The 72,089-nt window shown below is 45.4% G+C and overlaps 2 protein-coding genes across 2 annotated transcripts; one reads left to right on the top strand and one right to left on the bottom strand.

The window, feature by feature from the left end:
• Positions 1-15,930: 15,930 nt before the first annotated feature.
• Positions 15,931-49,475, top strand: LOC144731732 (dual specificity protein phosphatase 6-like). Its single transcript, XM_078612934.1, has 4 exons — positions 15,931-17,921; positions 24,782-24,988; positions 32,208-32,582; positions 43,347-49,475. The coding sequence occupies exons 1-4, from the start codon at positions 17,474-17,476 to the stop codon at positions 43,760-43,762; spliced, it is 1,446 nt and encodes a 481-aa protein (XP_078469060.1). The 5' UTR covers positions 15,931-17,473; the 3' UTR covers positions 43,763-49,475.
• LOC144731733 (uncharacterized) lies at positions 32,927-34,814 on the bottom strand. Its single transcript, XM_078612935.1, has 2 exons — positions 34,304-34,814; positions 32,927-34,125 (listed from the first exon to the last, which is right to left on the bottom strand). The coding sequence occupies exons 1-2, from the start codon at positions 34,715-34,717 to the stop codon at positions 33,292-33,294; spliced, it is 1,248 nt and encodes a 415-aa protein (XP_078469061.1). The 5' UTR covers positions 34,718-34,814; the 3' UTR covers positions 32,927-33,291.
• Positions 49,476-72,089: the final 22,614 nt, after the last annotated feature.

Here is a 72,089-nt window from a genome sequence, read left to right on the forward strand (position 1 = left end):
ATGGGAGTCCAGTTTACCATGGGAGTCCAGTTTACTGTGGGAGAGTCCAGTTTACCATGAGAGACCAATTTACTGTGGGAGTCCAGTTTACCATGGGAGTCCAGTTTACTGTGGGAGAGGCCAGTTCATTATGGGAGTCCAGTTTACCATGGGAGTCCAGTTTACTGTGGGAGAGGCCAGTTCATTATGGGAGTCCAGTTTACCATGGGAGTCCAGTTTACTGTGGGCAGGAGTCGGCAGGCTGCGGCTCCTGAGCAGCCCGTGGCTCTTTAAAGGACTGCTTCGTGACGTCATTGATTAATGATCACGGCCTCGTATTCACATGCATCGCGGCTCTGCAAATATTGAGTCTCTTATCGAATTCGAACAAAAAATTATTTTCTTGTTCAGATGTTGCTACCATTTACCGCAGTGTTAAAATAAAAAAAACAATCTTGAATCAGAATGTGACTTTGAATCACGATAATTCACTGGGTAGGGGAGAGGGGATTACGCCCCTTAAAAGCCACTCTGAAGTTTTTCACCACAAGCTCAGCCTTGGGTCGCCGTACACAGGACCTTCACGGGAACAAAAACAAATACATACATCCTCGCTAGGCCTTTAGCAGAACCCGAGTGCGTTAGACAGAGAGAGAGAGGCAGCAAGGGGGCCGTGGAGAGAGACACACACACAGAGAGTGTCTGGATTACATTGCTGCCGCTTGCGGGCAAAGAAGATTGTTTCGTGACTTATGACTGAGATTAAAAATAAATAATCGTCTAAACGCTCAACACACCTACACACTTTCACCGCACTTGTCATATTCCGGCAACGTTCCAATTAACACTTGGTTACACGTTTAAGTTAATTTGCTATGTGCCCGCATAGAGTTGTTCGGGTTTTTTACGACACGTGTGTTGATGATGCCTTACATTGGTTTAAATAAAATAAACCTTCCGAGGCCAGGCTCTCCGTTACACAGCTATTGTTGTTGTCAAATTTTATCTACCCTGTTGCGATGATGGGCTATGAAGTCGGAGCCAAAGTGTCTCCGTGTTCAAATTGTAAAATAAAAATTACGTGGTGAGTTGGCATGATGACTCGGTTACCCTGCGCCTGGTCTAAACGTCAAATCGCAACTCCGATTAGCACGGTTGGCTCCGTACGGCGCCAAAGAAGTTCAACATACAGTGCCATGCGTACAGATCGCAAACTTATACACTGCCCCACGAATCGCTAAACGCGTAACACTTGCCGCAGCATGAGCGCGATGAGTCAGAGCTCCCTCTTTTTTTACGATCAGTGGAAACAAGAAGATGCTCGGTGTAGTCGGCACTTTGCTTCGTTCATCATTTCGTAATTTTTTTTAAAACTTTGCTTTATGTAAACCCCCACCTCTCGCTCACTCCCTCCCTCTCTCGCTCTCTCGCTCACTCTCTCGGTCACTCTCTCGCTCACTCTCTCGGTCACTCCCTCGCTCACTCTCTCGGTCACTCTCTCGGTCACTCCCTCGCTCACTCTCTCGGTCACTCTCTCGGTCACTCCCTCGGTCACTCTCTCGCTCACTCTCTCGGTCATTCTCTCGCTCACTCCCTCGGTCACTCTCTCGGTCACTCTCTCGCTCACTCCCTCGGTCACTCCCTCGGTCACTCTCTCGGTCACTCTCTCGCTCACTCCCTCGGTCACTCCCTCGGTCACTCTCTCGCTCACTCCCTCGGTCACTCTCTCGCTCACTCTCTCGGTCACTCTCTCGGTCATTCTCTCGCTCACTCCCTCGGTCACTCTCTCGGTCACTCTCTCGCTCACTCCCTCGGTCACTCTCTCGCTCACTCTCTCGGTCACTCTCTCGGTCATTCTCTCGCTCACTCCCTCGGTCACTCTCTCGGTCACTCTCTCGCTCACTCCCTCGGTCACTCCCTCGGTCACTCTCTCGGTCACTCTCTCGCTCACTCCCTCGGTCACTCTCTCGCTCACTCTCTCGGTCACTCTCTCGGTCACTCTCTCGGTCACTCTCTCGCTCACTCCCTCGGTCACTCTCTCGCTCACTCCCTCGGTCACTCTCTCGCTCAATCTCTCGGTCACTCTCTCGCTCACTCTCTCGCTCACTCTCTCGGTCACTCTCTCGCTCACTCTCTCGCTCACTCTCTCACTCACTCTCTCGGTCACTCTCTCGCTCTCTCTCTCACTCACTCTCTCGGTCACTCTCTCGCTCACTCTCTCGGTCACTCTCTCGCTCACTCCCTCGGTCACTCTCTCGCTCACTCTCTCACTCACTCTCTCGGTCACTCTCTCGCTCACTCTCTCGGTCACTCTCTCGCTCACTCTCTCGGTCACTCTCTCGGTCACTCTCTCGCTCACTCTCTCACTCACTCTCTCGGTCACTCTCTCGCTCACTCTTTCGGTCACTCTCTCGCTCACTCTCTCGGTCACTCTCTCGCTCACTCTCTCGTTCTGTACGCAGCCCTTCTCGCAGTTCCCTCTTTAAAACTGGGCAATGCATCTCAATGGGCACCCCTAACCTGGTTAAAAAAAGGACAATGGAGTAGGTTTTTTTCTAGTTTGTACCCTAATTGCATCAGTGCTGTGCGTTACGTAAAAGCTCTCTGCCACGTGTGTGGCATGGAACACGGGAGTCTGTGCAGAGATAATAAGGAAGGCACCTCAATTTCTACAGCAACCGGGACTGAACAAGCATGTGCATATAACTCAAAAATGCCTCCTCATAGTTGCTACGGTTTTTTTTATCTAACAATACAAACGTGCAAAAATCCAAAACGGGCTCATCCCGCCTTTGTCCTTTTATAAACGGTGGTCCGTGACAATTCAAAGCAGGGCACGAATTTGGAACGGTTCGTAGAATGCGTAAAGAATGGGTGACATCAGTGAAACTACTGCAATGTTAGTTTTCTAGACAGAGATTGAGTTGCAAGGATCACTTTCAGGAGGATTCTTCTTTGGGATATTTGCCCATTCCTTTGTCAGGAGTGTTGGCACTAGGGAGGAAACCGGAGAACCCGGACAAAAGCCACTTAATAGAATAAAATAACTCTCGAAGATCAAGACAGACATGTCCTGTACACAAGCCCACTTGCTGTACTGCCATCTACTGGTCACCTTGCAGCCTGCCACGTTTGGGAGCCTCACAAATCTCAACTTGATCCACCAACCCTTGCCTCCAAAGCTCTTGTGAACTAGAACTATCTAATCTTGATTGGAGGCTTTCGTGACTGCAGGAATTCATAATCTTTGGTTCTTTCGGTAAAGTCACGTAGATAGAATATATATATTTTGTCTAGAATTATATTTTGAGTAGAATTATCTACACTATGTACAAAGATACAGGCGCAGCCCTGCAACTGCTTGCTCACGTCGCTGCTTGCAGAAGGACCTCCGCTCGAGATAGCTCAAGGGAGTCCCTCTAGAGCAGCGTTATTCACGATTATTTTTAGAGGTTGGCCACATTTCCCGCGTATTAAAAATCAGTGTGAAGGTTTTCATATTTGTGTTCTGTCGGGGGTTGCACGTCAGGGGGCCACATCAAAGGCCACCAGGGGCCGCCAGCGGTCTGCGGCCCTTGCAATGAAGTGGGCATTTGACCCACTCCTCCACGCTGGCTCGGCATCTTGAAAGAAGTTCAAGATCATTTGTTAGGTATTGCCCTGTGAGCCATTCGGCTCTTGAATCGGGTGCAACCGTAACAAGCAAAAAACAAAAACATGAACAAGAAAAGATGTTAAAGGGAATATGTGACTAAGTGCAAACAGAAAATCCAAGAAAAGGCAGCAAAATATTGCAGAAAAAACACCGTACACCAACGCTGTGTGCAAAAATCCCAGTGGGATGCAAGTCAAAACAACAACAACAACAACCACAAGACAACTTAAATTAAGGCCATCAGTCTTACTCCGTACTACAACAAACAAACATGGCCAAACCAGTAAACTTTTCGAAATCACCAAAATAAAGCAGTACCCACACTTTACCCCACCACACGCGATCTGCAGATTGACTCTGGTGTGCACATTTGTACTGCTGGATGGACAGAACTGGGAGGGACGGGGGGGTGGCAGGCGGTCAATAAATAAACGTGCATAATTGTTTCAGAATGTTTTTTTTACAAAAGCATAAAAAAACACCTGATTCATTGAATGATACTTTATTACGGACGTTTTCGATTTAAAGCTTTCGTGACTGCAGGGATTCATCTTCTTGGTTCTTTCGGTAAGGTCACATAGAAGGGAAGTAATATAAGAACAGGTCTGTCAGACGCTGTCTTTCCGACAGACCTGTTCTTCACCTGAGGACGGCTGCTTGCGTTGTGGCCGAAACGTCGTGAGAATAATTTTATAATGTTTTATTTTATTATTTTATTATTTCCCTTCTACGTGACTTTACCGAAAGAACCAAGAAGATACGGACGTTTTATTCACAATTGGCTTCTTGTGTCGATATAATGTCATTTTTTTACTGTAAGCCTCCACCAGTCGAGAGAACCAATGAAATTAAAGTTGTCACGTGGGCAAAAATGCGAATTGATTTGGGTTCTTCATGAAACCAAAATGTTAAAGAGCCAGCGAGATTTTGACAACAACAAAAAGCGTTGCCAAGTCAACCCCACCGAGTCACATTTTAAACTTAATAAAACTATGAACTATCTATTTTACCAGGTAAGGCTCACTGAGCTACATATCTCGGTTTCAGAAGCGAGCTGGCCACAAATATGCTCAACGAAGTGGCTCATCACGTGGAAATGTACAGCGGCCAAATATTCAAAACGCACGTTGATTCTAAAATGTGGACGGGGGAACAAAACGGACGACCCGGAGAAAAATCGACGAGACCACGGGGAAAACATCTAAACCTCTCTAATATACAGGCCTCAGCGTCGAGATTGAACTCACGACCTGTTTACAAGGCGAGGTAATTCACATCACGTCACCGCGTCGCCCCTCCTAACCCAGCGACCTTCCGAATTGCGGGCTACTCGCTCGACCACTGAGCCACCAGTTGATTGCATCTCTCCCTTTCCTCCCCCCCCCCCAGCCTGAGCTAAAACTTCTTTAAGTCCATTTCCAGCGGCCCTAATTACAAACCCTTGGGCAGTGGTCGATGATTGTACGTGTGCCTGCCTGCCCTGCTCCCTGTGTGCGTGCGGGCGTGCAAAGCGTGCCTCTTACTTTACAACGCATTCACTATTGGGGTCACCTCTCCCCAGTGACACACCGCTGTGGCATTAAGGCGATATCTAGGGCAGTGTGAGAACCCATAGTCGTTGCCTATGGTTCCAAAGTCTCACTTAGTCTCGCCTCATTAAAGGCAGGTGCACTGTACTGGGTACACACACAGAGCGCGACTGTTTGCATTCGCAAGAAGGTCAAGGACGTCCTCAATAACGATGATAAAAAAAAGCGCAGCATTGGAAGGCGGCGCGATGGCCACCACACACATTTATGCGCGCATCGCATTCGGGGCTTCAAATCTCACTCGGCAATTTCCGAAACGGCGCTCGGCTGGCTTGAAATAGGGATTATCGGCGTAAGGCACTACCACTAGAACCAGGGCCGTCCATGGGCCCGCCGACGCTTTAAACTAAACCGGAATTACAATATCACACCTGACGCCGTGACGTCGAAGCGTGCCCCCCACCCCCCCCCCCCCCAATTGCGGGGCCCAGGGCAGTCGCTCCGATTTACCGTACCCCACGTCAATAATAATAATCCTCAAGTGATTATCTAGTAACCCGGAGCACTGCAGTGTTTGCGAAGGTTTATTGCGCGCCACCTCGCACAATCACCCCACCACAGGCTACGAGGCATCGTGAAGGACGCGATAAGGCGCGACGGATGCGGACTGTTCCGGTCGAAATGAAGCACCGCTTTTATTTTTTATTTATTTATCGAAATAGATATTTGACTTCATATATTACAGCATTTGAATGTAATCTAGCTCTACTGTAGTGGCGTTGGTGGATCACGCAGTGATTATCATTCTCCGTGCGTCTCTCAGCCTACTGGCAGGCGAGGTGACCAGTGGGTGACGCTTCAACAAATCCATCTGTGTGGATTTAATGGTAAACATGTTGATTTGTACACGCATGCTTCGGTGCACGCGTTGTGAGCTTTAGAAGCAAATAGTGTACCTCTAATATTTAAAATATGAATGACGTGGTTTTGTTTAGTACTTTATGCATACCTCTCTGCTCACTATGTGCATGTAGTGCTCACGTTTTTTTTAATGAAACACCAGCAAGGAACTGGGGGGGGGGGGGCGGGGGGGGGGCAGCCTGTCACGAGCATCTGTTTCACTAATTAAAATGTTACTGGAGGGCGCTATTAATTCATTCGGTGTATTTGTTCAGATTAACTCAAGGCACCTGTACATACGACTGTATAGGAGGATCCACGAATCGCATTTAGCAATACGAATGGTGCACAGAAAGAGGGGATTTTGTTTTATTTGTTTTCATAGATGTTACAGTTTGCGGCAAGAAAAACATCGACGGGAAGAGGCACGCGTGCAGGATGGAGGAGGGCAGGTCACCGAGGCAGTCTTCAAGTGGCATTCAGAGGCAAACGGCCAAGGGGAAGACCTAAAAGCAGATGGTGTTGGTGATGGTGATGACCAGACTAAGAGCGGTCTATAAAGGACGTGTTGACTGTGCAACATGGGGAAGGGGGGCAATAGCTAAATAGTGGTGTTGATGAGATTCTAAGACCACACCTAAAGGAGTTCGGTTGTGACTTTTGCAACAGCTGCGGGAAGCTTGTGGAAGGAAGGAAGTGATGGTGAGGTTTGATGGCGTCGTTGGCTGTGATGACCTCCTGAATGTTCTAGAGACTTTAACTTCCAAGATAAAATCGTACAGTGATCATTCCAAAACATTTTTTTCAAACCGTTCCTTTGTTTCAGATGTTTTAACTCAAGCCTCAAGACAAATTAATGTTCGTGTTAAACTTTTCAGCTGGCAGGACGTCAAATTGTGTCGGGAGAATTGTTCCGGGGGATGATTTCATAGAAATACTTGTGAAATCATTAATGTGGCTTCTTTAACCACAATAGGGGCACACCTTTTAATGCCCGAAACATGTTTTTATGCACATCAATTAACCCATGAACGTAAGGTTGTAATAAACCAACTTGAGTTACAATAACTTAAGTGCTGAGATGTTTTTGGTCATATTTGAGTGAGCTAAGGTTACCAACTCAACACACCTCAAAACTCAGATTAATCATGGGGCAGTTGAAACCCTGATTTGAATTATGGTAGTTCAGTGTCTCTCAGCATCCCTGCTTCAGTGACTCAGCACCTGGCCTACAAACAGGCATTAGTCTGCCAGTAGTAGGGCGAATAGTTGCTCTGTAATGCCAACTGAGTAATTGCAGGTCATTTTTCGAATTCGAATGACAGTCAGTGGGGTCTTTGACGTCCACTATGTATATGTGTATGTTGAACTTCTTTCACACCGTACATAACCAACCGTGCTAATTGGAGGTGCAGGGGAAATACAACAAACTAAGCACACAAAGCAGTTTTGAAAAAATTAGTTTTCAATCTATATTTAAACGTGCATAGCTCCAGTGGCTTCCTAATATCGGAAGGAAGAGTGTTCCAGACAGCCGCAGAAGCACGTTTGAAAGCGTGCGATGCAGTGACCGTCTTTGTTTGATTACTAGCCAACAGCTGCTGCAAGGATGACCAGAGTTCTCATCATGGTTTATGTTCCTTGATGGAATCAGCAAAGTATCGTGGTTCATTTGTGGCAAGCACTTTGTGTGTAATATGTGCGACCTTAACACATTCCTGCGGAGGGAGCTGGTAGGAACGTTGGGTTGCTCGGTCAATGGCCAGGGTCAACGGCGGCGTGGTGTATTCCGCAAATATGCCCGACTGTGAGGGCGGGCACAAGCCGGCGTGAGTAGGTTAAACGTTGAGTTTTTTAAGGGCACCACGGGGTGACCAGCCCCTCCCCACCCAGCCCCACCCCTCCCACCCCCCACCCAGCCCCACCCAGCCCCTCCCCACCCTCCCCACCCAGCCCCACCCTCCCCACCCAGCCCCTCCCCACCCTCCCCTCCCCACCCAGCCCCTCCCTGCACGACGGACGGACACAATAATCCCCTGTGGGCTGGTGTAACCAGTAGGTTCCTACCAGTATAATGCATTCGTTCAGCAACGAAGCAGGCACGTATGTTTACGGTGAATACACTCGCAGTAATAACCAGGGCAGCCTGCTGAATTTGAACGCGCTACCTCTGGGCGACGTCACCTCCTCACATTATATATATGTATGGCCGTGTGGTGTGCATATGTAAAGAAGCCTATAATAATGATGCATAGAAGATTCACTCTTACAGAAGAGTTAGGGTTATAAACTTAATAATTGCAGCCAGAATAGTCTAGAACGCAGTTCCGTGAATTATATTGGCACACTATATACACCTCATATTGTTTTCATGAAAAAAATGTGTTCATACCTTGCATACCTTGTATGCCTATCTAGTGGCATTGCATTACGCCAAAATCGATTTTTCAAAGCCAGCCTCGCAGTGTCCCAGAAAATATCGAGTCAGAAATGAAGCACTGCCAACCAATTCAATTAACATCTCAGTTTTAGTTACCAATAAATTAACAGAACGCCACCATCGCAGTTATGTCAAGCAGACCTGCCTTGACTGCGTGTTAAATAAACAGGTCTGGTTGCATAAGCAGTGAGACGTCATACATATTAAGCTCGAGAGAAAGGGAATAATATAATTTTACCTGATTAAAAAATAACACCGTGTTCTTTTCAGTTACCTCTGGGCAAATTAATTTACATATTATACAATCACTGTTTATTGTAGTTGTGTTTCATTAAAAAAAATACCTGCTGCTCTGCTGCCAGTTCTGTGTTTGAATTCTGGAAAATAATGAAAGACATTTTAAACACAAAAATCACATTCGTCACAGCATGTTTTTTTTAATGAACACTCATTGGATTGACAAATGGTGTCTTGACAACAGAATCTTAACACATATCTCTCACAGGAATCTTAACATTCCTGTGAGAGATATGTGGCAAATAAACACTTAAATTTCGTCCATAAGGAATTCAAATGTGCCAAAAAGAAGGCACCTTAGTTTGAGTTGCCTGAAGCTCACTTTCTGGGAACCATGAGACTGCACATACCTCTTTGTTGACTCAAACATGAGTCAGATTATTGATGTTATCGTGACGCAGCTAACAAGATGACATGGATGAACTCACTTAAGCGTCATGTTAAAGTGCTACAGAATCGTAGGCATCTAAAGATACACGGAGTCATCGATCCGTCGCAATCGTATGCTCGCAATGCACGATTCAATGTGTGACAATTGATGATTTTACAATTCGCGAAAGTATTTATGCGAATGCTTTGCTGGTGTTACATTCAGGCTAATAAAGGAAACAAAAAAAAAAGCGGTGTTCAGTGCTGGTTGGTGGGTGTGGTGGGACAAGGATCAATTTATATATCGTTCGCCACTGATGTAAACCTTGGATGGGGAATCGAACTCTTAAAATACAGAAACACCGATGAGTCATATGCTAAAACGCACACAATGTAATGCTTATTGTACAAATCACTCTGAATTTATTGTATTTAAGAGATAAGTCTTCTTTGGTCAAACCGTGTAATAATGTAGTCTCAAAATAATGTGGTCTCATGCCACAAAGTGGTGGCTGTATATCCACTCAGACTCACGCGCATAAACACTGGAGTGGCATTATCAAGCCTGAACCCAGGAAGCCTTTATACTTTCTTATTTAATTTGGCCATTAACTCCCCATCCATGATCCATTCACAAGGTCTCTGACTCAGAGATGTATCTATATATATATATGCGGATGGCTGTACGCTATTAAATGAAGATACTTTTACAATTTGATGGGCTACTCAGCTGCAGTGATGTTCTCTTCATCAAAATTGTCAAGCGTTCTCTTGGAAGACAAATTGATTGATCTTGATCCGTGATTAACTGTCCTCGATGGCTTGAAAGCCTCTCCTCTTGTTATACGTGTGTCACTGTCACGCTCACTGGGATTAAGTTGCACCCGAGGTGGAATACAGGGATAGCTTCTCGTATCAGTAGTGATGCGGTGGACCAATATCAGAGATCATATCATCCGCAATTTTACTCCACTTATTTTTCTTGGGGGGAAACTAGTGGATAATCACGGATATAGATATAAAGAATAGATCAATTGAATAGAGCCATTGACATAAGAATACACTTTCCGCTTACGTGTTAAATTGCTGCTTCCCTACAATAAGTCTGCTATTCTGCAGCAAATGACACGATGGAAGAAGATGGGAAAGAGGCGTTCACCTGTATTGGTATATGTTCTTCTGTGATTTGGAGAGTAACAGTGGTGATGCAGTGGTTAACACTTGTGACAGATGGTGTCTTCATAATAAAGTTTTTGGGTTAGATCGTGTTATTTATAAATGTGTCGTAACCCTCCACCACCCGACACGGCCAATCAGCAAAAAAGTGTCACGTTGACAAAAAACAAATAGTTCACTACTTTAGCCCACCGGTGTGTTGAAGACCTCCCTGGTGTGGGCAGGTTTTCATCCAGCAGTAGAGTGACAATTGGCTGTTAAATTCCTGGCAAACATTAGTGGTGAGTGGTATACATGGTGCGTGGTATCCATGGATTGAAAACATTAGAACACCATCATGTGTACAAATCTTTTTTTTAAAACAAGTGGTGTTTATAAATAATTAGAATAATGAAGCCAAAAATAATTACAGAATTGCAAACAGTACAAATGGGTACAACCACAGTTTAGATCGATGTGTGTCTCGTATGGTGGGGTAAAGTGTGAGTACCCAAGTTTGCGCTCCATAGCTCTCTATTGTTGAGTGCCTTCCAGCAGTTAGTGACCAGGGCATCACATATTACATAACTGATTTTTGGGTCAGATCGTGAAATGTAAATGTTGAGTTGTGTTTACCCTTCTCAAGCCGACACAGCCAATGAATAAAGTTATCACGTAGGCACACGTGCCAATATATGACTGCTTCAGCACACAGGTGTGTTGGAACAATTCACAACATTTTGGTATGACGTTTCGCTGGTAGTTACAGCCAAAATCATCAGGCAGTTGCCAAATATCAGAAAATGTCCTTCAGTTTTGGTGACTTCGATGCCATATGGTCTTTTGTGTGGTCGTCTTTGTATGCTTTACCAGTTGACAAACTGGTTACAATTATTGCAGCATCACCTGACTAATATACATTAAACAATAAAGTATCAGGAATGTACAACACGATGCTATAACGCACGTAAATTTTCTTATTCTTTGGGTCTTTCGGTAAAGCCACGTAGATAGAAAAAATAATACAAATAATAACAATATCACGACGTTTCGATCGCAACACAAGCAATCGTCATCAGGTGAATAAAAGAGGGGGAAAGCTGCTGAGGCAGGCTGTTTATCAAGGTTTAGAGATGGGCGGGGCAGCTAATGTTAATGTAGGAGAGGTCTCCGTCACCTGCAGTAGGTCTACCCCAATCAAAGAGCTGTTTACCAAGGTTTGAGATGCTTGTAAATGTAAGCTTGGAAAATTGTTAGGAAAGAGCCATCACCACATAGAGGTGGAAAAGGATGGCAAGCCGCCATTTACTAACACAGCTAATGATGGCTGTTAGTGAATGTAACTCAGAGAGTGGAAAATAACTGCTAACATTGGTAGGTAGGGAGGGAACATCACAGCCAGTTATGACCTAAACTGGTTAATAACGTCCTTCCAATGATTACTCAGTTTGTACCCATCTTCTTGGTTGAAATTGTGTCTGTGTTTATACATCTGGATTGCTTCATGAACGAATCTTTGCTGATAGCCAGTGTTTTTGCAGAGTATCTTCGTCTTGGCAAAATACATTTTGTGTGTTCCCACCGCATTAAAATAATGATCAGCGACGGCTGAGGAATTGGTCCTACCGTGTTTCAGATCTGCCTTATGCTCACGAACCCGGTCCGAGACATGTCGCTTAGTTTCCCCAATGTAACTGCTGCCGCAGACACAGCTTAGTTTGTAGACACTGGGGTATTGCATGTCAGGGATCACATCCTTCACAGATAGGATCAAATCACGAATTTTACGTACTGTGTGAATCGTACCTGGATCTTGTGTTTGCTCATGATTTTAGAAATATTTTGGTGATCCCTGCTATGTATGGCAAGGTGATGGTTTTGATTGGGTCCTCAGATGGTTCTTTCCCAACGGTTGGGGTGATAGCTTTATGGATTGTGTAGTCTGAATATCCATTCTTCTTGAGGGCTTGGTGTACGTGCTCCAGTTCACTGGCTCGGTGGTGATGGTCGGAAATACGAGCTCTATGGTGTAGCGTTTTGATGAGGGAATTCTTCTGGGATGGATGGTGGTGAGAGTCAGATTTTAGGTAGGCATCCGTATGGATGACTTTCCAGTAGACAGTGTCCCATTGAGCCATCAGGTCTCTTTTCGATGAAAACATCCAAGAATGGTAACTTGCCATTCTTTTCCACCTCCATGGTGAATTTGATGGCTGAGTGTATGGAATTGATGTGGTTGAAGAATTGGTCCAGAGCTGGTAGGCCATGTGGCCAGATGATGAACATATCATCTACATATCTCTTTCACAAGGAAGGACGTAGGGTGGATGCCTGGATGGCATCTGTCTCGAATTTCTCCATGAAAACATTGGCTACAACTGGAGATAAGGGAGAACCCATTGGGGTACCTTCAACTTGTTTGTAGAATGTTCCATTCCAGGTGAAGTGTTGGTGAGGCAGTGTCTAACCAGGGCCAGTACACCAGCATTCAGTCCTTATTGGACCAAATCTTCAATTATTGCAATGGTGTCAGGCACAGGAACTTTGGTAAACAATGATACCACATCGAAACTGACAAGCAAATCACCTGGAGATAGTTAGATGTCCTTAATTGAAGATATCAAGTGAGCTGAGTTAAGTACATCTGAGGAGGTCTTACCAGTGAATGGTTGCAAGGTCTCAGACAGAAATCGGGCCAGTTTGTAGGTGGATGCGCTAATGGTGGAGACGATAGGACGGAGTGGTGTACCTTTTTAATGGATTCATGGTAAGCCATAAAATCTGGGTGGTTTAGCAGCAGAGGGTTTTAAGGAAAGCCGCTTGCTTGGTACGATTAAAGATGTCGAATCAGTGATGATGTTGTTGGTTTTCGTAACCAGGCGATTGGTAGGATCTCTATTAATTTTGGTATAGCTGCCATCATTAAGTAGGTTCTGAATTGTATTGTATGTGGTTTTGTCCATGATGACAGCAACATTGCCCTTATCGGATGAGAGGATGACTTTGTCATCTCTATTTTTTTAGTTAAAAAAGCTCAAGGCGCTCATCCTTGCTGTTGTTAATAGGTGTCTTAGCACTTTTGAGGATTTCAGCAATTTCCGATCTTGCGTGTACGTTATTTGGCTGACGTGCTAGCATATAATTAATCAGAAATTACTGTATGTGTATATATATACTAAAAGTAATTTATCCAGTCGAGAGTGTGAATTCTGGCCTCTTGTCAATACGTGTCTCATTCACAAAAGCTTTTTGAAATAAAATAAAATAAACTTTCTCAAGGTTTAACTGAAAGCAGCGAACAGTAACAGCCATGACATGTTCTTCGCTGGAGTCATGCTGTAGCCTTCACTGACCAATGCAATGTTAGGCCAGTTGGATATTTGTTGATTTTCATTCATACCCTTGAGCTTGTTTGAGACGCAGTGCCTTTGTTTAGTTTGCCAGCCATGCCCTATCACACACACACATGCGCTGTAAAGCTTGTATGCCTTCCTTTCCTATGTGCGTTTTCCTTGGTGTTGCATTCACGAATGTACTCATTATGTTATGTTTATTTAAAATTAAAAAAAAACACCAGTGCCGTTGTATACGTTTACGTGGGTTTTCTGAACGCCGGTTAAACTGCGTTTGCTTTTAAAGAGGAAATAAAGCCACGCAGTCTGTACAAACATGACGAACAATAAATGAGGAAGAAGGGCAATATTGTGGTACCAAAGCTGGTTTTGTTGGTTTTTATTTGATTGGTACATATGAACCAGTGGGCAATTACAGTACCGCCGGCGGTTTGACTGACATTTCATGAATGGGCAATCGTCTCTTTTAAAGAATGGGATTAATGAATGGATTTATATAATGACCGGGCAGTAACATTTGAACAAGGACATGGACAAAAAAAGGTAAGCTTGGAACGGTGATCAAATACGTGTACAGTACTGTAATGGAAACGTACACATCTTATACGTTCAACTACACCACGCATTTTACACGGGATGTTGATTGTAATGTACTCACGTCATTACCCTATTTAACCACTTCATGACCAAATTAGACATTTTCTTGGTTCTTTCGGTAAAGTCACGTAGAAGGGAAATAATAAAATCATAAAAATAAAACAATAAAATAATTGTATTAATAATAAAAAATAAAACAATACAATTATTGTATTAATATTAAAAATAAAACATAGTAAAATAATTGTTTTATTCTGTTTTAAATTGAAAATTAGACATTGTTTGCACTAAGAGGCCATCGATTTGTTTAACAGTATCAAGACCAACTGAGATTTTAATATATAGGACATTTTATTTGCTAGTGCTGCTGTTGTACCTGAAACGTCGAATATATTATTTCCAGGCAGTGTTGTTGACGAGTGTCTTGTTTTTATATACATAAGAGATGCATATTATTTGGTTCTTTCGGTAAAGTCACGAAGAACCAGAGTCCCTGCAGTCACGAAAGCTTCAAATCAAGATTATAAGAGATGCAATTTATGTTACTGGAACTGAATTATGCTCATTTCTGTATTCTATTACAAATCACAGAGACGTTTTAATAAGACCTGGGAATTATAATACACGCTCCATCCTCGTCTCTAACCATTAAGTGGCAACCTTAAATGTACATTTTGCGTGCAGTACTTTCTATGCGTTCTACTTTAACCGTGCCATTGAGCACCCATTGAAGGCCACTTTGTTGACAATGGCGCGCTCCATTCATGCACTGTCCTCTCTCCCGTGTCTACCATATGGGAGGTGACAGGACACACTGTGCAAACACACAATTACAAAGTCACAGGAATATTACACGAAGCATAGGAGGATGGGGGGGGGTAAATACATCTATACAATACATAAAGTGCGGTGCAAGAGTTAAAACTAAGCACTCAAATTCCGCTGCTGCTGCTGAGGATGAAAGTCCCATTCACAAGAATCACGCCCACGCGCCCCCATTCCTTAGAACCGCAAGAAACCCACGCGCGCCGAAAACTTTCACTAAACGTCCGCAGGGCGGCTACCCTGGCACCACCGAGTTACATAACAAGCCGCGTTCGGTGCCTCCGAGGCGTTTTGCGATTTCAGAACGAAACAGTTTCCGGATTTAGTGGAGGGGGAAGAATTTAAAAAAAATGTCGAAAAAAAACAAGTCCCCAATTCCTCACCCCCTTACCACCCCAACACCCCCCCACGTTACCGTGGCAACGGGCTTGACGTCACCCCCGAATCCTCGAGCCTATTGGCCGAGCACGAGAAAAGTGGGCGGGGTCGCGCGGGGTGGCTGGCGGGCAGGGGGGGCCGAGGGGGGTGACGGAGCAACGCGTTCAGAGGGAAGAAGGGGGGGGTGCGTGGGAGGGGCGAGGGGGGTGAGGGGAGGGGTGAGGGGGGGGACGAGCGGAGGGCGCGAGGGGGGGGACGAGGGGAAAGAGATTACCCACTATATCACATTTCCTACAACGCATAAGCCTAGCACGGTTTCCAACAGCCAATGGGCGCCGTGCGGGGCGGTGACCTGCGGCTTGCTTGTTGACGCCCACCGCCGTGCCTATCCGCTGTAGGTATTTAAAGGGCCCCTCCCCCCCACCCCCTTTCCTCCACCGCGTGAGGGTTATTAATGAAAGAGGCTGCGTGGCCGCGACTTCTATTCATGAGCTCAGTCGCGACGCAGCAGTCGCCTGTGCCACCAGCATTCTGTCTACGTCCCCACATCACCATCACCACCATAGCAGAAGGCTTCCTTCCAGCTTACACCGAATCTTCATCTCGTCTCGCTGCTTGGCCTATCTTGTTGTTGTTATTGACCGGTGATAGCGGCCGAGCGCGGTCGATTTGTAGTATTAGGTCGTCGATAAGCGAGTGGTGGGTTTTTGTTTTGTTTTGACCGGTTCATTTTGTTTGGGGTTTTAGGGGGGAAAACAGCGTTGTTCCTTGGGGTAGGTGATGTGCGTTTGGCAATAGGGCTGTTAAGTTGGTGGGTTGGGTGTAAAGCAATGGTTTTGTTTACGTTAAGACCGTGTCGCTATACGTACTGCTGCGTGTAATATCAGCATGTGAATGAAATGTACGATTGGTGAACGTTAATGTGTGGCGAATACAACTTATTTGCTCGTTCATTTAGGCGTTACGGTTTAAACTTTGGTCGCTCAACCCCGCGGGCAGTAGTTTAAGGTAGCAGGAGTTACGATGTCTAGCGAAGATATTCGCGCAACGTGTTAACAACGTTGACTTTTCTTTACGAACGTTTTGAGTTTTAAAACAATGGTACAGCTGAGCGTGCACATTAACAACAAGACATTGCTGGGCAGAGAGGGGCAAGGACAAACATTGACTTGTGCCTGCTAACGCCAGGAAGGAACAGGCTTCGGCACGAAATCCACGTTGTTTTTCCTTCACTGCAAGACAATTATTTTTTTAATTTTCAAACCGATAAGAATTAAAAACATCCTTTTTTTTCGGAAGAACGTCGTGGCAGCTTTGGGGACCAGACGTTGTTGTCTCTTAATTAACTTGTGAGAGAAGTAACTTTGATCAAGGACCGTGAATATTGCGACTTTGAAGAAACGGACAAAACTCCAAGCTTCAAGAAATACTTTGGAAGATTGTTTACAGATCATCATCGCCGTCGTCTTCACTTGTAACCAAACATTTTAAATCACCCCCACCCATCCATCGCATATTGTTTTTTTTAATAACTGACGTATCTCTAATACACCACATCAAGATACATATTAACAAATTATGCTCGTATCAGCAGAGTGATTGCGTAATTAAGTTTATTTGACTTTTTAAAACATTCTAACGCATCCTGTTAAACCTCGCCAAAACATTTTTATATTTATCAATCGTCACCGCACGCCACCCACTACAACTCGTTTAAGTCCTTAACATCGAACCACATTCACAAATTAAACAACCAATCGACAATCGTCCAACTCATCGCTGTGTGTCAAGCCCACGGCATTGTAGAATCACAACAACAACAAAAATTTCAATAATTCAACCAATTTTGCCAACACCACACCAGAATCTTCATCATCGTCATCGCCAAACGCAGCATTTGCCACCAACAAAGAAGAACCTCCTTGTAGCTGGTGGCATTTGGGAGGCTTGACCCCAAGATCTGCTGCTAAAACAGCTGCCAATTGCCTCCTCGGCCATGTCCAACCGTGCCAGGAGTGTGGACTGGCTCCAGGCTCAGCTAGACAGCGGTGGGGCCCTCCTGCTACTCGACTGCCGCGCCCGGGAACTCTTCGAAGCGGCTCGCATCGAGGGCGCCGTGAACGTCTCGCTCCCCACGCTCATGCTGCGTCGTCTGCGGCGCGGAAATCTCCCAGTGCGATCCCTCTTCGGTAACGGCGAGCTGGAGAAGGAGCGAGTGGCGTGCCGTTGTCGGAGCGAGGTGGTGGTGCTTTACGATGACCGGGAGTGCGATGTCGATGGGAAGGATAAGGAGGCTGCGGGTGGTGGTGGTGGTGGCGGCAGCCACGGAGAGTCGGAAGGGTGCGTCGGAGACGCGGACGGCGATGGGGAGAAGTGTGGGTCGTTGCTGAGGCTGCTGCTGCAGAGGCTGTCCGAAGACGGATGCAAGGCGTTCTACCTTCAAGGTAAAATGCACGACTGTGGTGAATTTGTTTTCTACGACCTTATTCAAAAAGGGGGTCTAAATAAGTGCAACGGCATCGCAAGATGTATGCTGTAAACTAAACTAAAACTAATTTTATTTTGCCAGGTTAGGAGGATCACTGAGCGATGTAGCGCTTTCTTTTGCGGTAGCTACCTGGCCACAAATGATGGTTCAACTAAGTGGCTTGTCACTTGGCAATGTATAGCAGCCAAATAATATAGTGCGTGTTTGGTGCAGGTACAGATCCAGTTCGTGCCATACAGCAGTCGAGAAATACTGACCATCCACTGAAGTTGACTTGAGATTTCAAAAACGGAGACCTTAGTGGAGTAGAGCGAGACGCGAGGAGACGTGCATCGTGTGAGTCAATCAATTAAGGATGTTAAGATCAGAATATGTATTCATACTGGAGAAATCCGATGAGCTATACAGCTCTTTTTCCCAAATATCCAGGGTGTGATCGTGTAGTTGATGTTGGGTTTTCATTCGGAGGGCAACGTGGGAGAGATTTTAGGATTTGGGGTGATTTGGTGTTTATTTTCTGATTGTCAGAGAGAAGTCTTGCAGTAGTGGCACGATTTATTTGTAGAACTACACGGTAACATTTCTTCACAGAAAATCATTGCCCGTCCAGAGCAAAGAGCCGATGCGCTGTGGTTTGTTTTTGTTGCTTGCAATATAGTGTACATTGTTCTGTGCTTTGCAGCTGTGCCCCCTTGCAAATATAGACTTGTTGACTCATCCTGTTACCAAGAAAATAATAAAATATACCAGTCAAGAGTATAGTACTGTAATGGTGCATAATTCAGCGGAGACATCGCTCGAAAGGTTGACTTTTTTCAGTTACAAGGCAGCGTTTGTTGTCAATGGGCCATGCGTGGTGAGCTCCCACAGTCTTGGCGGGCCGGACGGACCCTGAAGCATTTTTGGTTTCATTAGGGAAGTGTTTGCTTGCTTTTGCTGCTGGTGGGGTGATGTCTTTGGTTGGTTGGTGATGGGGGTTTTGGTCTCGTATGATGTGAGGAGGCGTCTGACTGCCTACAACATTTGGCAGCCCAGCAGAGTACATGTTTACCAGGTCTCACTCGGGTGACGAAACACAGAAAGGTGGACACCACTGTCGGTTCGCTTTACACAAACGCTGCTGGACGCAACAACATTCCATCTGGAAGGCGGCCGATAGGCTGATTGATATATTTCTTTAAATTGGGGATATGGATAGGTGTTCATTTATTAAATAATCCCATGTGTGTTTCATTAGTGTCGCTTGTTATTGGTAAATCTTACACGTACAAAATAAAGTGGCACCTTAGCGCTCGACCATTGCTTTAAGGTCTGAAAGCGCTTGTGTTATATATAAAATGTATATAAAAAGATTGCTTGAGTGGCATCTCCCTTGGTGACTCCATACGGTTTATAAACTGGTCGAGATGTCACTTGAAGTGTTTTACGTGAGACGCCATGACTGCAAAAAGGCACGATAAAAAATATATAGGTGGTGATGAAGTCACAGAGTAGACCGAGCGATTACACTGTAATAAAAGCAATAAAAAACCTTTTGATTTATGACGATCGAGACAAAAAAAAAGTCCGGCAAGGAAAGACTGTGGAAATGGAAATAACACAGCAGAGTACGATCATACTGGCTGAAAACGTGCAAAATAAATTTACTGAAGATCGCTTTGCCCTAAATCAGGTTATACATAATGCAAAGTACCATCCTGGGGAAAAAAAATATTAGATTGTCAATGAATTGACAGGAAAAAAAAATGCAACCCAGTGTAAAACAAGTCTAAAAATATGTTTTATGAAAATAGTGCACTATCTTCTGGGTGTTTAAGACCCCACGACATCAGTCGGTCACAAAAAGGCATTTTCATCTTTGTCTTTGCCTAAATTTTAGACTCCAAAATATGAAAAATAAATGACATTCCTTGAGTCTCTGTCTGCAAGTCTCCCTTTCAGAAGACTCTTTCGATGGAATACCTCCCTGATGTATTAAGGGCAACTGCTGGCTTGATTTGCTATTGAACAGCATTGTCAAAAGCTTTTGTAAAAATATTAAGCCGAAAGCAAATATAGTTTTGTGTATGTGGCCAGGCTTAATGGAAGGTATTTATTGGAATAATGAACTGCATGCCAGGTAATAGGACACCTTCCACGTTCTGTCAATATTACCTTGGTTGTCAGCAATATCCGAATGCGATTTGGTAATATTTGGCCATAACCTCAATAGTATCCACACCGCAATTTTTATCGTACAACCAAAAAAAGCACCCTTCCATCATCGTGATCATCTGTCAGTATTAGCAGAGGTCATAGTTCATTGCTCTTAGTGCTAGCAGCTTGCCTTGGTAAACAGTTTCGGCCTTCCTGTTTTTTCGCAGCAAGTTTAGCAATGAGAATTACTATCCTGTGCACTGTGCTGTGGGGTCAGTTGGCAACTTGCTCATGGTGGGGTCAATTGTGGCTACTCGCACGGCAGACGATCCATTTGGCCAGCGTGCAAGACGTTGGTAAAATGTCAAGATAAGACATCCTCTTCTTCCTACAGTGGAATAAGTACGGTGTCATTTAAGAGGTCTTTAGATCTTTGGGTGAGAACCTCTGCAGCTTTCTCGACTGGCCCAAGACAGTCATGGGCAAATATAAATGTTTTAACACGTGGCAGTGAAACGCCACAATGAGCCTACCTTGTGCGCAAGTAGACCTTCACCCGTTTAACACGTAGGCTTTTGCGACCAATATCCATAATACATGTTTTTTTTGGATTAGATCGTGTAAATATATGAATGTGTCGTTAAACCCGCCACCACCCGACACAGCCAATTCGTAAGGTTTGTCACGTAAACAGAACATGCCAATTCCTTACTAGTACAGTACACCAGTGTGTTGGAGAGCCAAGCCACAACATTTACATTCAGATTGTAAATGTTATGTGCTGTACTCGTAACGAATTGACATATTCTGTTTACGTGACAAACCTTACTAATTGACTTTGTCGGGTGGTGGCGGGTTTAACGACACATATTTACGCGATCTAACTAAAAAAACCTGTGTTATAGATCTTTACCCCCGTGTGCGCAAGTGTGAGCACACACACGCACACACGTATATGTAAAACAGAGACTTGGGCTTGGAACACAGTACCGCGATGATTTAACTGCGCATGCTGGACGTATTTCCGCAGAGATATGTCACCTATTTATATTAAATGTCAAGCTTGCGATCCCATTCACGGAGTCACATTTATGAATGCTAACTTCATCTGATCTGAAAGTTAAGCGTAATAACTTGGTTTTACACAAGCACACCTGGCAATAACCAGACAGACTTTCATGAATGTCGCCAGCTTGATGTGTTTTCGTCGTCAAATGTGGGTTTTTGTTGTTGTTGGCATTTTAGCCCTTGCCTCCCCAATAACAAACCAAACACCACCAGCTCCTATACACTTCCCTATTTTCCATTCGTGTAACTAAAGCCATGTTGTTGATGCCACAAGCAATGTTGCCTGCTTTCTAGGTCTTTCTTGCGTTTAGGCAAGGCTCGGGTCACTTCCGCTCTACCTTCCCCCTCCCTTCTCCTTTCCCCCGTTGGTCTCTGTATCGTTTCCATTGTAAATGCAAGTTCTGTGATTTAACCGTGGTGCTGCATAGCGTTACAATGCTTTTAACTTGTGCATCTAAGCTGCATTGGGAATGTGGTCTGTGTTGTGATTGTTCCAACCCCCGCAATTACCTAACAAGGGTCGTGGTATTTTAAATATTTATTTTTCCTCTGAGCAGTAACCTAATAGACGTCACAGAGATTTAGTGATAACAAGAAAAAAGATGGTTAAAGAAAAATATAGTGACCCACACGCAATGGTCCAGAATTGCTTTCAGAGAATAATAAGGACAAACCTTCCCCCCCCCCATGTTCTTTTATTTTTGCTCGCATAGAATAAAAACTACATATACTTTTTCATTGATCTGTTTGGTGAAATGCCTTCTTTTGGTTACACATCGGCATGCTGTGGGATCTGTTATGAATCCATCATCTTGTGTTTCTCGCAAGGCCGTAACGAGAGTAGAATAATGTTTAAGTTTTTTAATCGCCTATAGATTAACTACATTGACTTGTCCTTGATTTGATTCTTAATTGCCACGTGGCACACGGGATAATAATGCAAGTAGAGCTTGTTTCGTCTTGTATCTGCCATAGGAAAATAGCAAATCTGTTAGCCACAATCCACCAGTAAGTTTCTGCTGAAATGCAGTGATAATTTTACGAATTAAATTAAGAAGGAAAATGGTCCATGATGTCTAAGACTTGACTAATGATTCCGAAGACTCTCTTTGACAAGACTGAGACTAAAATAAAAAATGCTGACTAAATTTAGTTTTATGACATATCATGCTGTCTTTTTCTGGTGGTCGTATATCTGGTCTGAACCACATAGTACAGTCTATATGTTTATGAGCCGAGATCATATATTTAACTTTTGGTGCCACTTGGCATGGCATAACTATAGCAGTTCCAATTTATTCGTGGCCAATACCAGGGAAAGATGTGATAACTATTTGACACGAGTTGACTCTCAAATTATTCACTCTTAGCCATATAAATAAATTGGTTCGACTAAAGTTTTGCTACCCTAGGCGCTTCTAATTTCTGCTCTGGCCCATGAACGATATCAAGGAACACAAAGTATAACAAACAAAATGTTGCCTAATTATAATTCTAAACTGTGTAGTACCACACATCTCAAAAGCACCACATTTGTGAGTTTTGTTGTTTGGGCATGTCCGTCATGGGGAGCTGTAATGTGACCGTTCTTTGCCATGCTGGTGGTCAGTGCGAATTTGTGAATGGATGACATTCTGTCGTGCCTCTTGATTATCTGACTGATGTGGGAGCGCCCCCCCCCTATCCAGTGTAGCGACCGAGGTCCTCACGATCTTAAGCCTCTTTTGCCACTTGAAGGCAGTGCCCCGTGGAAATTAACGATGCCACTTTACCGTCAACCCATGTGTATATTGAAAATAAAATCTGAAAATGCACATTACCCAACATTTTGGCCAATAAGTCCCTTTTTATCACCACCAGGTTATTCTCTTTTAACGTTTTTACAAGCAATAACCAATACTTACATTAAAAATGCACTGTATATTAAGGACATATTATTTTTTTTACTGCTTTTTAACTTCTGCTTATTTTACGTGGACTTTTGATGGGGAAAAATCGTGTTCTTTTGCGAAAGCCTTTGCATTAGCACTACTGAAGGATTATCTGGCAATTGAATCATTTAATAATTTACCAATACATTGGTGAGAACCTTTTACAGTCGTGCCAGAACGTGCACGTACCAGATTATATTATTTTGCCATGAACTGATAGCCGTAATGTGATTTTAAAGGCGGATGCGATTAAGTGACAGAATTCCTGCGAGAACTTGAGACTGCTTTGGCAGGTCACTCTGCAGGCTATCTCTGGCATATCTCACTTGCCTCATAACCCTGTGCAACCCGACGCGCTTCTTACACCCGCGTGTGGCTTCCATGCTGTCAATGCTCCTTCAGCGTGTTAGCCCCGTACAGTTGTGTTCTGTTTCCGTCGCTTCGTTTATCGAATCGAGTTTTTTAGCCAATGGTTTTGTTCGCTTTTGAAATGCCTGCATTTTTGCGCCCCGAGATTTGTCAATGTTTTTCCTCCTTTTGTAAAAAAAAATAAAAATCATCGCGTTCATTATACATTGTGATGCGAGTGCAGAAGCTTGAATCAAAGCATTTTGCCCTTTCTCAGCTGTCTTCTGTCAGCTCTGAAGAAGGATCATGGCTAACACATTAGCATGCTCTTTTTTCCTGTTATCGGCCAGTGTTTTTGGCAGTGCTGGTGAGCTTCTAGTTGCATAGCTGCCAATTGTTTTGATTCTGGGTAAACGCTCCACACCCAAATACAATTTTCCTTGCTGTACGTCAAGAGTAAAAGTGGCCATGAATCTGACGATTATACTGTCAAACTAATCCTCAACATTAGCTCATGAATCTCAGTGCCCAAGGCATGATTAGGATGATTAGTCATCACTGCTAATTTCCAACACACAAAGCCAGACTTTAGGCACACTCTATTATAATGTTTCAATATAAATGTATGGGCCTCAGAGAATTAGACTAAGGCACCCTTTTAATTCTAATTTTAGGATTTTGTGCTAGTCGCTTAACCTTTATTTGTTTCGTTTCCTATTTAACAATTGCACATTCCACTTTTGCTGCATCATGAATGATGGCATATCCAAGCATGCTCAACTTGTTTTGCGTTGGAGTCTTAAAAAGCATCACGGTTAAATTTTGACTTAACTTTCGTGACTGCAGGAATTAAGATTCTTTTTTTTTTCAGTAGTTGCGTAGATAGGAATTTTTTTTTATATTTACATTTTTTTATTATATTTTTTAATATAATTTTTATGTTCTATCTACGTGACTTTACCGAAAGAACTAAAGCATCACGCTTATTTTTTTATATCTCGTTGTTGTAGGTATCAAAGTGGTTCAGTGGTAGAGTAAGCAGCTCACGATTGGAAGGTTGCAAGTTGGAATTTTGTTTGTGATTGACTCACCCCATCATCCTTCCAGGGTCGATAAATTAGTCGTGCAGAGTGGGGAAGTCAACAGTTGTATTAGGGAAAGACTCGCTCCTGCAATGGGAATGTGAAATAGTAACCGCTGGTTCACGGCTGTTAACAGGATATATGCACCACCTCAATGTTCATTTGAGCATGAAATCGCATTGACTTTCATGACATATCATGGTTAACAGCCACTTGTTTGTTTATTGCTCCTGTACGGATCACGTGCGCAGGGGGATTCAGTCGTTTCCGGGCACGCTACCCCGAGCACTGCGAGACGTGCATGGACGCGGGAGCCGGGAGCCCCGGGGGACTCTGCACGTCACCGCCCACGGCCGGAGTCCCCATCTTGGGCCTGGGCGCCCTACGCATCGGTTCGAGCGACTGCTCTGACACGGAATCCGACCCGGACTCGAGCAAGCCCTGCTCGCTCGGAGCAGGTAACTCGCTGAATATACTATACTCTTTTAGTTCTTTCGGTAAAGTCACGTAGGTAAAAAATGAAATTAAAATTAATAAAAATAAAACAATAAAATCACGACGTTTCGGAGGCAACACAAGTCTCCGTCATCAGGTGGGACCGTCACAGCCAGATTTGCTGCTTGCTCCTGTACGGATCACTTGATGTAGCAAATCTGTCTGTGACGGTCCCACCTGATGACGGAGACTTGTGTTGCCTCCGAAACGTCGTGATTTTATTGTTTTATTTTTTTAAATTTTCATTTCATTTTTTACCTACGTGACTTTACCGAAAGAACTAAGAGTATGAATCCTTGCAGTCACGAAAGCTTCAAATCTAGAACTCGCTGAATGGTTTCCACTTCCCGCCCCCCCCCCCACCTAAAAACCAACCCTACTGCACCCCCCCCCACTTCCTCCCATCATCATACTTTCGATTAGCACGGTTGGCTACGTAGGGTGCGAAGTAAGTTAAACGTACATACACACCATTGCAGATTTATTAAAAGATAATTTACATGTAAAATACGTGTCTTCGTAAGTAAAGAAAAAACTTAACAGGAATCTCCGAGCATGCTTTGCATATCAGGACGATGTCGCCGTTCTTGTTTGCGTTTTGCACGCAGCATTGTGATAGCCACCGGCTCCAGAGAGCCGCTCGAGATTGTGACATTTCTTATTTAGGTGGCAGGCGACAACATATGCTAGTTTCATTCTTATTAGGACTCATCAGTACATTGTATCCATCGCATGAGATTCATGATTTTCCTTTTGGAACTTTCATTCTAGCAATTAGAACCTTCTCTACTACCCCTGCCGTCTGGTTCTCGCTGCCTCTAATGGTCTACGTTGCTGACTCCCTACCCTTGTACAGATAATTGCTTCAAGGCTTCTACTTCCAACTGTGATTGGCTCCCTCCCTATGCTGCTCTGTCTTCCGCGCTCTCTTCTTACGGCACTGTAGGCTGCCATGTTGGCGTCTCAAATCTCCTGACCTATCCTTTCAGCTTTTTCCGAAACCTGTGCTCCCCACAGATGGTGCAGCATTCAGCAGTTTTCATTACATTTAGACGATCTACAAATGGTGTGTTGTGTTACTCATCGTACATTGGAGTTGTGTATGAAAAACCCATTGGCAGTTGGAGAGTGTAACAGTGGGCAACAGTACAGCAAGTAGGTCGATTATGTATTTGTGTGCTTGGTGGATTTCCTCCGGGCACTCCACTTTCCTCTCGTGAAATATGAAAAAAAAAAATTAAAGGAATTGGCCAAACAATGCAAGCGGGTCTTTGATTAAACATTTCTTGGGACGCAATTCTTTTCCCCAATTATATTCGAAGGTTGGATTTTAACAGGCAACCTTTCCGTCCAAGGGTGAGTGTGCCGACCACGAGGCTACTCACTGATGCACCCTGAGAGTGGAGGGAGAAATACAAACCTTTTAAAAGTATAAAATAACATTAAAAATAAAGAAGATACTGTTGAACCACATGTCTGTTTTTACATAGCACCAGTCAAAAAGTTGTGTTATTTATGTTGGCCAGCATGTTTTAAAGTAGCAGACAAGGGTGATAGTTTAAACACATTGAGAGTGAAATCCATGTCTTTGGCAACGTGAAACAATGGCCCACCGTGGCGTGGTCGTGTAAGCATCGATTTTTAAGTATTCTTTTATTCTCAAACGATTCGCTCTCTGTTCGAACAAAGGCATTTGACGTCCTCTCAGTGGTCGCCCATTTACGAAAATAAGCTTAGCAGCAGTTAGACTGACCAAGGAATGGTGTCCAGATTCATACAGCAGAGATTTGCTGCCTCAGTGAACCTACCTGTGAAACGGTAAAGGTGCAGCCCTGCGATTGCTTTTTGCTGGCGGAAGGGCCTCGACTAGAGGGAGTTCTGGAGGAACCTCTCTTTTTAAACGCTTTTATTTAACTCACTTTGTCTGTTGTCGTTGTCGTATCCCAAAATCTTGTAACTCAATTTTAACCCACTTCCCAATGTGGTATTGACTGCAAACTTGGTATACTTATATCATACCGATGACAATACCATATTTTATCATAAAAAATAAACATTTTGTTTTTAAACAATTTTTTTACACGCTTTTTATGAACTCATTCTGTCTGTTGTTGTCGTATCCTCAAATCTTGTAACTCAATTTTAACCCACTTCCCAATGTGGTATCGACTGCAAACTTGGCATACGTATGTCATACTGATGACAATACTATATTCTATCAACAAAATAAAAATATATTTTTAAACATTCATTTTTATTTGTTATGTTTCGGCTTAAGTCTAATTGTCCACGCTCAACTGACGTTGGCTGTAAATCACCACGGTCCCTTACGTTATGGCAAGCTTTGCGGCCACTTCCTGGAGTCGTGGAGTTCTTCCATTACGAGTAGGGTACATTTAATTAAAGCGTGTTTTTTTAAACTTATTTTTAAATATTACTTATTATAGAGTACTTTTGGCCTACTCTTCCACACTGATCTTGACGAGGTGGACGTACCCACGTTTTACCCCACCACACGAAACATTTTAATCCACTAATTGTGGCGTCCCCATCTATAATGTTAGGTGGACGGAGGAGGGGCGATCTAATAAACTTGAAACATTGTTTAAACTGCTGTGCCACGCTAACAGATGCAACCAAATAGGTGAACTCTGGATTACATGTCCAATGTGCTTATCCATAGCAACGTGGCAGCATCCCCTCATCTAAAATAAAGGTTTTATGACAAGTAATAGTGGGGGGGGGGGGGTTGCACTGAGAGGAAAGGGAGGTCTTGATGTTTCGACCGACTGATCTCGTGGGAATACTGAGATTGCACAAATGAACTTGGTTTCCAACTCTCACTGTTGCATTGCATCTCTGAAGAGAATCGTTTTAGGATTTATAGTGTAACGGAATATAACCCAGCCTGCAATTGAAAATTCCGGTCATTGTAGTCTTGCATATTTTTTGCGTTGCTGCTGACTTTTTTGTGTATATTGTGTTGGGCACTTTTTTGTTAAACCTCTGTTATTTTCATTCTCCCCAGTGGTTTATTTTGTGCAGTATAAATGCTCGGATATTTTTTGCACCTCTGAAATAATGCGGCTTTTCCATTCATTCACCAGAGGCCTGAAAAGCAGACTTGTGCTTGTAATCCGTTGAATTATTTTTCTTCTCCATATTTTTGAGGGGGAAAAAAATTGCTTTCAGACGGAGGAGACTAGGTGCAACTCAGATCGGGCAGAAATTTCAATTATATTTGAATGTATATAACAAATATTTACTTGCTTTTAATGGATGAGAGCCTGTTGAGATCTATCTATGACAGCAGAGCTGGGAAGTATACACGTGTCAATGTGTGTGTGACGTATTTAACAATCTTCTTTGGAAAGATATTATTTATTTGCACACTCTATAAGAAGGGTTTTTGGTCAATTATTTTGTTTACAACACTTCAAAATAGATCATCAATTCCAAAAGCCATGGAATCCATAATTTAATCCAACAATAATTTTGTGACGATTGGAACCGATTGGCGCGCATGAACATTCTGACCTCATGGCACGTTTAAATGGTATTGGTGACAACCATCGTAAGGCATCGTTGGTAGGCCTCGCTGCGTGCTACGTTCACACAGACGTGCGCACACACAGGGCTACACCGCCGTTTCTATTATTGCATCCTGGTACGCGTGGCAAACTTAAGGATTTTTTTTTATCAATAAGGTTAAGTAACTGATGTAAATTTTTATTTGATTATTATTTTTTACCTACGTGACTTTACCGAAAGAACCTAAGAGTATGAATCCTTGCAGTCACGAAAGCTTCAAATCTAGAATGATATTAACAACCCTAATTCTAAGCATAGTGGGAGAGATGGTTTAAGCGTGCTTGGCTGTGTACGGTGCAAAAGAAGTTCAATATACATAAACTGGCCAGTATGCCTTGCTATTTTTATTAATCTTATTTTACAACAAGGCTACACATTATTGTGACAAGTGGTGATGCATGTGCACTCCCACTAATTGGCTAATGTTTGTCCGGCAAACTATGCACACACTGAGCCCCACTCTATGGAGCCAAGATAAGACCCCGGGAGTGATGCTGTCCAATTTGCTGCACAAGCACGTGCGAAAGTCAAAGGAACGTGACACAAAAAACCCCGTAACTTATATTTAAAATGTTACCAATAGTAATTTGAATATGAAAAAAATTGGAAGTATTTTCTCGCGTTTTGTCGATTTATTTGTATTCATTCTCAACCCCTGTGGCTTTCACACACCTCAGAGTCGTTCTCTCTCTCTCTCCGAGAGTGAGCGGATACAGTGCGTGTTCGTTACAAGTTGAAATTAATATGGTTAGAATGCTCGACTCGAAATCGGCAGGACAAATCCTGGTTGGGAGTTGACTTAGCCCATCATCCTTCCAGGACTTGATAAAAATGAGCAGTGTTCAGTCGGGAAGTCAGCAGTGGTTTTTCCTCATCCCTGCCATGTGACTGTGGAATTATCACCGCTGTCTCCGGGTCATATTAAGTCAAACGCTCAGACTTATTTGGACTCTTAAAATACAATTGCGCTAAATGTATAGGCACAAGCATTTCACACCAGTGTAGCGGAAAAATCTAAATTCCTTCAAATTTTCTCCTGATTTGGCCATTTTGCCAATGGAAAAGCAGTTACATTCATATGCACTAATCACTTGACCATAAGGCTGTATTATTGTTCTCTTTATATGCAGTTGAAATTGTAATTGTAAATTCGTTTTACCTAACATATGGCTAATATTTGTAGTTACGTACAGTCTCTTGTATCTGTGGGGTGGAGTGGTGGCGTTGTGGTTGGTACACTTCGTTATGAACCTGGCGATCTGAGTTTGAGTCCATGCTCGGGCTAACATCTGTGATATCTAAACCAGACCCGACATCGCCCCCCCCTGCATCCACATTCATCAACCTGAACTGACCAGCACGGTGAAATATGTTCAAACAACGCCCACGTCTGACGTGGCATGAGACCATCATCCAATATTTGATTGATCATTTACAGTGTTATATACACAGCACGTTTGAAGTGTTTATGAAGAATGTGCCATGCGGTGCGTATTTAAAGTAAGTACGTTTGTCTACAGTGTGTGTATGTGCAATTGTCATTTTGGTGTCAAAACACATCACGGCGATCCGGGCGAGTAAAAAATGTAAAATGCGCGGTTTCGTGCAAAGCCTGCAGCCGTGAACCCCACGAGTCAGAGAAACACTTTCACTTTCATCTGCAGCTTATTCAAAATAGTGACGGAGAGTGGAAATCTGTTCGATTTAGGCACAGTCCATTCTCACCCGTTCTCTCGTTGCTGGTTCCAAAGTAATAAATATCGTGGGTGGAGTAGGGGGGGGGGGAAACGAAAGAACAGGGGGAGGACTGTTCTGTTTGGTCCTTAAGCACCTCATTTGCAGATCTGCCCCCTGCTTTTGAACCACATTAGGCCTGGGCGGGGGGGGGGGGCACAAAACAATGGTGCAACTCACGACGTATTAGCGGCAGCGACGTGACGCCAGGTTCATCCGGAGAGTCCCAAAAGTCGGACACGTGGTTTGCGGGGTAAAAACAAAATTCGCATGGAGCTGTGCTTATACTGCGAGTAAACCCTTTGCGACTTGTAGCTCGGATGCTGTGCAATTTGTGCGAAGGAGCAGCTGTTTAAATGCCGTATTGGCCACATTATTGATTCATATTCGAATGCGTTATATGAGAATATGTATTTATACTGGAGGAATCCGATGAGCTATAAAGGTTGTTTTTACAGATGTCCAGTAGGGGCGGGTCAGAACATTACAACAACAAACGATACAAAAACACGATCGGAGTACAAATTATAGGAAAAGTAAACAAATCACTTTTAAAAACTAAAAAAATGTTGAGCTTACCAGCTAAAGCCCACTTGAGATTTTACCTAGCCACAAATTATGACGTAACAAAGTGGCTTGTCGCGTATTATTTTTTTGCCACAAAATATGAATGATCCCAACGCACGTGCTGTTTGTTGAAGCACATCTGTAATTATAATTTTTTCTTCCTGCAAAGTTCATGATGTGTTTTAGCGAAATGTAGACAATAGTGTGAAAAAGCAAACGAATGTAATGTCATGGTCCTTTATCAGTCTACGGCTAAATGAAGGACTCCTGATATCTTTCTGTCATCGTCAGGGGTTGTTTGATCATACTTAATCACGCCGATCGGTGCGGGTTGGTGAAGGGAGGTGGCCAGGACCGGTTTGGATGTCACTCGCCACTTGATGTCAGCCGTGACCGGGAGCTGAACTCGAGTTCCCAGGTCCATGGCATAGTGCGCTTTAAGCACTGCGTCGCCAGCAGCCAAATATAGTACAGATAGCGCGGTACAAGTGAGAAATACAGTGTGGATGAGGCAGACCGTACAAATGAGACGGTCCGAGAAATACTAAAAACTAAATCTCTTTTTGAGTGTAATCATGATCTCAAAACATAACAACCAATAGAATTTCACGGAAAAGCATGGTGAATTGCTGCACGCCTATTAAACATCGTAATTTTTTTGTTAAGGCAAGCGATTCGGCCTTCAAGCTACTTACTCTCTGATAGTGCACTCAATGCGACGTCACAAATCAGTGTTGCCATTCACCTGCTAAATTTGCGTGTGAAATGTTAACGGAAGATGAAAGTGGAGCATTCGACATTGTAAACCCCTTCAAGGGTTTTTTTTCTCGCACAAATCACAAGAGTGCACCGTTGTACATTTCAGAGGGGGTTCGGTGATTCATTCTTTGGATACCTGCCAAATTGATTCAAATATATTTCTCGCAGTCTGCCTTGGGCAAATTAATTGCACAAATTGTCATAGCTGGAGAAATTCTTTTGAAAAATTGTATCGGAAGATCAAGAAATTATCTGTGATCATGGTACATAATTTGTCTCGGACGATGACAAACAGCTTACGTAATGTGATCTTTTTTGCGTTTGAGTAAATATCTCACGTATATCTGCTAGCACCAACACATTTACACATCTCATGCGGCTGACTGGGATTCATTTTAACTGATTACTTGTTTACCGAATAAATCCCTATTTCCACAGGGTGTCTTACACACACACACATGATCCATCAACCCTGGTTGACCAACCAACATTTGATTAACCCAGTGTCATCCGTCCCTTACCTTCTCCAAGGGAGCGTTATGGCTGGCGACTCCTCCGAAGGAAGCCCAGGGGATTCGGACCTTGGACACCAGCACCACCACCACCATCAGCATCATCATCATCATCAGCAGCATCAGAGTGGAGACGGGCCTGGGGGGTGCCCATCAGGGGGTTCACCCTCCTTCCCTGTGGAGATCCTGCCCTACCTCTACCTGGGCTGCGCACGCGACTCTACGAACCTGGCCGCTCTGGCCGAGCACGGCATCCGCTACATCCTCAACGTGACGCCGAACGTGCCCAACGCCTTCGAGTCACGCAGGGACTTCGTCTACAAGCAGATCCCCGTGCCCGACCACTGGAGCCAGAACCTGTCGCAGTTCTTCCCCGAGGCGATCGCGTTCATCGGTGAGTCGCTGCGACGATCTGACCGAATTTTATCTATCAGTCCCTCCATAAAAACGCGGAGTTTTTTGGTGATTGTTGCGGGCAAAAATCGTTGATTATGCGGCACGTTTTCTTAAAAAAATGCGATGGAATATGCGGGATATTTATGCAATTTTATGCGATTAAATTGCGGGAACTTGCAAAAATTGCGGGAACTTGCAAAAACTGCGGTTTGATGAAAAAGAGAAAAAAAAGTGATTCCCCCAACACCCTATTCACTAGGCTACTACTTTAATGTAAAGAGTCATTTCTTATTACTTCCTATGATAAGCAAGCATACTACATCACAGAAAGTGCTGGGAATATTTAAGTTCTCATCTTGTTTTATTTCAGACCTTAACAAACAGATGGCTCAAACTTACAAAACATTGAGTCGAACAAGTTCTGTAGCTTTACAAAATGAATATGCTACAACTTCTGTAAAAATGAATAAATAAAATATTAAAAAATAAAATGTGTGCTTCCTGTTTTACAGAGGTAGCTATACAAAACAGACATCTTCTGTTAAAATAAGTGTTTTCAGTGCACAGTAACGTAAGCAATACAGTAACAGTACAGTCTTACAGTAATGTAAATTTACATACTACTAACAAAAAAGTGCAATCTTACAACTGTAAAGTTGCATAAACTCCTGAATAAAACTAACTACGTAGCCTCTAACACTGGCCAATCATTCACCATCCTCATCCTCCATCCCCTCTCCCTCAGTGTCCATCTCCTCCCCCTCCACCATCTCCTCCCTCTCAAATGCTCCACTGCGGACTCGTTGGTTATGGTAAAGGAAGACCAAGGCTTTGAGGTTTTGGTTGGTAGTTGATCTTCTTTGGTTAGACAACACTAGTTTGTAGATGCTGTTGCTGCGTTCAGCATCAGCTGAGTTTGAGACAGCATCTTTGTACCGCTTGGCCAAGGAACTCAGCACAGGAAGTCTCTCCTGTAGGCCATCCCAAAACACATCCAAATCCACCACGCCGAATGGTGCAGCTCTGAGTGCTGCTGGACCAAGAGTCTTGAAGTAAGAATCAAATTCATCACCCTGCACTTCAGTGAAACCTGGAATGGCCTTGTAGCTTGCTACGGAGTCATCTAGGAATGCAATGTGGCGAGGGTCAAACACCCTAACCTCCTGGAGAAACTCAATGGCCGGCTGCCCATGTGACATGTACTTGGTGAGCTTTTCTTCAGCGTTTTCATATGCCTGACCAACTGTGCAGAGGATCTGTGTCTTTGTGGTGTAAGGTAAGTTAAACCCTTCAAAGTATTCGGCACACGCCTCATACTGCAGCTCTTTGTTGGCAGCAAAGACCACCTGCAGATCCTCCAGATAAGTGAAGATCTTTGTGGTCACAGGACGTCTGCTCTGGAAGATATCGAGAAGACTTAGGAAGCGTTTGCACTTGTCATCCATGATGTTGATCTGGACATTCAGGGACTGAGCTAGGTCTTGGTCTTGAAGCATCTCGTGGAGTCTCTCCACAGACTGTGGAGCACTTCTGCTACACACCTATAAAAACACAAATAGAAAGAAAGGAATTAGGTCAAACATACAATATGTTCAATGCAATTAATTTTTTTACTTTGATCTTACTAAACTATTCATGTTTGTATGTGCAAAGGGGGTTAACTGATGAAGAAAAGGAAGTGTTAATTGTATTGAGGAATTATGTGAAGGAAGTTTTTACCTCGATTTCCATCTCTATGAACTCCTTGTACAGTCCAAAGTGCTGTGCGTGGTACTGCACTGCAGAGAACCAGGAGTTCCAGCGTGTTGCACAGGGGTTTGGAGGCATGACCGCCTTTTTTCTAGGCAGCTTGTTTGACAAGAAGCAGAGGTATCTTCTCTTGCGTGATCCAGCATTGAAGAACATCTGGGAGAAACTTAGCATGAAGCTGTTCAACTGAACAAAAGGTTTGCGGAAGGCATTGCCAATGAGATTCATTATGTGTGCCATGCATGTGATGTGTATCGAGTTGGGGAACAACGACTGCAGAGCTGCTGTGAATGCCTTCTTCATGTAGGCTGCATTATCAGTGTCGAACACAATCACATCCTCGTTGTTAATGCTGTATTCTTGAAGGCACCTTACGACAGACATGGATACAGTGGAATGATTGCATTGCTCAAGGAAAACAGTATCTGCAAGGTAGGCCAAGATCCTCCCAGAATGATCCTTCTCAAGTGGTGCAAGGAGGATATTCGACATCTGGAGTCTCATCAAATATCACAGCAAGAGGTTTTCTGGCAAGAAGTGTCTTCAGCTCCTCTTTTTCCTTCTCATATACTGCTCCCAAGTACATATCTTGAAGCTGGTGAAACCCTGGAATGGCGCCGCCATTGATGACTTTCTCATTCAGAAATTTCCTCAGTGCAGGGTGGTCAGTCTTAGACAGTGGGATGTTGATGGCAGTGCAGATGGCAACCCAGGTTTCACAAATCTACAAACAGAAAAATACTTTTGTATCATTGGGCTGTATTACACACACACACACAAGTCCAGTGTAACCTACAGAAAACTGCTGTATAAAACTGAATCATTTACAGTAAGCCTTTCACAGAACAGTAGTGTTTCTGCAAATAAAACATAATTCTTTCATGCCAAAATCAATCATCTTGCATGGGAAATTACACTACTGTTAGTCTATCTAACCCTAACGTTAACTTACATCCACACACAACATACTTGGAAATCTCATTCACACACACCTCTCTGTTTCAATTCAACTATCAGCCTTTTCATAATTTTACAAGCTTTAATCTAATAGGCTACTGACCTTGATTCTTTCAGCCCTAGCAACTTTTTGGAAGTTGACGCCTCGGTGTAGGTGAGCTGCTTCATCTTGGCTGATTCCGCTGCTGCTTTAACCATCCTCGAATGTTTGTCGGTTGCAAAGTGACTGTCCAGCGTCGACTTCCGCCTGTGGTCCAACACGCAGTTGCACGGAGTGCAAAATAATTTGCCCCCACTGTCATGTAACACACTGGGAAACTGCTTTGCGCGGTCTTTTGCGCTTATGTTTGTTGGCAAATGAGAAAGATTTGCGGGCTTCATCATGGTTTCATTGGCATCGCGGGGTTTGCAGCTTTTCAATGATGTCGCGTAATGAGTGACGTCACTTCATAACGTTCCCATGGCAACAGGGGAAATGGCTGCTCTTGTGTGAAGTAAACGCAACATTTTTCAACTTTCTGCTAAGATATATGTGACTTTTTGCAACGAAAATGCGGGGATTATGAAATCATGCAAGCCCGCATATTTTGCGCGCGGAAATCTGCAATTTATGCGGCGAAAGTGCGGCGTATTTGAAAAAACGCGCCCCCCGCATAAATATGCGGACTTTGGCTGATTTTGCATGGAATCATGCGATCGCATAATTGCGTTTTTCTGGAGGGACTGATCTATATTAATATTGGAGGAATCTGATGAGCTATAAAGTTCGTTTTCAAAGATGTCCAATTGGGGCGGGTAAGAATGTTACAACAACAAGCAATACAACAAATTTATAGGAGTGGCAAAGTACGGCAAAGGTAAACGAATCTCGTAAAAATATACAAATAAAACGAAATAATGTTTCGTCTTAGCAGGTAAAGCCCACTAAGGTATTAACTTATTTTTCAGAAGCGGTATGGTCACGAATTCTTCGAACACAAGGCTATCAGGAAGGCCTATCACAAAGGGCACTATGTTTAACACGCGATTATAGGCTGCATAATGTTACTTTTATGGTTAATGAGAAAATAAAACTTTCCAAAAGAGACAGAAAAAAAATAGAAAACAGACAGTATAACTGAGACATAGAACGAGATAAATAAAGAATAAATTATTCAATCATATTGTCGCTTTGGGTCTCGATAATTGATTAAATTGCTGGGGATAGGGGGAGGTTTATCCTTGCACTGCTATTGCCCACACCGCCCCTTTGTATGCCATGATAGGCTTAATATATATTGGCTAACAGCGCTTACCCAGCCTATACAGCTCTGTTTGTGATCATACTGTTCTATGATTTCTTTATTCGCTGCCAGACAGCTCGGTCAACCATTTGTCCTGCACTGAATTGAGGAAAAAAAATCAGGCCATTTTAGAATGACATCCAGCCGAACGACTGCCTCGCTCTGCGTACGACTATCCAGTTTCGCAGATTAAAAACATTGACCGGTTTTATCGTAAACGCTGGAATCAGGCTCCGCTGGAGTGTTTGTTTGCGTGCGGCGACCAAACTGTCAACAAACGGAATTTTCGAGACTGCAGAATGAGATCACGGTCCTGAGGTCACGGGCAGCGATGATGTCACCACATCTGCACGCTGCATTCGGAGAAATTCATCATCCAAGATGACGGCACGCGCCCTTAGTCAGACCTCGCTAAAGTAGCGTTTTCTTATCCTCTCCATCGCCCATCACGTCGCGCCCACCCCCCTTTGTCCCACCTTAGCATTTTGTTGACGGAGACAGGGTGAATGCCTCTGCTGTCTTGAGTGAGAATGGGATATAATGAGCATTAATTGCAAATTAAATTAGAATGTCGAAGCATCTCCCTGTTTAAACAAGCATTGGGACGGCGCTCTCGTCCGTTGGCGACACCCGAGGCATTTGTGGGAATTCCGTGTGATGCCTGAAGCATTGGTGAAAATTTCACGGTCAATTTCCATGTAAAGACCAATGTTGACTTTATACTGGAATACTGTTAACTTCCAACCAGTGATTTAAACGTAAAACCTTCCGATTGCGAACGAATTTCCTTCAGTGTTGCCTGGCCAGATTAACTCAACTCTCTATTTGAGCAGAATTAAAATAATAATTAAACATTTTGATTTATTAGAATAACACTCAGTACTTTGTTAATATTTCGTTTAATGCAGGCAAATGTACGGTTTCATAGCCACACGTAGTATTCCTATTCCATGTAATTTTAATTGGTAATTAAATCATTTGCTCCATTCACTAAGTGGGGTCCATCATCAAAACAAACTGTGAAAACCAGTATTTTAATAGCATCCATTTTGACCGACCCAAAAAAAAGTGGGCGTGGAAACACACTATGACAAAGATCCCCCCCATCAAGCCTTAACAGACTTGGGGCAAGTGCTGTTAGCGAGCACCTATGAAGGTCTGCACAGCACACGAGAGGGTGGGTGGCCAACACCATGCCCGGCCGCCTTTGTCTCCCTAGTGGCGATGTTTACACATAACACCATGTAATCATTTGAGGCCGAGTCGACCTAGGGGAGGCCCAGGTCCGGTTCAGAAAATCATCACCGGTGTTCGCCGTGAGCGGGAATCAAACTCGGGTCGCTGGGATTCTAGCCCAGCGTGCTAACCGCTACACTACCGCTCCCCACATGGAAAAACACGCGCATATACAATCTTGATGCGCACATAACGTGTGTGAGCTCTCACACCCACGCGCTGCAATTGCATTGGTGTGCTCTTGGGAAAGAAAATTCTGAAACTTAGGTTATTTTTTTTTACCAACTTAATAAAAAAAACACATTACAGCGATGAGCATCAGTGTTGGTATGCCGTGGGGTTTATTTTCTCGTAGCATTTGGCAGTTGGCTTACGGGTATTGTTGTAGTGTTTGAGAATACACACCGGGCGTTCTCAGATGGACGACGAATGGACATTTTCCAGGCACTGCAATGTAATCGCCTTGTCTTTATTAGTGACCAAACGCTCGTCTTTGTTAGTGACCAAAACGCTAGTACTCCAGTTGGATAAACTAGCATTGCCATTGCAGGTGCTATGGGGGGTAGACGATCCACATTTATTTTTCAGGGCCAGGCCATACATGCTATATTATTTACAGCTGAATTGCTGAAGCATTGGCATTTTGCATGACTCTCAAAATCCATTGTGTTAAAATGTTTCCCTTCATATGTATGTATTCTGTACTCATGTCGATGTGTAACCTGCAGTCGTTACACATACATAGTATGTATGTTAATACAGCACATGTGTTATTTTACTCGTACACCTTATTAATCGCATGTTCATAATAGAATGTTGGTTAATACACACAATTTAATTAGCTTGAATGGCCACAAAATGTTAAATCTTTAAAATGCCTCGAACAGTGGCGTGGCTTTCTAGCTTATAATTTTTGTCCAGGGCCTTAACAATTCACTCCTATACAAATCGGTGAATTATCATGATTCGGGCCACATTTTGTGAAATAAATGAATCAATTCCTTTTTTCTCTCGTGGTGCATGTATAATCGATAATGCAGTGGTATGACTAATATCTATATTGGTGGAAATGTGTAGAATCTGTCATGCTATGAATGTGTAGTCTTATAATGAATGCATATAAACTATTTAGTATTCATCTGTAGAACCTATAAATGTATGGATTCATAGAACATATAGTGGCTTAATTTGTAGAAGCAGATATGATTCGGGCAGAGCAGTGGTATAGCGCGCTGGCTGTATGAAACTGGCAACCTGAGTTACATTCCTGGCCAGAGCTAACGTTTCGTTGGCAAATTATATGTGACCCCCCCCCCCCACCACTGCACTGACCCACACTGGCCAGAGTTCAAAAAGCATTGTCAAACGACTCATTTGAGCAACGGGGGAGGCTTTCGACCGGCAGTGGATTGATAAAGGGCTGAAAACTATGTTAATAAAGTCGGATCGATTCTTGAGCATATGTATCATGAGGATCGTCACATTGCTATTGTCTCGGGTATAGTTTTCTCCTGGCCCTGTGCTCCGCCTATGCATTGTTCCCTGTCACTTGCAGCGCTTTGTAATCTGGCGCACGAATGCAAACCCCTTTTCATCCTTATCTCCCGCGAAGGTTAATTAACCGCATCTCAGAATGGTGCGCAACAATTAGAATATGAAAGCTTAATTTAATCGGGGAAGGGAACAGCGGAGAGAGAGAGCAAAATCGCCGGTGGAGATGGCGAGTGTCATGCGATGAGTCACCGCGAGCCCCCCGTTGCAGGGAACAACTCCAGCACTCTGCGTAGGTTTGCCGAGCCTTAAAATAGCATCGGGGAGACTCATCCATGTGAAAAAAATAAAGAAATCCTCAGCGTGGGTTTAAAATAGCTCCGATCGTTCTCCTCCATCCGAGAACAAATCGAAATCGGCAAATAGGTTTCTAAAAATACATTCTCTCCTCCTCACTCTTCTGGGTTTTTTTTTTGGGTTTCCCAAATTGTGCTCCGTGCGCATCGATTTGCCGTGGTCGTTCCCGGGCGGGCAAATTGCGTTTCTTTTTTTAGCTCTGTAACCCGGTGAACTGGCGAAACAATTGGCTTGAATTTAATGGGCACCAGGATCCACAGGATAAAATTGCGACGAAAATTGAACTCTCTCTCTTGAGAGAGAGAAAGGGGGTCGCTATAACACCGCCGCTGTGTACGTGCATGCAGAGAAGAGAGCCACTTGACAAGACGCTCTCGTTTAGCGGCGTTTGAAGCGAGCGCGTGCATGCGCTTTTGCGATAGCTATGAGCTGAATTATTTTTCCACTTGAATTTTTCCTCTGGATTTTTTTTTGCTTGGCACCGTAAACAAAAAAAAAACACGTATTTTTAATCCAGGTAAAGCCGCTGCATTTTATTATTAGTTTTGATCGCTAGATTTACAAAATTGCTTCATAAATTAGCCGATTTGTGTGCGTGGAAGCATGCGCCTTTTGCAGTGTGTTTGTATTCCATCGGGCGTGTTACATTCATGCGTGTAATTGGACAATCGCTTCTGATTAAAGCCTCCCATTGCGATAAACGCCACAGCCAGAAGGCTTATCAATAGACAGCGCGATGCCAATGTGGCTCAGTTAACGCTGAACAGAACCCAAGGTAGTTCATGAAATGGGCTCAAAATCCCAATTTTAGGTCATTGCTAAAATTACGTCTCTTAACTTATGCTTTATTGGGTACATACATGGCATTATTTTATGTTGGTAATCATGACTGTGATCTTCAATATCGTGACTAAAATCATCATTATCGCCTTCTTCCAGACGGCGATTGTTGGTCCCAAAACTTACAAGTAACAATTGCGTTCAGGAAGGAACAGTATTAACAGGATGTTTTGTGTTCACGCAAATTGGCAGTCTGTTTGATAATAATCGCCACGGCAGTGCATTAACGTTAAGTAACTGAAGTTGGGTTCGTGCCGTTTGTCAGTCCCTCATCACGAGACCCACGTTGGCTGTGTACGGCCTCGTACGTCATATCCTGAACGTAGGTTGTTATTGAGCGGTGGCTATTGAAAATGGACATGGGCTCGTATGGTTTTGTTGCTAATTTCAACATGGCAAAGAAGCACGAACAGCCGTGCATTTATGATATGATTATGGACAAATTACAGGGCTTGTAAATGGGTCTAACAATACGTCTGGGTGGGGTTAACTAAAGCTCTTTTCCAAGCAATGTTTTACGGACCTGCATATATAACATGCAATGAACGCATGTATGTATGTACGAGTGAGTATAATGTGCAGTATGGGGAATGGTGGTGCAGTGGTTAGCACGCTGCGCTACGAACCTGGTGACCCGATTTGATTCCCGCTCACAGCCAACACCAGTGACGATTATCTGAACTGTTCATGGGCCTCAAATGAGTACCTGGTGCAGTGTGTAAAAACATCGCCACTGGTGAGACAAAGGTGGTCAGGCGTGGTGTTGGCCACCCACCCCCTTTAGTGCCATCCCGGCTTTCATCGGTGCTTCTCGCAAACAGCACTTGCCCCAACAGTCTGTTAAAGGCTATATGGGGGTCTTTGTCGTAATGGTCAGCTGAGTTAGATTACCAACCACTGCTAACATAAATGGCAATTGATATATAACTTGGTATTTGTCCTCCCTGATGAGTACCTGGTGCAAATACAAGTGGAGAGTGATTTCTGAAATCTTTTTGGGCCTCAGCTTGGTCAAGTCTGCCTCAAACGAGCATCTGGTGTTGTGTTTGCACACTTTAGCGGGTACTCGGCTTTAAATGAGAATTTGGTGCGGTGTGTACACTTCAGCACGGGGGAGAAAGAGGAAGGCCTGGCATGGTGCTGGTCATTCTACCCCCTCTCTCTCGTGTGCCGTGCCAGCCTTTTATCGGTGCCCGCTAACAGCACCTGCCCCAACAGTCTGTTAAAGGCTAAATGTGTGCGTGTTGAACTTCTTTCGCACCGTACATAGCCAAGCGTGCTAAGCAGAGGTGCGGGGGAAAGACAATAGACTAACACAAACAAATGCGAGTGTGTGTGTGTGCTAGCAAGTACATGCATTTATGTGCGTCCGCAAGCGCGCAAATGCGGCCGTGCACACAGCTCCACGTCCTTGCGTGTGATGCGTTGTGCGTATGTGCTCGTGCACTGTACGCGGTCTCGCGCGTGTGCCTGCGCGTACGTGCTTGTAACTTGGCCTCATTCAGGTGCCGGCCTTCCCCTACTCTGGCTTTTCCGGCTTTTCAAAAGCATCGGGAAATCCTGGTAGTAAATCGAGCCCCCACAGCCTGACGCCAGGAATCTTTTACCAGAACGTGGCTTCCCCTCTTGCCGGTCACACCCCTCTCTCCCTCCCTCGAACTCTCTCCCTACCTCCGTCCCTCCCTGCCTGCTGCCTATTTTATCGTCTCTGCCATGTAGGCTCAGGATCTGGCTCCAATCTGTCACCTCATCCTGCCCGGGCTCTCTTCTCTCCCTCTAGCTCACTCAATATATTTATAATTTCAACCCCTCTGGCTGTGCGCACACGTGCCGGATAAATATGCGCCTTGTTATTGGAGAGAGGTCCCAGAAAGGGTTTCCATTCATTTATATAACAAATGGCTTTCGGTATCTTTTTTTGAGAGCGTCGGCAGACAGGTTTGATTTCCGGTCGCAATAATTAATTTCGGCAGCATTCCGCAAGTGTTCGTCTCCGTCTGTCTGTAACACGTTTTAAAAAAAATGATATTCTCAAATATTGAATAAGCTGTTTGTATTTTTTCTAAACAACTTACCACTGTTTACACGTCATAGAAAAACACGTGGGAGGTTGTAACATGGGAATATCAACATAGATTGGTCAACATCCTCATTTCTGTACTTGCACCTACTGGCATCTCAGCTACTGGCACTTGATCCACCACCCCACCCCGTACCTCCAACAGATTGGCTTCTTACTATTTGGCTGCTTGAGGTGTTGTTATCTGACCTCGGGCCGCTTGATTGGTTTGGACGAACAAGCATTCACAGAGATGGGTTTCTCCATTTCGTGCCTACGTCCCGCAGTGCAAGCCACTCCAGCTTTGAATTCTTCATCTCATTGTCCCTGCTGCATCAATGCTGAGCAAGTATACAAACTTATGGATGCATTTGCGGACTAATTTTCCAACATCTTTGAGTTTAAAATGCTATGAACCACGACCCGTCTTGCTTGTTTCACACAAACTCATCTCAATGCTCACATGGTGGTCATTTTCTACATTGGTTGCCCGAGGTTCGCAAACTCTGTTCAACATCGTCGTCGACACGATTTGCTCAAATAAGTTACCACAATGTAAAAATAAATGTCCCTCTTTTGCCAAAATATCGATATCCAAATGCGGCTTTCGAAAATAAAACGCCCGGCACGGTTTCACGCTTGCTTTTCGACTGCGTTCACCGCTAACGTATTCTAACTCTCGACCGTCTTTCTCCCAAACCCCCACCGTGTGCCCCCTTGCCCCCAATGTCTCCTTGCTGCTGTTTTGCCCGCCCCCGGCGATCTCCGTGGTTGTGCGCGGACGGCGCAGACGAGGCCCGGCAGAAGAAGTGCGGCGTCTTGGTCCACTGCCTCGCCGGCATCAGCCGCTCCGTCACGGTGACGGTCGCCTACCTCATGCAGACGCTCAACCTCTCGCTGAACGACGCCTACGACCTCGTGCGCAACAAGAAGGCCAACATCTCGCCCAACTTCAACTTCATGGGGCAGCTGCTGGACTTCGAGCGCACGCTGGGGCTTAGCAGCAGCGGCAGCAGTAGCGGCAACAGCAGCGGCAACAGCGTCGGCAGCAGGGGCAGCCCGCCGTGCGACAACCGCCCGGGCGCGACGAAGGGCGGCGGAGAGGGCGGGGCGGGAGACGGAGGCAGCGGCGGGGAGGCCGCGCTGTTCTTCACGACGCCCACGAACCACAACGTGTTCAAGCTCGACTCGCTTGGCTCCGCCTGAAGCAAGCTCGACCGCTGGCTGCCCGCGGCGGTTTGTGTCTTTCTTTCTGCCTCCTCCTGCCGCGTCCTTTGCCGTGGCCTCGCGGCCGCCGACGGGGATTGACGAGGCGGTTTCGAGAGCGTGGTGGTGGGGGGGTGCGTGCGTCGCTTGGCCCAACGGCGATGAAGCCGCTTTGGTCATGTGAGGTTCGGGGTGGAAAATGGAAGAGGAAGTTGTGATGGCGAATGTAAAGAAAAATACAATTACGAAGGCAATGGGATGAAATGGTAAATGAATTAGAAAGTGCGTTTTGTTTAACGGCGATTGGTTAGCTCCTCGTAGATGGCTTGGCGTGGCTTCCTGTCGTGGGGGAATCCTGGAGGTGGGAGATTGGTACTGTTGTTACCAGTCTTCAACAGGTCATGGGGTAACCATGAAGTCATTTGTGTGGGCTCTACCATTTATGGTGGCCTCGTAAAAATGTTTTTACCTGTGACGAAAGAAGCAACATTTTGCTTAAAATGTCTCTGTAACGTGCTATCACGTTTTGCTACTTTTTCTTGACCGCTAACGACTTGTGAAATTCAAGACACGTGTAAATAAAAGAGACCAGATATACGTGTAAAAAATGTACTTTTAACACAAAACGTGTATGTGAAACACATGAATTTTATGAGCTGCGTTTTGGTGGAAGAGTTAAGTTTCCATGGGAGGAACGTGGAGGACGTTTGAAGACTTTGGGTCCTTTCGTCTTCACATGGCACCACCCGATTAGCACGGTTGGCTACGTACGGTGCGAAAGAAATTCAACATATGTACGTACGTGGCAACAACGAAGCATTTTTCAGTTCATCGTATTCCCGTTTGCGCTTCCTTCGTGTGCAAGATGCCACCCACCGACTCCCACCTCTGTTGTCGCCTAGTTCACAATGCGCTGTGCGGCTGATCAAAATACATATTTAGTGAATGAGCATTTACAATTGCTGCAGAGAACGCTAGGGGATGTTTTCTATTCTTTTTGAATGTTGTGGCCCAAATTTTGAAGATGATTAATTGAACACTATTGAGCATTATAAATCGGTTCATGTTCATTTGACAATGTTCTGAATGTATTTTTTTTATGTAAAAAAAGTTTTGCAAGTGGAGCATTAATAATGGGGTGGGCAGGTGTTTTGCAACTGCTTGATTTAAAAATAGATATACATACAACGTAGTGCAAATGTAAGCCTTCGCTGTAATTTTGTATTTGCTTAAACACAAGTTGCCATATGCTTTGAAATTACATTTGAAATCAAAGTTTTTTTTGCCAAGCTGGCTTATCGTAAATGTTGAAGCTTCGAAGGTAAAGTGTGTTGTGGTTTCGTGATTATTCATCACATTTTAAAGAAAAATTAACCAGCCTCCAGGTTTTAATTGCATTTTGTTGATCATTGTCAAAACACTGTACGTGACCATTGACGCCTTGATATTAATTGTACGCATGATTGTAGCTAGAACTTCAAAATATCCCTTCAGCCTATTGCATTTGTTCGTATTTATTTTTCTTTCAGGAAAAGTTCAAAGCAAACATTTATTTTTAATCATGGTTGATCATGCAGTCCGTCGGCTACAATTTTTTTCAAAAATTTGTAACGAATCATTTTTAACGCACTGCGTTGTGTTTATAATTGTTTTAAATAAGTGGCCCAATTAACTTCTCAAATATGCGGCGCAGTTTTACTCCCTGCAGTCTGCCGAAACGGGTTAAAGATCTTTAGTACCGTATCTGCAGATTTCTAAAAAAATGTTGCGTCCTAAAACTTACGCGTAAAATTTTTTTTTCGTGAGCCTTGTAAACCATGCTCACTTGAACGATTAAAACTAAAGATTTGTTAATCGTCTACAGTTTTTATTATTACCGTTAATTAACCCACAGATTATTGCAATGGGAAAAAAAAAACTAGTGAAATGTAGAAAAAAAAATACTTCCTATGAATTTTTCAGCCAAAAAGAATTTGCCAACTTTTTTTGTTGTTGTTGCTCTTCTATGCCGCGATTATCTTGACGTCGTAATGGCAGTGCGTAGCCGAGATGTATGAAAGAAATACATCAGCAACTTCGTGCTCTGCTAGCCATTGAAGTTCTAATCCGCGTGTCATAGACACTGACGTACGTGGCCAGGTTATCTCTTGCCGCGAACGCAGCCTCTCGGGAGTGCGTGGGTTTCTTTTATTTTGGGCAGTGGTGGCTGCTGCTGTCTTGGCCCTTGTGACTGGCTGTCCAACTTGGCACATTCCAATTAAAAAGTGTTGATATACTGGCAAGACAATCGTACAGAAAAAAAAACCATTTTGTATTTTCTTTCCGTAATCTTCCGCAGGCGGAGGTGATAATGTATATTTTTTTCTTCTCGACTTTTTTTGAATGCGCGGTGTAGGGATAATTGATGCTTTTTAAGGAAACTGAAAGGCCATGTTTGTATATATTTATACATTATATATAAAATGGTATTTCGGTGGAACACGAAGGTACTCGTAATAAATATGATTGTTTGCTCTTAAGAGAATAAAAGGAACCCAGCTCTGTAGTTTGCATGTGCCCCCTCTGCAGGTTCCCCCTGCCGCTCCGCGCTAAACGGACCGACGTACATTTTTATGAAATAGCCGCAAGTCAAAATAACGGCTTGGCCCCACGTATCCGTACGGCGAGAAATAAACAACCCTGGGCGAGAGACGGGAAGCGGGACTCTCCGATTGGCTGCCCAGCCGGTGTAAATCGGTGCCGGCACGCGCCCATCTGCCCGTGACCTCTCCAACCTGTTTAGAGGCAGCGCTGTTATGCCCTTCATCTGGGTCCCAGCGAGGCAGGTGGGCTTGTGCCACCACACCCCATGCCCCCCCCCTGCAAACGGCTCCTCTTATTCGTCGCACGCCGGACTCGATCGGCAACGTCCCTCTGAGGCCGAGGGGACACGTGGTGTGTGTGCCTGCTTCTTCGGTCACCAACAGCACGGTGCCCAGATCGCGCCCCGCTCTCGTCTCGATGACTCCCGCCACCGCAGGTTACTCTTTGTTGGATAAAACAAAAAAACCCTCCTCCAAGTGGCTTATTTGGTCGTGGTTTAGTTGCTCTTGAATTTCACTTTCCTTCCTGTCGTTTTTCCTCTTGGTCCAGCCCAGTGCATCCTGTTAATGTGATACCAGAGTCGAGGTTTGGCATTGGGTTGGTCACCTGCCTGGGTTTAGTTACTGTTTTCAAGGATGTGAAACGTGCTATTTGGTGACCTTGATACGTACAACTTTTTCCAAAGTGAAGCGATTTTCTACAAGTGTGTAATTCTAAAGACAATTGGCTTTAAAACATGACTTGCCTTTATCACTCTCAACCAATCACTTTAATTGCAGATTTTAAGCGGTGACCTTTAGGCTCAACAATGGCGTAACAACCTCGCAATGACGCAACTAAATATAAAGTTGATGTTTAAAGCGCGGACTGCAGCACTTGGTGTGATGTGAGCTCTTAACGTGAAAGAGTGCAAGGTGGAAATTATCATATTAAGAGCAGCTTGCGCGCCAGAGGATAAGCATTCTCTCGAGTGGGATAAAAATTAAAACAACGTTGAAAATTATTGCATATTGGGGAATTTTTGTTCTTTCCAAATATATATTTTACGCACAACTGTTTTTGTTTTAAACGGAACATGCAGGTGTTAAGACGTTGACCCCGTTTAGTCCATTCACGATGAGCATTAAGAGGATTAAGTACTTGGCCGAGGTGTGTATTTTTATTAAATGGTTGGACTTTCAGAAGTGTGCGCTGCAAATTTATCGCAGCATTTCACCACGGTGCATCGAGGGCGAATCGTGGTGACGTTTCAAACAAAACCGCTTTTTTTTCTCCCCAATCTTTCACCGATCTTAATCCTCGTCATTGTTGGCCCCTGCCAAGTCTTGCGAGAATTAACGGCGGTTGTTACGTGATTATTAGCATTGTGTCGGTGCTTTGACGGCTGTGCGTGCTGAAAAATTGTGTTTATGGCGGTTAAATCGACGTGTTTGTGAGTGCCATTAGAGACCATTTGGTTTGTTAATGGTTTTACAAATTAAAACATGGCACCATTTGACCAACACTCTTTAAGTTTTACAGTGTCACGGTTAACCTAATAAAAATGTGATTGGATTGTAATTGAAAAAAGTATACGAAGTGTAGCACTTACAAAAAAAGACGTATTTTAAAGCAAGTACTTGCATGCATGCTCATGATGTGATCGCAACACGAATTGTCGTGCGTGAACGATAACGTGACCGTAAAAGTCCATGCCCCCTCCCCCCCCCCCCAAAACCAAAACATTCGGTGATTGTTACATGGACGCGCAACTTTCAGCAATAGCGATGGGGGCGAAAACAAAAAGTACGGACCACATGGGCAGCACGACGCTCGACGAAATTGGCTAAAAGGCCGACGCGGTTTTTGTTTTGCGCGCAGCTGGAGGCGGCTCGTAGAGGCGGGTCCCAGTTCTGTCCCCCGTTGCACAGTTTTGCGCCCAACCTCCCTCCTGTTGACCACCCACGCCTGCTGTGGCCAAATTGCGAAATCTTTCGGCGGGTCAAAGGTGGCCTCGGTTCGTCGTCCGCCGCCGAAACTCGGACGCGGTCCGATAACGTCAGCGACGCGGAAACGTTACAGTGCATGCCGGTTGCTATATCTGATATGATGTAATGCTGGTGAGCGTTAAGTCCTTTTGGGGGGTGGGAGATGAGGAGGCATGGCCGTTAGAAATCTGTGGAAGCCCTCACTTTTTGGGGAATGGTACTTTTGCTATTGCTCCCCAGTGCATTGTTGTTGTTGTCTTTGGCGAGTTTGATGGTTGTGGGTTGACGTTTTTTTGCTGTTACCCTACGTAATTCCACCTAAGACATGATGATTATTTTTTATTTAAGCTAAATAACCTGAGAACTTCCATATATTTCTAATCGTCCCGATCATTGTGTGGCATAAAGAGATGCGTAGGCAAATGTTAAACCTTGAATATTAACTTAAGAGACGCCAACCATTCGTACTTTGAAACAATCGGAAATTGCAACACGGTGAGCGGAAAGTCACCTAGTCTAACGCCATCATTGTTTATATTTAAAATGTTCATTATCAAGTACCAAAACTTGTGCCACGCTCTGAAGTAAAGTGTGGATGCCAATGGATTTATAATTCCTTTTGATGGTAAAAGCTTCCTTTTAAACACTTTTTTTTTCCGGAGCCGCAACGTTTTTCAAAGCGAGACAATGTTGTTCATGCGATCTTGTGAAATGTAGCACTTGAGAGTATTTTTTGTTTAAAAAAAACAAATTTCCAGTCACGCAGTAAACTGCCTGTGCGCAGGAAATTGGCAACACACTTTTTGGCGCTGTACAAAGTTAATATTGCTCGTCAACAGAATGTCCCTAACGCAAGTGTTTGAGTGCGTGCATTGCAGTAAATCCACGCTGCTGCTAATGGCTCTTATTGGTAAATAGTATTGGTGCTTTCAAACACAACTTCTTCGTACAACTGAGCAGCCTGCTTCAGGTCAACATATACGTATATATATATTTTTTGTAAATCTCTTCTGGAAAACTTGGAGGCAGCGTAATCTCTGGAATCCGTTGCGAAAAAGTGTTGGAGTCCTTTTTCTGTATCACGATGCAGTGCTTTTTGAGCGCCATGGAATTTGTTATGATATTTTGTCCTGAAAATGAGAATAAAAATGCCTTCGATGCCATTACAGTTCCTTTTGCTGCCCTTTGATGAAATCGTGTTTGCGTCGGTTCATGCGTACACTGCCGCTGTTATAAGCACTGCTTGGGTGGTGCTGTGGTTAAGAACACCTGTGTATCACATCCATAGAGGTTATGAGTTCAAATTTATTCCAGGTTTAAATTATCCCGTTATTCCATCGGGATTGCTCAAATGCATGCCATCTTGCGGAAAATGAGCAGGGGTTGTCCATTGCACATTACAAGAACGATGCCCTTCATACTGGTAGGGACCTCCTGGTTACACCAGCCCACAGGGGATTATTCTGTCCGTCCGTCGTGCATCCGAAAATGGGAGGGGTGGAGAGGGGATGGTGGGGAGGGGCTGGTGGGAAGGGTGGGGGGTTGGAGGGGTGGGGCTGGGTGGGGAGGGGAGGGGCTGGTCACCCCGTGGTGCCCTTAAACGTTTAACCTACTCACGCCGGCTTGTGCCCGCCCTCACAGTCGGCCATATTTGCGGAATACACCACGCCACCGTTGACCCTGCCCATTGACCGAGAAACCAACGTTTCTACCAGCTCCCTCCGCAGGAATGTGTTTTACTCCGAAGAACATTCCTGCCCTTCCACTTTGACTTGTCGAGTTCCAGAATGCCACAGGCGACTTCCTTGACGCTGCGTTGGGCTCGTTTGCTGGTATTGCATCGTTATGCAGCACGCGCTGGAGGTGACCGTGTGACTCGGGAGGCCCCTTAGCTGGTACCGTTGAGACCCTGGGTTCAAATCCAGGCACCAACCCATGGGGCCTCAGGTGTAGCAGGTTTATCGTTTGGACTCTGTCACCATGGGTGCCACGGTGCGAGATGTTAACTACCTCGCATTGTATACAGGAGTTTGTGGGTTCGATTGCAACCCTGAGGCCTGTATATTTGGAGTTTGCATGTTTCACCACGATTGCGTGGATTTATCTCCGGATCCTCTGGTTTTTCCCTCCACATTTGTAAACTTGCATTTATAGTATTTGGCTGCTATGAATTGTCACAGACACCACTCCGTTGAGCCATGGTTTGTGGCCAGATCACTTCTGAAAAAGAGCTGTATATCTCAGTGGTTCTTACCTGGTAAAATAAACATTATATTCTTGGTTCTTTCGGTAAAGTCACGTAGAAGGGAAATAATCAAATAAAAAAAATATTAAATAAAAATTCTCACAACGTTTTGACTGCAACACAAGCAATCATCATCAGGTGTGAAATCCACAGCAAGATAATTTGTGTTGCAGTCGAAACGTGAGAATTTTTATTGTTTTCTATTTTTCTTATTTTATTATTTCCCTTCTACGTGACTTTACCGAAAGAACCAAGAATATGAATCCCTGCAGTCACGAAAGCTTTAAATAAAAAAAAATTAACATTGTTTAGTTTAGGTTTTAGTTGAACTTCACGCGCAAAAAATTGCTTATATTTTTTTAAAAGTGGTAATTCACAAAAAAATATTGCTTTGAGTCTCATTGGACAACTCCATGTAATTTTAGGCCGTACGGGGAGAAGTGCCACCCATTACCGATTTCTCTTGTGGTAGTTTTGATTTGATTTTTCTATTTACCTTCAATTTTGGTCTTCATTTGCTTTGCTTCTGTCACTTTTGGTGACGCAACTGAGACTCATCCCGGTCTCGCGCGAGTGCTACACGCTGTTAAACAAACCAAAAACAAACGATGGAATCTCTCTGCGGCAGCCGTTCTTTGGCGCACGCGACTCGCCGAGATTTCCGAATGGATTCCTCCACCTCGTGACCGGACACCCGATAACACAATTGCAATGAATTGGTCGGAGAAAGCCCAAGCACGGTCATTCGGTGGCCGCCGCTCAAGACAATAATTGTCTTCTTCAAAAATAACTTTGGTACAAAAACAAGGAGTCGAAGAAAGACGCTCAACTTTGACCCGCATCAAGTTATCGCCTCTCCACGTGAGACAATTCTTCAACTCTTTGCAGGCTTATTGTCTCGTCTCGTATCATTACCGGAGGATGCACTGATGCTTCCGCCGAGTATTTGCTGCGTACGCGATGTTCCTGTGATGTTAAAGCAAAACAAAAACCCTCCATTAAATGCTCGTCGCACGTACTCCCTTGAGAATTTGACATTCTAGCCCAAGGAGCTCTCTCAGCTGCTTCTAAATATAACAGATATTGATTGGAACGAACAGAAAAAAAACCCTCATTGAATATTCAAGCAGGGTCGGAGTATCTCCTCCATCAAGGTGAACTTGTCTACCAAGCTCAGTCACGATTCTTCTGTTGAAGCTTACAATCGCCGGTGAATTTTCGCACGTTTAATTCGTGCAAGAAAAAATCGTGGTTGATTTGTTTCCCCCCCCTCCCCCACCCCATTATATTTCCTGCGTATGTCAATATGTTCAGGAGTTGAATGCTAATGTCGAGGTCTGCCAGCCACGAGTTGAGAGTTCGCGTAGTTTTTTTGCCCTTCCTTCGTTGAAAGAGCGCAGACTGACGGTTGCTTTGCTGTACGGTCCATCGCTTTGGCTGCATGGCCACACTCGCACCGCTGTGGCTCGTGTCTTTAATGTTCCGTTCATGAAGGAGACGACGTGCACATCGGCCTGGTGATGTCGACTGACTTGAGTGACTGATTTTAATGACAACGATGTTCTGGAAGGGCTAGACATCTCACATTTGGCACGTTCCCCTTCAACGTAGCGTTCCGTTTTTGCCGTCGCTTATTGGCAAAGGTCACCCGCAGTTAAAGGGGCCTTGCAATCCTCATAGATTATCGACGAGTGGAATAACACGAACAGATTGACTTGACGATTATAGTCGAGTCGACGTTTATAACGAGAACAATACACACAACAACAACAACAAAAACAACAACACTTTGTTTTCATCTGAACCTTTAAAAAACAACATTCTAGAGGTTGATCACCTTTTACGCATAGAGCAGGGTAAACTGAAATGTCTGAGCTTGCTTTGAGTCTCGTCCTCATCAAAGGGTAAAACGTGATTTTCTCAACCAAATTAGCAATGAGGCGGTGCTCATCCTCCGTTGGCAGCCGTGAGCCAGTGGTGGACATTCCACATTACCATGACAGGGTCGAGTCTATACATAGGACAACCACTGGTCAATCCCTACTTACAATATATATACCCAGTATATATTTAGGATAAATACATCAACCCTATCATCAGTGAGCCATGCAACTTGCACCCCACGGAGTGTTACGCTCAAGCGATTAGATAACAAGTCAAGCCAACTTGCAGGTTACAATTAGACAATGAATCCTTGTCCAGAGCTAGTAAACGCCACGAGCGCATTACAGAATAAAAACGTTGCCCGTCACAGGCATGCGCAGGTGTTTGCAGGTAAGGGTGAAGGTGCCAACCATTGTTGCATTGGTAACACCTTGCAAATGAGAAATTTGATAATTCACCACTGACTCTAAAGAGAGTGTGTGTGTGTGTCTGTGTTTGGGCGTGGTGCTGCTCACCCACCCTCGAGTGTGCCGTGCCGGCCTTCATAGGTGCTCGCTAACATCACTTGTCCCAACAGTATGGTGAAGGCTATACGGGGTATATTTGTCTTTGCGTATCTACCTGCTGTCCGGGCGTGATGATATCAACGCCACCCCCTCGTGTGCCGTGCCAGCCTTCTTAGGCGCGCGCAAACAGCACGAGTGTTTGATCCCAGAGAGACGTAGAGCTAAGACAACTCCCCGGCTGGGATTTGAAACCCATTCCTCGGTAGTGCGGTCTAATACCAAGTCAAATTAATTCACAGCGATTCCTCAACATACGTACCGACAAACGTCTGAAACAAATACACTAACAATGATTATAATTCCCTCTGTAAATTAGTACTGAATTAACTAACAGCCCTTGGTCGATCCACTGCTGCGTCAAGGCATCCCCATGCTGGGGAAAGGGGAGAAGTGGGGGTATGACCATACTTCACCGAGCGGGTCAGTGTGTGGGTTGGTGAAGAGAGGGCCCGGGACCAGTTGAGATGTCACGCGCCAATGATATATGCAGTGGCTGGGAATCACACTCAGGTTCCCAGGTTCATTACACAGTGTACTAACCATTGCGCCCACCACTCCCCGTACTAATTGGAATGCACATCAAACCATTATGATGCAATTTTTTTGTTTTACTTATTTGGATACATTTCAGCTTTGAGAAATCACATATATCTGGCTGTCATGCGATGAACATTACTCTCTCTGGATAGGCGAGTGAGTGAGATCGCTGTTCTCCCTAATGTGTGGCTCAGAGGCCGCGCGAAGGCGATTCTGAGCGGTAGCTCTGTGAAGCCCACTTCCGCAGGCCACTCTCCTCGCACGGAGAGTAGCGCCGCTCCGCCGAGTCATCCGAATGCCGTAATGGGCCCTTCGTCTCGCGAGGTGACGGCGCCGAAAAGCACAATTGTGGGATGCAATGGGGGAGAAAAAAATTAACCGGTAAAAACAAAGTTTTTCACTATAAATCCTTTATATGTGTGGCGGCTAGAGTCCTCTAGTCCCCTGGCTTGAGATGGCTGCCACCTATGGGTCAGATGATTGCCTGCCACCATTAAGCAATTGGTAATTAAATATTTTTAAAAAATTCCTAAAAACTGTAAAGTTATGGAATTTTTTTTTCACGAAAATAAATTGTCACGCACAACGAGTCTGTGTGCAAAATGTCAGCTCGATTGGATCACGGGAAGTGGGTTAAAACACGACCGAAATATTTGCACGGCCGTAAGCGCGCGCAAGCAAGCAAGTGAACTTAATATAAAGGATTTAAAAAGAGACGCATTTTTTTTTTAACAAGGAAAAAAACCCCAACAATAGTGGGACGATCGTCAACAGTGGAGGGAGGGACAGTGACCGTACTGTGGCAGTACACAGCGCAGGGTGTGGGGCGGGCAGGAGACTTGGAAAATCGTGGCGCGCGGACCTAACCCCTCTCACTTCCTCAGAGCGTGAGAAAAAGCTCACACTCGGAAACAAGCCTCCTCCGCATCCGAAAAAGGAAAAGGAGACTTGGGAGGGAGGGAGGGAGCCGTGGGGGGTGGGTCCGATCGTGTAGGGGAGGGAGTGGGGTGATGTTGGTGGATGGATGTTGTGGACTCCATTACTTGAATTCTCCCCTCCGTTGCCTTGGCAGGCGAGGCGGCTGGTGTGATTCCAAGGCAGCATGCTGTTCGCGTGGATTTAGTTACAAAACATCCCATTTGAGTGTATTTATTATTTCTCTTGTGTGGGAGGTTTTTGGGTGGGGGAGTTTGTATCTGTGGCTGGCCGACTTGGAGAGAATTTCTTCCTCTTCGACCGAGGCGTGCGTCCGTGCAAGGAGCGTGCGTGGGAGGGGGAGTGGTGGCACGGCGGTTAGCGCACCGCGCTCTGGGGACCACCTGACGTTTTATTTCCATTAGTGGCGATTTTCTCAATCGCCCCCGCGGCTCTCCCTCGAAGACGACTCGGCATTACGCGTGTGCCCGGAGCCGTGTGAAATCATCGCGGCTGGGGAGACAAAGGCGGCCGGGCGTGATACTGCCTACACCACAGGCGTTCGCTCAACAGTTGAACTTCTTCCGCACCGTACGTAGCCGAAGGACAACAAACCAAACGGGCAACGAGCAGTTGCGAAGAGAAGAGTTATCGATCCAGACGATTGGAAAGTTCGCACCGCCTCCAAGTGGCGTGCTCGTGTCGAGGGGGAAGGGGCCCCCTGCGATGACGCACGGGGGGGGGTCATGCGGTGCGGCCGCCTCTTCTTCTGTTGGAGCACGCGTGGATGATGATTGTTTTTTTATCCTTTTATCTGCCAACAAAACTGTCATGTTTGCATAGACCACAAAACCTGCAGTCATAATGCAAACAAAAAACACAACTCTGATAATGTATGCGCTGTCCTTGAAGTTGATTGGTCCACACCCGAGACAGCTTTCCTTAGAGCCTAGTCTCACATGGTGTTGGACCAGGAGCTATCATACACGCGTGGTTTAGGGGACGTCCATAAATGACGTCACGCACCTAGGGGGTTGGGGTGGGGGGTCAGACATTTGTGACGATGGGGGGGGGAGGGTTTGAGAAATGTGACGTCACATCAAAATGAGCAACTTTAAATAAATATAGACAACACGTTCTAATTAATTAAATAGTCTTTTTAATAAATGTGTTCTCCTACAACATCAGAGCGCCACATTAAATACGCACTACAATAACAATACTGTACTTTAACGCGATTTGAAGCATGTTTTATTTGGGGGGGGGGGGGGGCAGAGCTTTGTGACGTCATATTTGAGGGGGAGGGGTCTGACTTTTTGTGACGCCGGTGTGACGAGGAGGGGGGTCAAAAATCGTCCAAAATCGCGTGGCGTCATTTATGGACGGCCCCTTATACTCCTTTGACGAGACCGTGATCGTTCTTGTTATCCTGTGCTGGCGTGTGGAAGTGTTGCCGTGGGTTCTTGGCCGACGTCGCGGGGAACACGTGCCTTGCGACGTGAGCGGGTTTAGTATCGACTCGGAGGGGTGGGTGGTGGTGATGGTGGTGGTGGGGCCGCTGCGTAGTTTTTGGTTCTCAGCGCCGCTCTGCTCGGCTGTGGCCAAGCGAGCAAGGTGTGGTTGATGTATCTTGGGCTAAACAATGAAAACAAGAAAGTAGGAACAGAAACTAAATGGTGCCGTGCCAAGCTGGCACGCGTGTCGACTCGAGCCTTAGCAGACTGTAGGGGCAAGTGCTGTTAGCGAGCAGCACCTATTAAGGCCGGCACGGCACACGAGGGAGTGGGTAGCCAGCACCACGCCCGGACGCCTTTGTCTCCACAGTGGCGATGTTACCACACGGACCAGGTTACTCATTTGAGGCTGAGTCGACCTAGGGGAGGCCCAGGACCGGGTTAGATAATCGTCACTGATGTTGGTGGCCGTGAGCGGGAATCGAACCCGGGTCGCCAGGTTCGTAGCGCAGTGCGCTAACCATTGCTCACACACACACACGCGCGCACGCTTCACACACACAGAGTGTTATTTTCACAAGCGTGATCTTCCAGCAAGCTTTGCTTTTAAAAGAACAACAACAATGGACACCTGACAGGGAAACCTGGCTTCTCGCACCACAGCTTAGTCCGGCCCCAGCACGCATTGACGTGGACCCGCTCTACCCCTCCTGGAATTCGGCGAAAAGAAAGAGCAGAGGAGTGATTGGGGATTTGGGGGGCTTAAATCAAGATTAAACGTGAAGGTTTAACAAAGGCTGTGGTGATATTCACGGGACTGTTTGTCCTATGCATTCCGCAGGAGAAAGGCATTTTTTCTGAGATCCAAGAATGATCGTTTCAACAATAATAATAATATAAAAGCCATGTATGGAATTAAAATTGTGTCCCGTGAATATTACACGCCGTGTGATTGCTGCGTATATTTGTACATATTACAAACTTAATGTTGCTCTGCCTTTGTAGGGTTTTCGTTGTTATTTGTTCCATATACGCATCAAATCCCAAATAATTCAGCCCTCTCCTCGCTCGTCGCAAAGCTCAGAAGGGCCATGCCCGGATGGTGGCTGAGCCAGAGACTGCCTGGGATACCACGTGTTGCAGGCCTGGGCCCCGAGGTATCAAAGAGATGACAGTGCAGAAACAAATATTCATGCATCCATCTGTGTGGAGATCATAGTGCTACCCCCCCCCCCCCCACTTCAAAGGCATGGGGAGGTGTATCTGCGTACCCTGTTTCCTACACCACATGAAGCCAAATGAAATAGTCCAAGCACCCCGATGTGGAGGGGCCCTCCTGGTAAAAATTGTATTGAGACTTTGGGTCATCCTCAGCCCTCCCCCTCTTCCCTCCATGCCCAGGATTTCCCTAATTAAGTCTGTTATACCCCCCCCCACCCATTTAAAAGTCCATCCAACCCCCGCCACGATGTCCCCACTTGGCTGGGGCAATTGGCTCCCCCCCCCCCCATCGTTCACCCCCCCCGCCACCCCCTCCTCTCTTCAATGGTACAGTCGCGTTGGGACCCGCTCATGGTCGGGGTGTGTGTGCTACGCAACGTGCTGTGACGGGCTCGCGTTTTGCTTCAATCAACAACAACAAAATATGATAAGAGGGTTTTCCCCTTTTTTCTGGCAACAAAACAGGTGTTAAGATATGCTTGGTTCTTTCGGTAAAGTCACGTAGAAGGGAAATAATAAAATTAAACAAATAAAACAATTACATTCTCACGAGGTTTCGATTGCAACACAAGCAATCATCATCAGGTGTGAAAACCACAGCAAGAAAAGCATTTCCCTTTTACGTAACTTTACCGAAAGAACCAATAATATGAATCCCTGCAGTCACGAAAGCTTTAAATCGAGGTGTTAAGATGTTAAAACACCAAACTGAAACCTTTCACAAGGAATCATGTCTGCATAAACGCAATGCTTGTGGTCAGAATGCAAACAAAAAAACATACTCTGATAATATATGAATTGTCCTTGAAACTGATTGGTCCACACCAGAGACATCTTTCTTTTGAGCCTCGTCTCAAACGGCGTTAGAACAAAATATTGTTAAGACTCAGTGAGGCTCTCCTGGGTAAACAATTGCCATTGTTATCGTAGAAGTCACACCGCAAATACAATGTATAACGTCGCGTTATGCATTCAGACACTGGACATGCACAGGAGCCAACGTGAAATAAGCCACGAAACCGACATTAGCGTTTTGTCACTTTATAAAATCTAAACTACAAACTCTGTTTTACTTTATTTTACCAGGTAAGGCCCACTGAGCAATGCAGCTCTTTGTTCAGAAGCGACCTGGCCACAAATGATAGCTCAACGAAGTGGCTTACCGTCACGTGGACATTTATAGCATCATCCGAATACTCTAAACCAGTGGTTCTTAAAATGTACTGCAGTCTTGCAACCCTTTGGTTCTACAACGTTAAGAAATGTACAATGTTAATACATACACTCGGTTTTGAAAGAAACAAAGTGATCGTATGTAAGTGTCCCGTGTTTCATTTGTGTTTCGATGATTTACCTTCTAAAAGAAAGGGCATCTGGCACGCCCGGGGGGTCATTGCACCCCAGGCTAAGAACCACAGCTCTAAACGTCTGAGGTTGATTCTAAATATCTGAAGTTAAACTCGGGGGATGACTCTAGATTTGAAGCTTTCGTGACTGCAAGGAGTTATGCTCTTAGGTTTTTTTCGGTAAAGTCACGTAGGTAAAAATAAATAATAAATTATACAAAATATTGATACAGTAAATCTAGCTGTGACGGTCCCACCTGATGACGGAGACTTGTGTTGCCTCTGAAACGTCGTGATTTATTATTTTATTTCTATTATTATTTATGTTATTTTTTACTTTTATAATTTATTTGTATTACTTATTTACTTTTACCTACGTGACTTTACCGAAAAAACCTAAGAGTACGGAGGATGACTTCGTGCCGACATTGGGTTGGTGTGAGGGAGTGGAGTGGGGGAGTGACTATTGTCAGAACATTTTGCTTGCATTTGTCTGACCACGAGGTGAATTTATAGGCTTTAAGATTGACGCGACTGAGGATAAGCGCGTTGACACTCTTGAAGGGACCTATTCTTTGTTTGTACCCCCCCCCTCCTTTACATTTGAATTCCTCTTGTGGGTGTGTGCGTGTGTCCACGTGTGTGTGTGTGGGGGTGTGAGGTTGAACGGTGGCGCAGTGGTTAGCGCACCATGCTGGGAAGCCAAGCCACCCGAGTTCGATTCCCGGTCATGGCCACCAACACCGGTGACGATTATTTGAACCGGGCCTGGGCCATCCTCTAGGTAGACTTGGCCTAAAAACGACTACCTGGTGCGTTGTGTAAACATCAGCTGGGGGTATACCCCACCCCCTCGTGTGCTGTGTTGGCCTCTGTAGAGGTGCTCGCTAACAGCACTTTCCTCAACGGGCTATACAAAGACTACACCGGGGAGCTTTGTCTTTGCTTCGTGTCTGTGTGAGGAACTGCGGTGCAACGGTTAGCGCAGTGTGCTACAATCCTGGCAAACTTGAGTTAGACGCCTGCTCGTGGTCAACTTCAGTGGTACAGTATTTTAAAAAAAACCCGCTCCTTCTCTGCGTGGCCTCAGCCTTATTGCCATACCTGGTGCTGCGTGTAAACATCAGCCCTTGGGGAGACAAAGGCGTGGTTCTGGTCACATCGTCCCATCGTGTAGCGTCTGGGCCTTCATAGGTGCTCGCTTAAGAGCCCTTGCCCCCAAAACGCCTATGGAGGCTGTACGGGGGATCTTTGTCTTTGGAGTTGCATCACAAACCCAGCGACTCGGGTCAAATTCCTGGCCGCGATTACAAACCATCGCCTGTCACATTCAGCTGCTCTTGACGTTGTCCAGACCCTCACCTAGGTCGACTCAGCCTCAGATGAGTTCCCTGTCACCGTTTGGTCAACATCAGAAAGGGGGAATCGGCAACCAAAATAACAAGGATAGGCATCTTTTTTTTCGAATTCGGTGTATATATAAAAAAAAAATAGAACTCAACATTTCAAGAGCCACTTTAACACGGAGGCTTTCGCGACCAATATCATCCATAATAGAGGTTTTGTTGGGTTAGATCGTGTCAATATATAAATGCGTCATCAAACCCGCCACCACCCGACACAGCCAACTAGTAAGGGTTGTCACGTAAACAAGACACGTGGCCAATTCGTCACTAGTACAGCACACCGGTGTGTTTGAGAGCCAAGCCACAACATTTACAATCTGAGTACGACGAATCTGGCTGTCGCCTGATGAAGCTAGTTGTAATTATTGACGAAACGTTGTACTCAGTTTGTAAATGTTGTGGCTTGGCTCTCCAACACACCGGTTAGTGCTGTACTAGTGACGAATTTGCACGTTCTGTTTACGTGACAACCATTACTAGCTGACTGTGTCGGGTGGTGGCGGGTTTTAACGACGCATTTATACATTTACGCGATCTAACCCCCCACAAAAAAACCCTCTATTATGTATTTCAAGAGCCTAGACGAAGGTGGTGGTGGTGGTGGTGGAAATGCACGCAAGGCTTTCGGCTACAGCACCTTCGCCTTGAGCGGGGTGCTCGCTAACAAATGTTGCCCCAACGGTGTGAATCTGGGACGGCAAATCGGGGGGTGGTGGTGGTGGTTGCGTCTGTCTGTCTTAGCCCTGCGTGGTTTCGTGGCACTGCAATGAACTCGTGGTCAGGATGGAGGTGGTGGGTGGGTGCAGGACCGGATGAAGATTTGTATGCCCCTGGGCTACAGGCACTGTGAGGCCCCCAGTAATATTTTCAAATGAAAAACAAAGGTAAAGAAAAATAAAATGGTATTTTTACACGGCTAACAACAAATACAATTCAGCAATTCACCAACGAAATTACTTTTCACTTCATCTCTGGAGGCACTCCAGCTGACGAAGGCCCCTGGGCTTGCAGCCCCTAAAGCCCCGTGCCTGAATCCGGCCCTGGGTGGGTGACTGTAGGTTCGGATATTGCTTCGGCTGTGCGGTCATGAGAGCAACTGCACACTCACCAGGAAATACAGGCAGCCAACAGCTTGACAGCCTTGGCAGGGATTTCAATCCCTGCTGACAACAATATCTCGAGCACACATCTGTCGAGTTTTTTTTTCCCCGCGTGTGTGTGTGTGAAAGCGTGGGTGTGCGTTCGGTGCGTCTGTGCGTGTGTGTTTTGGAGAGTGGTGGCAGAGGGGTTGCAGCACTGCGTGACAATTGCCCTGATTGTCCCGTCGGTTGACTCAGCCTTAAACGTCAAACGGCGCTCACGACACAGCACCTGCCCATAACGGTCAGCACGACTATACGGGGGACCTTTGTGTTTATTTGCGTGTATAATTCAATTGGCATAATAACAATTGAAATTGTTATATATATATGCTGGCGTGTGCCTGCTTACACTTACAATAGGACGAGCCTCATCTCCATGTTCAGCCCTTATCGGTGGAAATTCCACATTCCCATCGCAGGGGGCCATTTCAATCCATAGGATCACCACGATGGACTTCGAACAAAGTGGTACTGATTTTAAAAAAACAATCCCAGAGGGATAACAACCCCTTTATATTTCACCTCCTGCTTAAATTAATTAAATGAAGACCTCCCCCTCTCCCTGCTCCCCCTCCGAGCCACATCCACTCTGCCTTGAGACAGCTTGAGCAGCGGATGTCAGGAGTTCAAAAACTCAAGGAAACAACAACTCCCGAGAGAGAGCGTTTATATTCAACAAGGCTCTAAAGAGTGCAAAAACTGCGTGCAGTAGTCAACGTCTCGGTGCGATGGCGCTTGTCCATAGCGGAGAAAATGACCCTTGTCCAGACGAGGCCAGTCCATTCGCTTTCCTGTCCAGGGCAGTGTTATTGACAAACGTTTCTTCAGAACTGCTTTTCATTTCTTCAGAAATTTTTATTTTCGTATGTGTTGTCCCCCCCTCCCCCACACCGCACCTCCGATTAGCGCGGTTGGCTACGTGCGGTGCGAAAGAAGTTCAACGTACACTAATCGCTTCGTTTTACATTTCAAACTAATCGCTTCGTTTTACATTTTAAACGAATCGCTTAGTTTTATATTTAAAACTAATCGCTTAGTTTTACATTTCAAACTAATCGCTTCGTTTTAAATTTCAAACGAATCGCTTCGTTTTACATTTTAAACGAATCGCTTAATTTTACAGACAAGGTGCGTCGTCCACTCCGCTTGGGTTCGACCCAAAGCGCCTTTTGCGTGACAATTTTAAACACCAGGACCCATCGGGGAAGGGGGGGGTCACAGTGGCTCAAGATAGAATGGTTCTTGCTTCACCATTGCCCGCTGGGACAAAGGTGCCAAGCGGAGGTGCTGAATATAAAGGCCCTCCTGTGTATGGTGCGGTCTCCTAATATAGGTGCAGGGCACTGTATGGCAGTAACAACAACAACAACATCAACAACAACTGCTGCTGATGCTGCACCGGGCAGCTGTTGCAGCGGGCAGTTTGGGCTAACTCGCCACGTGGAAGGTTCGCGGTTAGAAGTCCAGCGGCGGCCCTTGGATGTTACTGACATCAGATCCACCTGGTCGGGTGTCATTCGCGAGAATTAGTCAAAGGTGGTTAGGTGATTGTCGGCCACTTTGTGTGCACGTCGAGCGTCGCCAACCGCGCTGGTCGAAGGTGCGGGGGGGAAGACAAAAAACTCAACGCAAAAGCACTTCTGAAGAAATTCGATTTTAATCTCGACGATGATTTAAAAGTGCATCGCTCCAAGTAGCTTCCTAATATCGGAAGGAAGAGCGTTCCAGACGGCCGCAGAAGCACGTTTCTGAAAGCGCCACGCGATGCGGTGCCCGTATTTCTTCGATGATGAACCAGAAATGACGCTGCTGCGAGCATGACCGGGGGTCACTTGATGGTTTATGCTCCTTGACAAGATCGTGCTCATTGGGCGCAGGCCATTGTGTGCGGGCGTCAGGGTACATCACTCACCGAATACGAAAGTTACCCCGCATGTCACTCAGTTGGGATTATCCAGTACGGCGCGTCAATAGCCTCATAATGCCCCCCCCCTCACAGGGTCACTCCTGCGAATGGGATTCTCCTGTAGACTCCTGCCTGCTCACCTGGCGAGAGAGAACTAAACACCTGGACGAGAGGTGCGGTGTGCGCCGCTGTCCACTGCATGGCCTGTGCCCACACACGTGTCCGAGAGCGCGCGCGTGTGTGTGTGTGTCGTATGTGCCTTACGTGTGTGTGTGTGTCGCATGTACCTTACGTGCGTGCGTGTGTGTCGCATGTGTCTTACGTGCGTGTGTGTGTCGCATGTGCCTTACGTGTGTGTGTGTCGCATGTGTCTTACGTGTGTGTGTGTGTCGCATGTGTCTTACGTGCGTGTGTGTGTGCGTGTGTGTGTCGCATGTGCCTTACGTGTGTGTGTGTGTCGCATGTGCCTTACGTGTGTGTGTGTGTGTCGCATGTGTCTTACGTGCGTGTGTGTGTCGCATGTGCCTTACGTGTGTGTGTGTGTCCACTGCATGGCCTGTGCCCACACACGTGTCCGAGAGCGCGCGCGTGTGTGTGTGTGTCGCATGTGCCTTACGTGTGTGTGTGTCGCATGTGCCTTACGTGCGTGTGTGTGTCGCATGTGCCTTACGTGTGTGTGTGTGTGTGTCGCATGTGCCTTACGTGTGTGTGTGTGTCGCATGTGTCTTAGGTGCGTGTGTGTGTCGCATGTGCCTTACGTGTGTGTGTGTGTCGCATGTGCCTTACGTGCGTGCGTGTGTGTGTCGCATGTGCCGTACGTGTGTGTGTGTGTCGCATGTGTCTTACGTGCGTGTGTCGCATGTGCCTTACGTGCGTGTGTGTGTGTCGCATGTGCCTTACGTGTGTGTGTCGCATGTGCCTTACGTGCGTGTGTGTGTGTCACACGTGTCTTACGTGTGTGTGTCGCATGTGCCGTACGTGCGTGTGTGTGTGTCGCATGTGCCTTACGTGCGTGTGTGTGTCACACGTGTCTTACGTGTGTGTGTGTCGCATGTGCCGTACGTGCGTGTGTGTGTGTCGCATGTGCCTTACGTGCGTGTGTATGTGTCACACGTGTCTTACGTGTGTGTGTGTGTCCACTGCATGGCCTGTGCCCACACACGTGTCCGAGAGCGCGCGCGTGTGTGTGTGTGTCGCATGTGCCTTACGTGTGTGTGTGTCGCATGTGCCTTACGTGCGTGTGTGTGTCGCATGTGCCTTACGTGTGTGTGTGTGTGTGTCGCATGTGCCTTACGTGTGTGTGTGTGTCGCATGTGTCTTAGGTGCGTGTGTGTGTCGCATGTGCCTTACGTGTGTGTGTGTGTCGCATGTGCCTTACGTGCGTGCGTGTGTGTGTCGCATGTGCCGTACGTGTGTGTGTGTGTCGCATGTGTCTTACGTGCGTGTGTCGCATGTGCCTTACGTGCGTGTGTGTGTGTCGCATGTGCCTTACGTGTGTGTGTCGCATGTGCCTTACGTGCGTGTGTGTGTGTCACACGTGTCTTACGTGTGTGTGTCGCATGTGCCGTACGTGCGTGTGTGTGTGTCGCATGTGCCTTACGTGCGTGTGTGTGTCACACGTGTCTTACGTGTGTGTGTGTCGCATGTGCCGTACGTGCGTGTGTGTGTGTCGCATGTGCCTTACGTGCGTGTGTATGTGTCACACGTGTCTTACGTGTGTGTGTGTGTCGCATGTGCCTTACGTGCGTGTGTATGTGTGTCGCATGTGCCTTACGTGCGTGTGTATGTGTCACACGTGTCTTACGTGTGTGTGTGTGTCGCATGTGCTGTACGTGCGTGTGTATGTGTCACACGTGTCTTACGTGTGTGTGTCGCATGTGCCTTACGTGCGTGTGTATGTGTCACACGTGTCTTACGTGTGTGTGTCGCATGTGCCTTACGCGTGTGTGTGTCGCATGTGCCGTACGTGCGCGTGTGTGTGCCCCGATGTGTATCGGAACTCGATGTGAGGAACAAACGTTGCGGATCCCATTATCCGCAATTGTTCCTCATCTGCGAACCGAATAATTGATGAGCGTGGATGATTCGGATGAATTTGCGGTACAACTCCTCTTATCGATGACAATTTTTTTTCGGGCGATTGGAAATCTGCAGATAAATCACGGATGATAGGTGTGAAAGGGGTACGGATAATGGGAGCATTCACAAACCCCTAAAGCTCCCACGGAGTTGTGGGTAATAGGGTAGCGGACGAGATGAATTATCCTGTGTGTTGTCTATACTTGTAGGTGGAGCGGTGGCGCAGTGGTTAGCAGAGTTGCGCTATAAACCTGGCGACCTAAGTTCGATCTCATATTTACAGCTCTGATCCAGTGGTGGACATTCCAGATTCCGATGGCAAAGGCGTGTCTGTCTGCCCCATAAAACAACAATGTTGAGTCAACCCCCAAACCACGATTTGAGCTCAAAACAGTTTGATTGCATGCCGTTCCGCTCTACCGAGTTGTTCTCACTATATACAGCACCCCTCATCCACGAAGTAGACTTGAGTGTATTATTCATGATTACATATTTACACACATACATACAAGGCGGATAACTTTTCACCGCTCAGGGGTGCCTCAATTTGTGGTTGAGATTCAATTCAATAATTAATTTTCCCCATGTGAAGTTGATTGTACATTCCATAATAGAAGTTTTTTTGGGTTAGAGTGCGTAAACATATGAATGTGTCGTTAAACCCGCCACCACCCGACACAGCCAACTAGTAAGGGTTGTCACGTAAACAGAACGTGGCCAATTCGTCACTAGTACAGCACTCTACCGGTGTGTTGGAGAGCCAAGCCACAACATTTACAAACTGAGAACGACGTTTCGCCAGTAATTACCACTAGCTCCATCAGGCGACAGCCAGATTTGTGGAGAAATCCTCCTGTCTCGTTCCTTAAATAGAGACGTAGATGTGTTGGTGTGCTGTAGGAACACAGGCTGTGGTGGTTTACTTAGAATGCGCGGGTTTGGGTCAACATGGCCATAGTCGCACAACTGAGGTTCGGTCATACAGGTAGGAACAATGTTCCACACTGCCCACCAGGGATTATTTGTCTGTCTGTCGTGCATAAATATATATATAATATAAACAGCTCTTTGATTGGTGGAGACCTACTGCCGGGTACGGAGAGGGGAGGTGCCTAAGGGAGGAGGGTCAGGGGAGGGGCCTAAGGAAGAGGGGAGTCATGAGAGGGGCCTAAGGAAGAGGGGAGTCATGAGAGGGGCCTAATGGAGGGGGGGTCAGGGGAGGGGCCTGGGGGAAGGGGGGTCAGGGGAGGGGCCTAAGGAGGGGGGTAAGGGGAGGGGCATAAGCAAGTGGGAGGAGCCGATAGTTAAGGGGGCTGGCTACCTGGCTGGCTGCCTGGCTACCTCAAGTGAAGTTATCTTTTATACAGGAAGGAACAACAGGTTCCACACTGCCCACCAGGGATTATTTGTCTGTCTGTCGTGTATATTTGTCTGTCGTGCACGAATGCGCTGTCCAACCAAGTTCCTACCTGCCCACTCCGAAGGAACGTGTTTAACTTTCCACAGCCATTAGAGAACACCCACAAGTTAGTGACACCATCGTCATCGTCGTCATCATTCAAATTCTGACTTTACATAGCCACTTCCGTGACCAGTTACATGATAATTCCTCACATTAACATCATGATAATCCCCCAGTTACATGCTAATTTCTCACTTTAACATCATGCTAATCTCTCACATTATCACAGCTACTTTTATGCTAAATTCCTCTGTTGACATGTAAACTCCTTTGTCAAGGCGCTCTCCTCCCACTCAGCTTAAATACGCTGCCAAGCTAGGCAGTGTTCATTGGAGCCCTGTCTTTCCGACAGCTCTGTGTCTTCACCTGAGGACGGCTGCTCGTGTCGTGGCCGAAACGTCGTGAGAATTTTATTTGTATTATGTTTAATTTTTATTATTGTATTATTTCCCTTCTACGTGACTTTACCGAAAGAACCAAGAAGATCATTCAAACGGTTGAGAAAAGTAATGGGGCTTGCTTGGGCTCGGACACGTGCCTGAGATGGATTATGGCCACGACAATTTAAAAGGATAACGACGGAATGGCAGCCAAGGAATGGATCGAGTTCGAGAGCTAGTAACATCAACCGGGGAGATGGAGCGATGAAATCCAGTTCGTGCGCAGATAATCGCCATTGGTGTTGGTGCTCTCGGTCCAATTATTAACATGGCAGGATCATGGAATTTTTGCGGAGGAATCAGGGCAGGGGGGGGGTAGGCCATCATCCAGCAGTAGATTGACCATGGCTGATCATGATGATGATAAATGATGACGAATACAAATGTCCCAACAATGCCAAAATGTTGAACTCAGAATTGCAATACAATGCGATAGTTTAGAAGCGCACGCACACACACACACTGTACAGTGTATTGTTTGTCGTGACTCATGTGTCTTGTGTAGGAAGGAAGAGGGCTGGGACCCAGGGTCGTGGGTTTTATGAACTCGTTTTTTTTATCTCGTTGATAACTCGCGGAAAAAGAGTTGAACTTTGCGTGCGAGTGCACGGCACGGGGTACAGATGCGACGCATGTGGTTTTTTGTATTGACAAAGGTCCACCGGGTAGCCTTTAACAAACTGTTGGGGCAAGTGCTGTTTCGCTCCGGATGATCGCTGCGAAGTATGATCTGTGTTTTGATTTAGTGTGCTGATCTTAAAGGTGCATTGAAAAATGTTGATACTCCGACTGATGCTCCTACTGTTGCGGAGTGACTCATGCAGCCAGCTATGGCTGCAGAGTTTGGTAGTACATGTTGTTTACGACGTTTATTGTGAAAATTCGGTCACAGTTCCTATGACCACTGTTTCATTGCTTTTATGGCTTTATTTTGGTCATTTTCGAAAAGTTTTTTGGTTTGGCCATGTTTTTTTGTTGTAGTACAGAGTTAGACTGATGGCCTTAATCTAAGTTGTCTTGTGGTTGTTGTTGGTTGTTTGACTTGCATCCCACTGGGATTTTTGCACACAGCGTTGGTGTACGGTGCTTTTCTGAAATATTTTGCTGTCTTTTCTTGGATTTTCTGTTTGCACTCAGTCACATAGTCACTTTAAGATGTTTTTTTTCATGTTTTTGTTTTTAGTTTGTTGCGGTTGCACCCGATTCAAGAGCCGAATGGCTCACAGGGCTACACCTAATAAGTTAACTTGAACTTGAATGAGCGAGCAGCACCTATCGAGGCATACACGAGCGGGTGGGGTGGCCAGCTCCACGCCCGGCCACCTTTGTCTCCCCGAGTGCTGATGTGTTTTTTTTAGTTTGCACACCGCATCAGATATACTCATTTAAGGCTGAGTCGACTGAGAGGGATCCCGGTCCAAGACCGATTCAAATATTCGCCACCGATGTTGATTATGAGCTGGAATCGAACTCGAGTCGCCGGGTTCGAAGCGCGGTGCGCTAACCACTGCGCCACCGCTCCCCACGCCCACGCACAGCCTTTGCTCGTACAGTCATTTGGGTGGCCCTCACCGATACACAGCAAAGACAAAGAACCCCCGTATAGCCTCCGACAGACTGTTGGGGCAAGTGCTGTTCGCGATCACCTATGAAGGGCGGCACGGCACACGAGAGGGGGGGGGGGGCGTCCATAAATGACGTCACGCACCTAGGGGGGGGGGGTCAGACATTTGTGACGATGTGTGACGAGGGGGGGGGGGGGTGAGAAATGTGACGTCACATCAAAATGCGCAACTTTAAATAAATATAGAATTGTTATAACAACACTCCTACAACATCAGAGTGCAGCGCACATTAAATACGCACTACAATGACAATAGTTTAAAGCGATTTGAAACATGTTTTATTTTCAAAATGGAAATATAGTTTTGGGGGGGGGGGGGGGAGCAGAGCTTTGTGACGTCATATTTGAGGGGGGTCTGACTTTTTGTGACGCCGTGTAACGAGGGGGGGGGGGTCAAAAAGCGTCTAAAATCGCGTGAGGTCATTTATGGACGTCCCCTTAAGGGGATCTATGTCTTTGTGCTTATTATTATTAATTGAGGGGGTGATGGTGTATTTCACTCAGCCGGTTTATCCATAACACTTGGGGTCTGTTTCGTGATCCCACCAGCGGACCTTCTGACACTCTGCGTGACCTCAAAAAACGTACACCTAGTCTGGCACATGTACCGTGGCGATCGCGGCTGTTGTTGTTGCTGCTGTTGTTGTTGCTGTTGTTGTTGTTGTTGCTGCTGCTGCTGTTGATGATGCCGTAGTGGTCAGCATATTGCACACGACCCTGGCAGCGGAGGTTGGTTTCCTGGCCACGTGCACCAAAACACAACTACTTGTGGTCAGTGGACCTGACCTGAGTTTCCCTTTCGGGATGACTCGGACGAAAATGCTTTGCCAGTGCGGTGTGGGGAGGCGGGGGGGTGTCAGCATCGTCGCTTGGTAGATACAAATGTGGCCACGCGCTCGAGTGGCGCTGGGCTAACCCCTCCAGCCCGCTCTGTTCGAGCTCGTGACCTGCGTTGGGCTCAATGTGTTTTCACTTTGGATGTCTGTGCGTTGAACTTCTTTCGCACCGTACGTAGCCTACCGTGCTAATCGGAGGTGCGGTGGCGTGGAGGGGGTGGGGAAGGACAACGACCTACAACAAAGGATGAAATTTCGATTTAAAGCTTTCGTGACTGCAGGGATTCATCTTCTTGGTTCTTTCGGGAAAGTCACGTAGAATGGAAATAATAAAATAATAAAAATAAAACATAATCAAATAATTCTCACGACGTTTCGGCCACAACACAAGCAAGCCGTCCTTAGGTGGAGAGCACGTCGTGATAATTATTTTATTATGTTTTATTTTTATTATTTTATTATTTACATTCTACGTGACTTTACCGAAAGAACCAAGAAGAACAAAGGATGAAGTTCAGATCACAATCTTGATTTGAAGCTTTCGTGACTGCAAGAATCCATCATCTTTGGTTCTGTCGGTAAAGTCATCAGGTGGGAAAGCCACCTGATGACGGACGCTTGTGTTGCACCCGAAACGTCGTGATTTGTTTTATTTCATATCCACGTGACTTTACCGAAAGAACCAAATAGTTCGGATGTACACATTTCGGATTTACGAATCATTTCACAATTGGTGTACGTTCGTGTCGATGCTAACAAAGGTGAAGTCGCTCAAAGCCACGTGACACCTTCTGTTGCAAAACGAAAAGAAACGCGCAGCGGGTTCCATTCTCTGGGCCAAGACCGCGGGGCCGGCCCAGAACCACGCTGCCGCTGGCCTGGGAATTACCCCAGGGAGCGTAGAGCCTGTGTATAGTGTAGTGTATAGTGTAGTGTATAGTGTAGTGTATAGTGTAGTGTATAGTGTAGTGTATAGTAGTGTATAGTGTAGTGTATAGTGTAGTGTATTGTAGTGTATAGTGTAGTGTATAGTGTAGTGTATAGTAGTGTATAGTGTAGTGTATAGTAGTGTATAGTGTAGTGTATAGTGTAGTGTATAGTGTAGTGTATAGTAGTGTATAGTGTAGTGTATAGTGTAGTGTATAGTAGTGTATAGTGTAGTGTATAGTAGTGTATAGTAGTGTAGTGTATAATAGTGTAGTGTATAATAGTGTAGTGTATTGTATAGTAGTGTATAGTGTAGTGTATAGTGTAGTGTATAGTGTAGTGTAGTAGTGTAGTAGTGTATAGTGTAGTGTAGTAGTGTATAGTGTAGTGTATAGTGTAGCGTATAGTAGTGTAGTGTATAGTATTGTATAGTGTAGTGTATAGTGTAGTGTATAGTGTAGTAGTGTATAGTGTAGTGTAGTAGTGTATAGTGTAGTGTATAGTAGTGTATAGTGTAGTGTATAGTGTAGTGTAGTAGTGTATAGTGTAGTGTAGTAGTGTATAGTGTAGTGTATAGTAGTGTAGTGTATAGTAGTGTAGTGTATAGTGTAGTGTATAGTGTAGTGTATAGTGTAGTGCATAGTGCAGTAGTGTATAGTGTAGTAGTGTATAGTGTAGCAGTGCCAGGGAACGGGAAGTCTGGACCGCCCGACTCAATATGCTACTATCGCCGCGACCCTCACGAGCACAGGCGGGTTGAGAAATGAACCAACGGTTTCCATTCTCGGGTGAGAGGACAACGATTTGTTCGCAAGCGAAATGGCAACGCTGATCGAGGTCTGCTCACCACGAGGGGAGGGCTGCAGGAGAGAGTTTGTGCAGTTGTTGCTGTCCAGCCTCCATTGAAGGAGTGAAAGGCTGCGGTAGTTTCGAACATGGTCCATAGCTTGGGTTCCATGGCCACAATCACACATCTGCGGATTTAATGTTCAATTCGTGAAGGAAATGGTGAGCGGGTGAGTTGATGGTTACACCTGTGGTGGGTGGGTGGGTGAGTGGGTGAGATGGTGAGTGGGTGGGTGAGTGGGTGGGTGAGTGGGTGAGATGGTGAGTGGGTGGGTGAGTGGGTGGGTGAGTCGGTGAGATGGTGAGTGGGTGGGTGAGTGGGTGGGTGAGTCGGTGAGATGGTGAGTGGGTGGGTGGGTAAGTGAGTGGGTGGGTGAGTGGGTGGGTGAGTGGGTGGGTAAGTGGATGGGTGAGTGGGTGAGTGAGTGAGTGGGTGAGTGAGTGAGTGGGTGGATGGGTGAGTGGGTGGGTGGGTGAGTGGGTGAGTGGATGGGTGGGTGGGTGAGTGGGTGGGTGAGTGGGTGGATGAGTGGGTAGGTGGGTGGGTGGATGAGTGGGTGGGTGAGCGAATCAGTTGATGGTTCCAACCCCCGGTGTCTTCAAGGAGGAGGAGGGTCACAGCCAGGAGGTGTGATTATGTTTGGGTCTCAAATGAGGGTGGCCTTCTCATGGGTGCCCCACCTGTGCCGCGTGCTCGGGCCACCTTAAACGCAACTTCTACCCCCATCTGGCCCGTCGTTAGTTCCAGCCAGCGGAGCAGTGCTGTGAGACCTGTTTCATGTCACTTGCGCTATTTCCGATAATTGTGAAATTAAATCGGATGTCGAATATCTAGGTTTTATTTTCGGATTATTATCATTATTTTGCAATAATCTGCAAAAATTTCCAGAGAAAAAATACATCTGAAAATGAAGAGCCGTACTTTGTCGGCGCTCACGACA

The sequence above is a fragment of the Lampetra planeri genome, chromosome 40 (genome assembly GCF_965212315.1).
Source record: "Lampetra planeri chromosome 40, kcLamPlan1.2.h2, whole genome shotgun sequence".
In the NCBI taxonomy this organism is placed as follows: Eukaryota; Metazoa; Chordata; class Hyperoartia; order Petromyzontiformes; family Petromyzontidae; genus Lampetra; species Lampetra planeri.

Bases quoted from the DNA above. Each gene is read 5' to 3' on its own strand.
- LOC144731733 (XM_078612935.1), bottom strand. From the start codon at position 34,717: ATGTCTGTCGTAAGGTGCCTTCAAGAATACAGCATTAACAACGAGGAT. The intron at 34,126-34,303 runs GTAAAAACTTCC...GTGTTTTTATAG, and splicing joins TCATAGAGATGGAAATCGAG to GTGTGTAGCAGAAGTGCTCC.
- LOC144731732 (XM_078612934.1), top strand. From the start codon at position 17,474: ATGTCCAACCGTGCCAGGAGTGTGGACTGGCTCCAGGCTCAGCTAGAC. The intron at 24,989-32,207 runs GTAACTCGCTGA...ACCTTCTCCAAG, and splicing joins GCCCTGCTCGCTCGGAGCAG to GGAGCGTTATGGCTGGCGAC. The intron at 32,583-43,346 runs GTGAGTCGCTGC...CGGACGGCGCAG, and splicing joins CGAGGCGATCGCGTTCATCG to ACGAGGCCCGGCAGAAGAAG.